Source organism: Hibiscus syriacus, unplaced genomic scaffold (genome assembly GCF_006381635.1).
Source record: "Hibiscus syriacus cultivar Baekdansim isolate YM2019G1 unplaced genomic scaffold, ASM638163v2 tig00002793_pilon, whole genome shotgun sequence".
Lineage (NCBI taxonomy): Eukaryota > Viridiplantae > Streptophyta > Magnoliopsida > Malvales > Malvaceae > Hibiscus > Hibiscus syriacus.
The window spans coordinates 2,472,931-2,545,019 of NW_024061944.1; the positions used below are offsets into that span (position 1 = coordinate 2,472,931).

At 33.5% G+C, this 72,089-nt stretch overlaps 2 protein-coding genes, 1 long non-coding RNA gene and 1 pseudogene across 9 annotated transcripts; 2 read left to right on the forward strand and 2 right to left on the reverse strand.

The window, feature by feature from the left end:
- Positions 1–649: 649 nt before the first annotated feature.
- Positions 650–3,490, forward strand: LOC120150930. 4 transcript variants are annotated; one of them, XR_005518570.1, is made up of 7 exons: positions 650–705; positions 807–910; positions 998–1,132; positions 1,824–1,901; positions 2,211–2,575; positions 2,711–2,787; positions 3,240–3,490. It is a non-coding gene; the product is annotated as an uncharacterized LOC120150930 (long non-coding RNA). The 4 variants fall into 4 exon arrangements; XR_005518568.1 differs by having other exon boundaries at positions 2,211–2,787; XR_005518569.1 differs by lacking the exon at positions 998–1,132 and having other exon boundaries at positions 2,211–2,787.
- A 27,847-nt stretch (positions 3,491–31,337) lies between these two features.
- Positions 31,338–45,488, reverse strand: LOC120150958 (thioredoxin-related transmembrane protein 2-like). Of its 2 annotated transcripts, XM_039163537.1 has the most exons (11): positions 45,477–45,488; positions 33,391–33,612; positions 33,244–33,288; positions 33,110–33,166; positions 32,949–33,018; positions 32,796–32,837; positions 32,625–32,698; positions 32,155–32,225; positions 31,984–32,069; positions 31,763–31,869; positions 31,338–31,626 (listed from the first exon to the last, which is right to left on the reverse strand). In XM_039163537.1, the coding sequence occupies exons 2-11, from the start codon at positions 33,544–33,546 to the stop codon at positions 31,564–31,566; spliced, it is 771 nt and encodes a 256-aa protein (XP_039019468.1). In that variant the 5' UTR covers positions 33,547–33,612; positions 45,477–45,488; the 3' UTR covers positions 31,338–31,563. The 2 variants fall into 2 exon arrangements, with proteins under 2 accessions (XP_039019468.1, XP_039019462.1); XM_039163531.1 differs by lacking the exon at positions 45,477–45,488 and having other exon boundaries at positions 33,391–33,706.
- A 2,316-nt stretch (positions 45,489–47,804) lies between these two features.
- On the forward strand, positions 47,805–49,265 carry LOC120150947 (annotated as a pseudogene).
- A 1,870-nt stretch (positions 49,266–51,135) lies between these two features.
- On the reverse strand, positions 51,136–53,548 carry LOC120150973 (peptidyl-tRNA hydrolase 2, mitochondrial-like). 3 transcript variants are annotated; one of them, XM_039163549.1, is made up of 8 exons: positions 53,426–53,548; positions 53,140–53,337; positions 52,727–52,787; positions 52,509–52,545; positions 52,286–52,363; positions 52,106–52,178; positions 51,767–51,806; positions 51,136–51,564 (listed from the first exon to the last, which is right to left on the reverse strand). In XM_039163549.1, the coding sequence occupies exons 1-8, from the start codon at positions 53,465–53,467 to the stop codon at positions 51,515–51,517; spliced, it is 579 nt and encodes a 192-aa protein (XP_039019480.1). In that variant the 5' UTR covers positions 53,468–53,548; the 3' UTR covers positions 51,136–51,514. The 3 variants fall into 3 exon arrangements, with proteins under 3 accessions (XP_039019480.1, XP_039019476.1, XP_039019486.1); XM_039163545.1 differs by having other exon boundaries at positions 53,140–53,346; XM_039163555.1 differs by lacking the exon at positions 51,767–51,806 and having other exon boundaries at positions 53,140–53,346.
- Positions 53,549–72,089: the final 18,541 nt, after the last annotated feature.

Consider the following 72,089-nt stretch of genomic DNA (forward strand, 5'->3'; position numbering starts at 1 on the left):
CGTCTCATCTCGTCTCGGGTCGTGGTCGTGGTAATACGTGTCTTCGACACGTCCGCGCGAATACTATCTTTTTAGAGAAAATTCTTAAGAAACAAATATAATACCACCAGTCGTTGCGATTTTGGATTATCGCAACGAATTTGAAATAAATCGCAACGCGAACTTCGACTATCGCAACGAACTTGGACTACCGCAACGAATTGTAATAAATCGCAACGCGATAGTCGAAGTTCGCGTTGCGAATCTGGAAACTGATTTGCGATACCGGAGATCGCGTTGCGAATTATCGATCGCATTGCGATTTAGTTGGTCATTTTGGCAAATCCAAAAAAAATTAATTAAAATCGTATATTATTAGACATTTTTAATCACTGAGGTTATTTTTTCTTTTTTAAATGGTGCCTTTGTTGGAAAAAATGCCTCAGTGTTACCCACAGCAACATCATCAATTGTGAACATCCGACGTGACAAACTTAATTAGCAACCGTTAGTGTTACCCACGGCAACATCATCAAGTGTGAACATCCGACGTGGCAAACTTAATTAGCAACCGTTGGATCAAGGACCACTAAAATCTAACGGCCATAAGAGAAACCCTAAACTAAAAATGGGCCCTTGGTTTCTGCTATAAAATTCCAAATCCCCTGTATTTTCCCATTCATCGTCCTCTCTTTCATTTCAACTCAAAAACGGCTCTTCGAAAAGGTTCGATTCCTTCGTTATTTTTAGTAAATCATAATTTTGGATAAATTATTGTTAGGGCTTTTCCTATTTTTATTAAACCATAATTTTGGAGAAATTTGCAGGACCTCGATGACATGAAAAGAAGGTTAAGAGAGATGGAGGATGAAGTCGCTGCTCTTCGTGAGATGCAAGCTAAGGTCGAGAAGGAGATGGGTTTTGTTCTAAGGTTCTCTGTTTATCTTTCAATTTTCTTCCTTCATTGTGCTAGTTTGCTTTTTCCTTCTTGTGACGTTTTTCAATTTTCTGAAATCAGCGATCTTGGGAATGCAAACCTCACTGGTCAACTGGTTTCTCAGCCTTAGATTAAACATAAAAATCCAAAAACCAAAATCGATTTTGGTTATTTTCTTGTGCATATCGAATATCTTATGAACTGCATATGTTTTAGGTTAGTATTCTCCTATTGAGCTTGATTGCTTTTGATATAACATTTGATATTTTCAAATTTCTTTTTCTTTGAAAGAGATGTTTTCAAATTTCAATTAGTGATATTATGCTTTACTCGATTTCTGATATACCAAAAACGGGTTGAATTAAAGAAAAATGTGCATATGTTCATATTGTATATGTAATAATGTATTGGTATTGAACACTAGATAAATTGATCATGTAAGTTTGCTTATTATATTGTAATCTTCATGCAATTGTGCTTATTGTCTATGCATTGGCAAGGACAGGTGTTTATAGGAATTTATTTAACTTGCTGGCAATTGGCCCGCTTCTACACTTTCTTACAGTGTATGGGTATTGAACACTAGATAAAATCTGCCTTGTGTTTTCTAGAATACCAAGGAATCTCTTTCTGGAAGTACGCTTTAACTGTTTCATTTTGTATGATTATGAGGCTTAAGTCACATCCTATAATGAGGTCCAACAAGCTGCTGACTTCACTATTTATTAAAAAAGGATGTATTTGGAACCATATTTACATGTTATTTCATAATGTTATACAATCAACTAAGGCTATTCATAACCATTTTCATGTCAACTGAGATTGTTTCTTCTGACATAGCATGCTCTTAGTTTTATATTTATGGTTCAAATTTCTATACTATATACTGACTGATGGTTTTCTTCAGGTCTTTCTGTTATCCAAAAATGCAATCCTAATGCTACACTGCTTGCACATGAAATCACTATGCGTCGCATTGGAAAAGGTCAGAAATGGTGTTTATGTTTGAATTCTTATCATTTTATCATTTTCTTTCAATAGCCTAGCTGCTAATTACACTAATTAGGTCCAATAAGTCCATGGCTTGACAAATGAATCTGCCTTAGAAAAGGTAGAAATGGGTGTTAGCAGTGGTTTTCATTGCTTTTGTTCGGTTTATTTGTTTTGCCATCTTAATCATGAAGATGCTTGTATTTGATTGGATTTAGTTGCATATTTCATACAAAGGTTCTTGGATACATGCTTCAATTGAACTTGTTCAAGAATAACTAATATCTATTCTTTTAAATAACAGGGAACTTTATAGTAATAACGTATCTGGGATAATCCTATAGGAGGTGGGGAATTTGACGGAATTGGTGACCTTGGTGAGGACGTCAAGAATTTGAGTGGGTGGGACTTGGGAATGTGAAGCCCGTCCCTTATTTGATGTGAGTTGGATGGAACAATTCCAGTGTCCTTAACTGTTATCGACACACTACAAGTTCTGTGAGTGTTGCTGATAGAATTCTTCTCCTCATTGGTTGTCTAAGTTTGGGGACAAGAACAGTTCTAATGGAGTTGGATGTTATATCATGTGTTGTGTAAGGATCTTTCAAATAATCATCTAACAGGAGATGTTCCAGTTAATGGTTCCTTTTCGCTATTCACTCATACCAGGTTTCTCTTATGTTATATCACTTTGTTCCCACCCTCACTCACAACTCCCGACCCACCACCTTCTTGTTCCCATTTTTCATATTTAAGATTGTCATGCCAGTCTCTTGATTTGCTACATCTTTTGTTGTTTTACAGTTTTGCTTATAATCGACTCAATAATCCTACACCTGTTCCACCATCTCCTATCCCACCTACACATCCAGCTCAATCAGGTATTTTCTCGATTTTATTGTAATTTATTATTTTTTTTCACTGCTGACAAATCTGAATATGTGCCTAAATTTGGGGCATTCTCATATTATTTATTATTTTTCTTGAGATATTCCTTTGAATTGTTGCATCCACAACTGTTTTTGTGTTTACCACATCTTGGTAGCACGCAAAATTTTTGTGAACTATGTAGCGCCAATCCTGACCTTTCTTATGTCCTAGTCCTTTTTAAGAAGGTACTTTTAAGTTCAAATTTAAATCTGATGATGAAAGGACTCAAGAATGGTTTTGGGTTCCTTAGTGAACTAGAGCATCGACTGAGAGCTCACAAGTTCACCTGGTTGAAATGTTGTCTGGTCAGTTGGCGTTGGTACTGGCTGAAAATGTTAATTAACAATAAGATTCTTGATGTAGGTGAACTGACAATACGTGTATATATTCTTCATATTGGCAGGTATTACTTCCACTGATGTTATTGCTGGAGGAGTTGCTGCTAGTGCTACCCTGCTGTTTACAGCTCCTGCAATTTGATTCTTAGTTGTACGTAGCAAGAAGTTGGGAAAGATTGCTATTGGATATTAGAGTTATAAGTGGGAGCGTGAAGATACACATGCAACTAGTTTGCTTTTCTGTTTATAGTATATGGTAACACATATGTATACATTTGTATGTATTTTGTATATTAATGTTTTCCACCCTTTTAGTTTCAAGTGACTTGTTTATATTTAATATATGGAATATATGCTTTGATTTGTAGAATTGATTATTACTGTGAGTGTAAAGAATGCCTTTAATGGTGTTTTATGCAACTCATGCAGCTACTACTAATAATGCCATTTGTGGCGTTTTGGGATGAAAATGTCACTAATAATAGGCTTATTTGTGGCGTTTTTAAATATAAATGTCGCTTAATACACAGTCAATAGCGGCGTTTGTAAAGATAAACGCTGCTAAATACACTATCATTGTAAAGACAAGTGTCGTTAAATACATAATCAATAGCGGTGTTTCTAAAGAAAAATGTCGCTAAATATACAGTCAATAGCGGCGTTTGTAAATACAAACGTCACTAAATACACAATCAATAGTGACATTTGTAAAGACAAACGTCGCTAAATATACAGTCAATAGCGGCGTTTGCCGCTAAATACACAGTCAATAGCGGCATTTGTAAATAAAAACGCTGCTATTTGTCGAGACCTATTGCAGTGTTTTTTTTCATAAACGCCGCTAACAATTGCGACGTTCGTTATAACAGCACTTCTTGCGGCGTTTTTGCAAGTTTTGGGAAAGTTTTTAGCGGCACTTATAAATGCCGCTATAGGGTTAAAAACGTCGTTATAGTACTATTTTGCTGTAGTGGATCCACACTCCCAGTTCTAGCGCGTGTTCTTCATAATCTTCCACTTCATCCATTTCTTTAATGTAATATAAATAGAAACATCTTTTACATTGGAGGCGGTGTAAATTAAAATTTAGATTAACCTCTAAGGTAGATGGTTAAAAGTTCTTAATTTACATTTTTTTCCTCTTAAGTAATAGGTTAAATATTTATTAGAACCAAATTTCTCATTCTTTATCCTGTAAGTAGAAATTGTTCAAAAAAATAAATTTTAAATTCTAATAATTAAATAGAACATATGACATTAAAATATACATATATAATATCCCACTAGAGATTTATTCTCAAAAAGGGCTAAGTTACATAGCTAGTGCTCTAGGCAACCCACTGTATATGGACTTCATTACTGTTTCAAAGGAGATATTAGAATTTGCTAAGCTTTGTGTGGAGATTGAAGCTGGAAGTGTTATCCCTGATTTCATTCATGTTGCTCTAAAAGACGGGTCATATGTTAGAATTAGGGTGCATGTGCCATGGATGCCTCAGTGCTGTGTTAAGTGCAAATTGTTCGGGCACCATGTAAAATCATGTGTTGAGGCTAGACAGGCTTCTTTGAATTCCAAAGAAGTACAAGTTTGGAGGAAGAAAGAAGGCCTTAATACTACTGAATCTAGTAGTAAGGATAAATTGGATGTCAATGTTACTGGTCCTAATAAGAAGTTTGCTAATGTTGTTGGTTCTAAGGAGACATCTCATAGCTCAGATTTTCTTCCTGACAGTGATAATATTTTGAATGGGGGAATACTGCATTCAGAGCTCCAGGTTGGTATTGCTGTGGAATCATCTGTACAAGATTTACATGAGGCTAGTGAGGTCACTCAGAATGTAGGCTTGGTGAATGCTAAGAATTCTGTGCAGGATTTTACTACTGATAAGACCACTGTAATGGGGGTACATAAGGTGGTCACTAGTGGATTTGTAAATGATCAGGGGGCTGAGGTTGTAGGTATTAATGCCTTACAGGATGATGTTAAATCTGGAGACTTTCCTTCTCTTCAGGACTCTATGATGAAGAAGACTAGGGGAAAGAAAAAAAGATGATGTTGGCTCTTCTAGCTAGTCAGAAGTCTTTGTGGATGGTCCTAGGAAGACTAGGGTGGCCTCTATGGGAGTGGCTATTCTGCTTAATGAGATCAAGGCTAAGAAGAGGGATCATCTTGATAAAGCTAAGTGTAATGTAGTGAAGTTGGGCACTAGCAGTAGTGCTCCTACTATCTCTTCTTAATGATACTGAGCTTTTGGAATGTAAGGGGGATTAATAACCCCCTTAAGCAGCTGAAAGTGCTAAAGAGGCTGGAATCTTGTGATGTAGATGTCATTTGTCTTATGGAGTCTAGGATTAGAAGAGACAACTTTGCCAAATTCTCTTCTACTTTTTCTGTTGATTGGAACCTTGCTGAAAATTATGATTTTGTAGAAGGGGGACGATTGTGGATTCTATGGAAGAAACAGTTGATGCTTACTGTTTTAAGGAGATGTGACCAGGTTATCTCTATCATTGGTGTTATTGATGGACATAGAACATGAATTACTACTGTCTATGGAAGCAATAATGGTGTTACTAGAAGAGGTCTTTGGGAGCATTTGAGGATTGTAGAGAATGATATTGGCTCTTTCTTTTGGGTGATTAGTAGGGACTTTAACATCATTGCTCGAGCAATGAAAGCTCAGATTTTGATGTTATGGGGGCACACAACTCCTCTGACATGAAGGAGTTCCAAGATTGTTTGGAGGAGCTTGATCTAATGGACCATCAATTCTTTGGGCCTTTGTTCACTTGGTCAAACAGGCAGGATGAATCATACTTGGTGCAAAAGTTAGATAGGATCCTGATTAACTCTCAGTGGTTGCTGGATTACCCTGAGTCTTTTGTTGAATTCAAGGCTCAAGGAGTCTCTGACCATTGTCTTGGTTTATTATGGTCACATAAAGGTGCTATGATCAAGAAGCCTAGACCTTTTAAAATTTTTAATTGTTGGACCTCACATGAAAAATTCTTGAGCACAGTCAAGGATTTTTGGAAAGGCCATTGTGAAGGTTCTGCCATGCAATGCCTATTCAATAAATTGAGAAGAATCAAGCCTTTCTTAAAAGAGCTTAATAAGGAGTACTTTTCTGATATTTCTGGCAGAGTGAATGAAAAAAGGGTTGAGCTGGAGCAAATTTAGATTTTTAATCTGACTCATGTTGATCAGAGGAGAATTGATGATGAGAAAAGAACCCATTCTGAGCTAGTGGAACTGAAAGTGACTGAATCTGAATTCTACAGACAAAAGGCTAAGATGCATTGGTTAAATGAGGGGGATCTTAATACTAGATTCTTCCATCAGAAGGTAGAGTCTAATAAGAAGAGAAATACCATCAGAGTTATTAAAGGTGAAGATAGGCAATATTATGACTCTTTTGATGGCATAGCTAATGAGTTAGTGAGATTTTTCACTAACCGGATTAGTTCTGTTGACCCATTAGTTAGAGGCAGCTCTGTTAAGAATTTAAAAGGATTGCTAAATTATTCCTTGCCTGAAGGAACATCTGCTTTTTTAACCAAAGAGGTGAGTGTTATGGAGATTAAGGAGGCCTTGTTTAGACAAGGAAATGATAAAAGTCCAGGCCCTGATGGTTATACTTCTGGTTTTTTCAAGGCTGCCATGGATATAGTGGGTTCTAACTTTGTTTCTTCTTTGAGGTATTTCTTCTAGTCCTCATGTTTATTGTCTTCCTTTAATGCTGCTGCCTTAATTTTGGTACCTAAATCTTTAAATGCTTGCTTAGCAAAAGAATTCAGACTTATCTCTTGTTGTTCAGTAGTATATAAAACTATTACAAGAATTCTTGTTAATAGACTAGCTCCATTCTTCCCTGGCATGATTTCCCCTAGTCAGTCAGCTTTTTGTCAAGGGTAGAACATTGTTGATAACACCTTGCTAGCATAGGAGATTGTGAAAGGCTACTCTAGGAAAGTCTTTCACCAAGATGTGCAATCAAAACTGACTTACAGAAGGCTTTTGACTCTGTTAGTTGGGAATTCTTGTTAACTGTTCTTGATGCAATGGGTCTTCCTGTACTTTCTGTAACTGGATTAGGGCTTGCATTACTACTCACATGTATTCCCTCTCCTTGAATGGTAGCTTGGTGGGGTATTTCAAATGAGCTATGGGGATTAGGCAAGGAGATCATTTATCTCCTTACCTCTTTGTCATTGCCATGAATGTCCTATTCACTCTTTTAGATGCTGCTGCAAAACATGGTATTTTTAAATTTCACCCCAAGTGTAAGAGAATCTCTCTCACTCACCTTTGTTTCACGGATGACCTACTAGTTTTCTGCCATGGTTCTCTTGATGTTGTGTTAGGGGTGCAAAGCACCTTAGATAAGTTTTACGAGCTGTCTAGTCTCAAGTTGAATGCCAAGAAGACAAATTGTTTTGCTTGTGGTCTGAATGTGCTTGATTTGGAGCAAATCCAGTTGGCTATTGGGATTAGATTTAGGCAGCTCCTTGTTCGGTATCTCGGGGTGCCTCTTGTGACCCGTAAACTCACAGGAAAAGACTATGCAGCTCTACTGACAAGGTGTTGAGTTAATCGATCGATGAAATAGCCAAGAAGGGGTGAATTGGCAATAAAAATTTTCGTGGAAGCTTTTGCAGAAAATTAAAAATATTTGCACAGCGATTTAGAGTGGTTCGACTTTCTCAACCAAAGTCTATGTCCACTACCTTAGCTATCCACACTAAGGATTTTCCAACAAATTCACTAATTTGTTCTTTCTTTTGAGGACAAAGAGTAACCTTACAACTCCCTCAAAAATTATACCCCAAATTCTTATAACACTCTCTCCCAAAGAGAAATACACAAATTTGCAAACTTACAGAAAAACCTCACAAGGTAAGATGTTTGCACAATTTTAGAACAAAGAAAGAACACTAAAAATGAATACAATTGAGCACATTAAGTTTTCTTGAAAGAAAAATGAATATTGAATGAAAATTTAGCTTGAAATGCTCAAACTTGAGGTTTAAAGCTTTCTCTTGGTTTCTCTCACAATTGTTGTTGATCAATGGCTCCTAAGCTTGTTTAAATATACCTTGAATCACTTTGAACGTTGGGGGATCATTTATGAAATCAATAGAGCCGTTGTTGTGTGAAAATAATTAAATAAAACAGTTGGGAGTGTGTGTGCATCGATGCATACTCAAGGTGAATCGTACACTATATGTAAAATTCAAATATTTCGACTGTTATAAGACTTAGTGCATCATTACACTAGGGGTGTAACACCCCCACCCCGTACCCGACCCGATACAAATCTGAGGTGTCACATTGACTTTTCAAACTTTGACTCTAGACAAAATTCAAAGAAAATTTAAAACGTCCATTGAAATAAAAGCGATTTATCTATACATATTGACCAAAATAACCAAAATTGATCAGAGCATATTCAACTCAATCACTTAGTACATGCCAACTATATTCAAATTAACCAAACACATTAAAATCATTATTTTCTGATTTGAAAATTTTGTAAGGGAGATGCTGACCTGTTTTGCTCTTCCTCGCTTCTATTCTCGTTTCTGTAACCTACGTGTGAAACAATCACACGCTAAGTCTATGACTTAGTGAGGCAATAAACATATAATGTAACTATAACTTGTAATCATGCATGAACTATTACTGTTATCACTCATACCCTTATTCATGTAACAAATCCCTATAACACATATGCAATATATCATTACATGTAAGAACATATATACACACATATACTCATCATTTCCATCATTAGCCTCATTTCATTATCAATATCATTATTATTTATCTCACTTCGTATATATATATATCTACTTATACCTAGTATTTTACCCCACATTTGACTCATTTAATCATACAATCCACATAAAATCATATAATACAATTCATAGCACAAAAGCATACAAATCATATGTAATATGTTTGTTGTTATTTCTTTATTAGCCCATGTACACATGTGAGAACTATAGATATGTGAGTCTATAGAGGTTGTGCACAAATGCTGTCACCACAGCTCGTATAAATGCACCTAAGTGTCACGTTGAATTGCACCGAAGTGCCGTGTAGAATTGCACCGAAGTGCCATATAAAATGTCCCTAAGGACTACGTAAAAAATTCCTTAAGAATCATATACATATACAAAGGATCAAGTATGTGTCTCAAAAGACATCACACATGTTCCAAGGAATACATATATGTCCCGAAGACCGCGTAGACCCTCGACTCTTGGCATGCCAACTATACCCCTAGCTCTCATGACATATAACATGGGCATTATTATCTATGTCATTTCATATTCACACATTCATAACACTTATCTCTTATCGCATGTATGATCTCTTATAATCATGTAATCACATAGCTCATGTCATTTCTTGTGAAATCATACATATAATGTAAGACATATCAGACATGTACACACAAATCACCTCTATATAATTCACATGATTTATTATCTCGTAGATCATATCACATTTTCATACAATTTACAAATCATTGTCATATATGGATATCACATTTATACTTAATCACATAGATAATGTTATATAACAATAAAATCTCACAGTTCCTATTTCGTAGCTTATATATTATTCTTATATCTTTTTATAGACATATAAACACCTAGATCATAATTTCCTAATTTATTGTACATAATCATATCATCATTTATATTCATAACCCCTAGCTCATATTTTGTTCTCTTATGCTTACATAGATCCTATAACATATATTGTAGCATACTAACATATATCACTTATATAAATTCATTTATATACAAATTTCTTATATTCTCTTAATTCAAGTTTACATTACTCTTATAACCTTTTCCTATGACTTCATAGATCTTTACCGTGTAATTTCTATATCATAGCTCATCTAAGCACATCAATCTTTCTCATACAACTTATCTCTCATATGATTATCATTATTTATGTACAGATCTCCTAATTGATATTCTATTTTCATATTGTCCTATACATCAATGCTAGTTAGTTTATCTCACTTTTCATTTAATACTATAAGTAAATTATAATAGTTTCCATAAACTTGACTCATGTAATTTATGTTTTGATATTATATCTTCATTTAACATATATTTACATGTTCATGATCACTTAACTTATTTTCTTTCTATGGTTATCACATACAACATTTACTATTATACATGATTCATGACCTTATAACTTATTCCACATATTCATACAGCTCATAAGGTTCATATATATAGTTACATATTTTGTTTCCATATAACCCATATCATATAAATTCACAGCTCATAAAATATAATATGAACAAAGCATATACACATAATACAAATTTAATCATGCTTCTATTCATGCAAACATATAAAATATTGGAAACAGACTTATCGCAAGTCTAATTTCCATATAATAATATACACAATCTAATAATATGCACTCACCTTGGCCTCACTAAGTTCAAATCCACTTTTATGATTTCCTCTATTTCGATCAATCTTAACTTGATAATCGTTCTGGAACTTTCTCTCGATTGATATCTACACAATCATATATTTATACTATCAGTATCCAATCTATATACTATAATCTATCACTTCTTAGACCAAGGGAAAAGCTAATTTCATCTTTTAATGAAGGCTTGCATCGATGCACTCTACAATGTATCGATGCATTCCTTAACGGGTGCATCGGTGCACAAATCTCATTCGATGTTTGTATTTTAAACGGGTGCATCGATGCACTCCTTATGCATCGATGCACTCCTTATGTAGTGCATCGATGCACTATTGGCATTCGATGTTCAATATTTGAGAGTGCATCGATACACATTCAAGATGCATCGATGCACACAACCCAGAATTTACATTTTAAGCACGAAATCCACTCTCTTCCAGCTTAACTCTTCATCTTTCACCTCTTTTAATATTCCTAACTTTCATATACATACTTAAACTCATTTCTACTCCATAATCACTTCTTTAAATTTCAACATTCTATCTTTCATATGAAATCCAAGAATCATACTAAATTTTCTACTTGTTCTAAATCAAATTTTATTACTTTAAATCTCTTAATTAGATTGATGACAAGTCAAATTTAACTTCCAATTCTAGTTAAGAACTCTATTCCAAGATTTCATCTAAGAACCTCAAATCTTTAATCCCTCCTAACTCCATCATACTTTGATTTTAAGATAATGAGCTTTCCTTAAGCTTAGTTATCATCTAATAATCAAAACCCAATCTTAAAATCAACAATTAATTCATAAACAAAGATACTCACCTTTGAGCTTGGAGATACGGGAGGAGGAAGAAGAAGAAAGAAAATTCTGGATAATTCTCTCCTTTCCCACGTGGTTCCTTATCTTATAAATGGAATATAAAAATCTTACTTGTCAATTGACCATTTTACCCTTTAATTCATTCAATAATTACTAAATAACCTTCATCATATTTCCAATAAATCATTGAACTATTTCATTCTTCTACTTTAGCCACCAAATTCTGAAACTTTACAATTTAGTCACTAACTTGGTATTGCGGATGTTACAAATCTCCCCTCCTTTTTAAGAAAATTCGTCCTCGAATTTTCACTGAACATCTTGATAAAACATATCGTCTAATGTTCTCATGTTGCTTCATTTACTTAATCTTTCTTGTCATCATCTGAAAACTTACGTTTCAATCCTTTAGCTTTTCAATTATCTTTTTCCTTTATACATTCATATCATGTCATTTATTATTTAAACAACAACCAGCAACCTTAATACATTTCTGTCTTTTCTCTAATTCGATTCTGCATTTCCTTTGACCTTTCAAAAATCCATATAATGTCACTCATTATATAGACAGTAACATTCATTTTCATCACTCCACATTATAAATCCATCTCTAAATACCTTATAATAACCAAATTCGTTTTCATCATCATTTAACCAAGAACACGACCTTGAATCTTCTTTAAATACTATTCAACATACACTTTAAAGAATCTTTTCACATCACCTTACACATTTTTCTTACTTCTATATAAAAATTATCATCTACATTTCCATATAACCTTTATCGTATCTGATCCTTTAATTCAATCCCTTTCATTTTTTATTCCTTTATTTATTCCTTATACACAAATCATATCTTTCCTTTCATGTTCACATACTCTTGTCTTATCATCTATACTCATCTCTATGTACCGATCTTCATTGTATCCTCATAACTTTGATAACCTATTTCTTATACAGAACTTCATTCTTTATCATTTCTTATACTTGTACTTTCCTTAAGGTTTCATGCAAATACTTATCCCCTTTTCTACATCATAGCTATCTGATCAGAATACACAACTATATTTAGATTCACATCATAATTGATTAACTCAACTTTATCTTTTCCTCCAATCTTATAACTCTATCAATTTTACTCTAATATCTAGTCAATAACATCTGTTCAATCTAGGGCACAAGCCCTAGTCAACCAATCATATACATCATTTCCAATCGAAATTATCTCAAAATTCGTTTACTTAACTTGTCAATTTCACCTCTATTCTCATACATCCTGAAATTTTCGTTGTTCAAACTCAACATTATGACTTCCTTTGTCTTATAAACTAATTATCGATATACACATTCTAAAACTCTTCTTATCAATCCTCTGCTTTACTCGAATATACAACTATATCCAGATCTATTTCATATTTGGTTATCATATCCTGACAATATCTTATAATCTTATACTTCCAGTACATTCCCATCACATATTCTTGTTAGCCAACGCTAACTTTTTCCTTCTAAAATGCAATCTCTTATCATATCCACACTTTTGCTTATATACAACACTATTCTTTATTTCAACTCATAAACTTTGGCTTTCTATATCTTATACTCTTGTCGCTGATGCACTTATTCTTGAGCTCTTCTATAAGTACTCACCACGTCATTTGATCTTTTTAACGTTCTTATGGTGACACTTGTTCACCATATTCTATCTTATCCACATACTAACAAAACTAATCCATATCGCTTTTCAGATTCAAAACGATAAAGATCTTCCATCACTGTTCTAATATGATTTCAACTTTCTGAAATCAACCTTTAATCTTATAATACACTTTCTGAGGTTTCCGCTCTTCAACCTGTCTGGCCAGGGTAAGTGAATTGCTATCACCATCAGATTTGTCAGCTATAGATTCACTTTGTCATTTCTTATAATCACATTTCTATTGTATTCTATTAAACGTATTCTATCAACAAGACATCATATTCCTTACAATTTCAAATCAGAAATTTTTGCTATTTTGTTTGCATGTATACATTATACGATACTCTAGACTCCAGTTTATACCGAGAATCAACTAAATCGTATCTCTGATACCATTAAATGTAACACCCCACCCCGTACCCGACCCGGATACAAATCTGAGGTGTCACATTGACTTTTCAAACTTTGACTCTAGACAAAATTCAAAGAAAATTTAAAACTTCCATTGAAATAAAAGCGATTTATCTATACATATTTGACCAAAATAACCAAAATTGATCAGAGCATATTCAACTCAATCACTTAGTACATGCCAACTATATTCAAATTAACCAAACACATTAAAATCATCTATTTTCTGATTTGAAAATTTTGTAAGGGAGATGCTGACCTGTTTTGCTCTTCCTCGCTTCTATTCTCGTTTCTGTAACCTACGTGTGAAACAATCACACGCTAAGTCTATGACTTAGTGAGGCAATAAACATATAATGTAACTATAACTTGTAATCATGCATGAACTATTACTGTTATCACTCATACCCTTATTCATGTAACAAATCCCTATAACACATATGCAATATATCATTACATGTAAGAACATATATACACGCATATACTCATCATTTCCATCATTAGCCTCATTTCATTATTAATATCATTATTATTTATCTCACTTCATATATATATCCTCTTATATCTAGTATTTTACCCCACATTTGCTCATTTAATCATACAATCCACATATAATCATATAAATCATATAATACAATTCATAGCACAAAAGCATACAAATCACATGTAATATGTTTGTTGTTATTTCTTTATTAGCCCATGTACACATGTGAGAACTATAAATATGTGAGTCTATAGAGGTTGTGCACAAATGCTGTCACCACAACTCATATAAATACACCTAAGTTCCACGTAGAATTGCACCGAAGTGTCGCGTAGAATTGCACCGAAGTGCCATATAAAATGTCCCTAAGGACCACGTAGAAAATTCCTTAAGAATCATATACATATACAAATGATCAAGTATGTGTCTCAAAAGACATCACACATGTTCCAAGGAATACATATATGTCCCGAAGAACCGCATAGACCCTCGACTCTTAGCATGCCAACTATACCCCTAGCTCTCATAACACATAACATGGGCATTATTATCTATGTCATTTCATATTCACACATTCATAACACTTATCTCTTATCGCATGTCTGATCTCTTATAATCATGTAATCGCGCATAGCTCATGTCATTTCTTGTGAAATCATACATATCATGTAAGACATATTAGACATGTATACACAAATCACCTCCATATAATTCACATGATTTATTATCTCGTAGATCATATCACATTTTCATACAATTTCACAAATCATTGTCATATATGGATATCACATTTGTACTTAATCACATAGATAATGTTATATAATATTAAAATCCCACAGTTCCTATTTCATAGCTTATATATTGTTCTTATATCTTTTTATAGACATATAAACACCTAGATCATAATTTCCTAATTTATTGTACATAATCATATCATCATTTATATTCATAATCACTAGCTCATATTTTGTTCTCTTATGCTTACATAAATCCTATAACATATATTGTAACATACTATCATATATCACTTATATAAATTCATTTATATACAAATTTCTTATATTCTCTTAATTCAAGTTTACATTACTCTTATAACATTTTCCTATGACTTCATAGATCTTTATCGTGTAATTTCTATATAATAGCTCATCTAAGCACATCAATCTTTCTCATATAGCTTATCTCTCATATGATTATCATTATTTATGTACAGATCTCCTAATTGATATTCTATTTTCATATTGTCCTATACATTAATGCTAGTTAGTTTATCTCACTTTTCATTTAATACTATAAGTAAATTATAATAGTTTCCATAAACTTGACTCATGTCATTTATGTTTTGCTATTATATCTTCATCTAAACATATATTTACATGTTCATGATCACTTAACTTATTTTTTCTATGGTTATCACATACAACATTTACTATTATACATGATTCGTGACCTTATAACTTATTCCACATATTCTTACAGCTCATAAGGTTCACATATAGTTACATATTTCGTTTCCATATAACCCATATCATATAAATTCACACCACATAACATATAATATGAACAAAGCATATACACATAATATAAACTTAATCATGCTTCTATTCATGCAAATATATAAAATATTGGAAACAAACTTATCGCAAGTCTAATTTCCATATAATAATATGGACAATCTAATAATATGCACTCACCTTGGCCTCACTAAGTTCCAATCCACTTTTATGATTTCCTCTATTTTGATCAATCTTAACTTGATAATCGTTCTGGAACTTTCTATCGATCATTATCTACACAATCATATTTTATACTATCAGTATCCAATCTATATACTATAATCTATCACTTCTTAGACCAAGAGAAAAGTTAATTTCATCTTTTAATGAAGGCATGCATCGATGCACTCTACAGTGTATCGATACATTCCTTAACGGGTGCATCGATGCACTACCTGTGCATCGGTACACAAATCACATTCGATGTTTGTATTTTAAATGGGTGCATCGATGCACTCCTTATGCATCGATGCACTATTGGAATTCGATTTTCAATATTTGAGAGTGCATCGATACACATTCAAGATGCATCGATGCACACAACCTAGAATTTACATTTTAAGCACGAAATCCACTCTCTTTCAGCTTAACTCTTCATCTTTCACCTCCTTTAATATTCCTAACTTTCATATACATAGTTAAACTCATTTCTACTCCATAATCACTTCTTTAAACTCAAAATTCTATCTTCCATATGAAATCCAAGAATCATACTAAATTTTCTACTTGTTCTAAATCAAATTTTATTACTTCATATCTCTTATTAGATTGATGACAAGTCAAATTTAACTTTCAATTCTAGTTAAGAACTCTATTCTAAGATTTCATCCAAGAACCTCAAATCTTTAATCCCTCCTAACTCCATCATACTTTGATTTTAAGATAACGTAAGTTTTCCTTAAGCTTAGTTATCATCTAATAATCAAAACACAATCTTAAAATCAACAATTAATCTATAAACAAAGAAACTCACCTATGAGCTTGGAGATACGGGAGGAGGAAGAAGAATAAAGAAAACTCTGGATAATTCTCTCCTTTCCCGCGTGGTTCCTTATCTTGTAAAAGGAATATAAAAATCTTACTTGTCAATTGACCATTTTACCCTTTAATTCATTCAATAATTACTAAATAACCTTCATCATATTTCTAATAAATCATTGAACTATTTCATTCTTCTATTTTAGTCACCAAATTCTAAAACTTTACAATTTAGTCACTAACCCGGTATTGCGGATGTTACAAGGGTGCATCGATACACTAATTACATTCGATGTTTCAAAAGAGCCAAGAGTGCATCGATGCATAGTATGTGCATCGGTACACAAAAGGCATTCGATGTTTCAAAATATTCAAGAGTGCATCGATGCATGGCTTGTGCATCGGTACACAAAATGCATTTGAAATGGGTGTGCATCGATGCATCATGGAGTGCATCGGTGCATCCCTTTGGAAAATTAATTTTTAGCTCGATTTTGGTTCGAAATACTTTGTAAAATTGTTTCAAAAATATTTTAAGTTTAAAACACAATTTTATACTTTAGTAAGGATTGAAATTGATCTTTGAAAATCTTGGAGTAATATTTTGATATTCGAATAATAGAATCGAATATACTTTGAAAAGATTGTAAAATCTTAAAATTTATTTATACTTAATTTGTTATATCGAAACATTAAAAATGTTTTCAATAATCTCCCCCTTTTTGATATAACAAAACATTTGAGTAATTTTAAGATTTTCATTGAAAAACTATTTTTGAAACCAATTTGTATAAATTACTCCCCCTTACTATGTTCTCCCCCTTTTTGTTAAATCAAAAATACTCTATAAAACTTTTTGTTCAAAACAAGACTTTGAAAATTTAGCCAATTGATTTGAAATAAAGATAGCTTAAGCTGCTAAGATCACAATCAAGAGAAAGGTTAGTCATTAGTTCCATAATCCAATATTCATGAACAATGTGTAATGGTAAATTGGTCATATTCTAAATGATGCAAAAATGAATAAACCAATATAAATTCAACCAAACCAAATATTAAGTATTTAAGTTCAAACATCCAAACAAATTTAAACATCCAATATAAAACAATCCAAAAACATCAATCTACAATCATCCAAAATATAAATCCAAAAACATTTAAAATGTTTTAACAATAGGTCCTAAGTTCTATCCAAGAAAACAAAGCAAGCAAAGTTCAAGCATCCGTAGGAGGATCGGGAGGAGATAGATGTGCCCATATATTAGCCACATCTCGTGTAAGGGCATCGAGTCTATCGTCTATAGCATTGAATCGATTATTCATTGTTTCATGAGTAGCTCGAATCTCTTTTTGATTCTCCAAATGTTGAGTCCCCTTAGCAGTCAAGTAGGACTCTAATGATGTAAACCTCATATCCAATATCTCCATGAATGAGCTAAAGTATGGAGGCATTGAACTATCTTGATGTACCAGCTCGTCCTCGGGTGCTTCATCGTCAATATTGTTGATATCTTGCATAAGTTGTTAAAGCTCTGGATCATTGTCCGCTACCGGTGCTGGAGGAGCTTGTGAAGAGCTAGCTCCCAGTGTTTTCTCAGAGGTTCGAACCCATTGGTTACCTTCTTTTTTCCATCCCGATTTCTTTAAGGATGTGAGATTTATTTGGTTCTGGAGAGGATGGGAATATCAACCGAAACCTTAAGCCCGAGTTTGATAAACAGATTACTGAGGAGACAGTCGTAAACTAAAGTTTCTACATTTTTTATGGGACAACTTTTACGGTATCTACTAGCTCACCAAAAATAATATGTGGCAAATTTATTTTCTTGTTATGTTGATACAATGTATCCACCATAAATCTATGACCCTAAGAGATGAGTACCTACCTCGGGTGGTCTAAACCACCAAGAGATCATTAAATGAAGGAATCGCTCATGATGAGTTCTTAAAGTACTTACACTATCCTTAGATTTATAGGGTGTAGCCACAATATTTTTTTCATTATTAGACCATCATTGGCTAAACCAAAGGCATTAACGATTGTGTCCGAGTCGATATAAATGAATTCACCTAAAAGATATGATCGAATTCCTACAGTTTCTATTTGACGTTCGTTTTAGACATAGACCGCATTGGAGTAGAAAATACGGACTAATTGGTGATAAACTATGAGCTGAATTTGACACATTTTATCAAACTTCCAGGAACGGATGATAGGAAGATATTTGAAGTTTATATCGACCATTGTTTGAATAGAGGGAATACGTTCTTCCTGGATTTTGTATGATTGGAAAGAGTTAACGAACCTATGATATAGTTCTTCTCGACGACGACCATGTTGGTTGAAGCAAGAATTGAGAATGGTTATTTCGGGTTCGTTGGGGTCTGGATTTTAAGGTGGAGGAGGAATGGGAGGTCGGTTTTGACTCGAACGACTCGATGACGACATAGGGCGTTTAGGATTAGACATGGTTCAAGAATTCGGAATAGAATAGATACCTGCAATTTAAAACATATGTATGCAATATAATCAATCCCAAAACTCAATTGAGTCCGCAATATTCAAGGTTCTCTAAACGAATCCTAATGGGCAATTGTTTGAAAATTATTTTTGAAAATAATGTTTCAATAATAATATGTAATTTTCAAAACAATATAATTAAATCAAAAACATCAAATTTTAAAATTAAATCAATGATTTTCGAGAGAGAAAAAATTATTTCAAAAATTCAAAATATTCTTGAAAATTGTATGTTTTTGATAAAATTGATTATAAAACTAGTTTATAAACATTAAACAATCAATGCCCGATACTTAGTTCAACCTAGAACTAATCAAAACTAGTCCTAAGTTCAAAAATCAATAAAATAGGGGTTGAAATATTACCTTGAAAAAAATCAGATTTTGTGAGAATGTGATGATTTTTGCACGAGTTTGATGATTCCAACAGGTTTAGAAGTTGAAGAACTATTGAATTCCTATTAAAAATTGAAGGTTTTGAGCAAATAGAGATTTGGGGTTGAGAGAGAATAGATTAGCAGCAACAGTGTTATATTTTGGGTTTTGAGGAAATAAGAGATTTTTCGGGATTTAAGCCTAAAACCCGATGGGTGTATCGATGCATAGCATAGTGCATCAATGCACATTCAAGGAATGCATTGGTGCACTTTCATGGTGTATCGATGCACATTCAAGGGATACATCGGTACACTCTTTAGTGTATCGATGCATGTTGCACAAAAATGTCAAAAATCCATTTTAAACACTTAAAATGCTAAATTAATTAGCTCTAGTGGTATTGGCAACTCATAGATCGAAAAGTAACAATTTTCAATCAAATAAAATCTATCCTTAAACATTATTTGAACATATAATTAATTTTCACTAAAGATCATAAACTCCCCCTAACTATTAGCAAAGAATGCAATCAAAAGTGTTATTTTTATAAGCATTTTTCATAAAAAAATGCTAAAAATATTTTAAACACTAAATGAAGATAGGTCAGTTAAACATAAATCTCTCCTAAGTGTCCAAAATCTTTCTTTATCTAAAGGTTTTGTAAAAATATCTGATAATTAATGCAAATTATCAACAAATTCTAGAACTACATCTTCTTTAGTGACATGATCTCTAATGAAATGATGTCTAATTTCAATGTGCTTAGTTCTAGAGTGTTGGATGGGATTTTTAGGGAGACAAATAGCACTAGTATTGTCACACTTGATAGGTATGGTACCTTCTTCAATTCCATAATCTAAAAGTTATTGTTTCATCCAAAAAACTTGTGCACAACAGCTACCGGCTGAAATGTATTCCGCTTCAGTGTTAGATAATGCAACACAATTTTGTTTCTTTGAAAACCATGAAATCATCATATTTCCTAGGAATTGACAAGCACCAGAGGTGCTTTTCCTATCTATTTTGTATCCTTTATAATTCGCATCAGAGAAGGCATGTAAGTTAAAGCTAGAGTCTCTAGGATACCAAAGTCCTCAACTAGGAGTGTCCTTAAGGTATCTAAAGATCCTTTTAACAGCTAGTAAATGTGATTCCTTACGACATGATTGAAATCTAGCACATAGGAAAACACTAAACATAATGTATGGTCTACTTGCGGTTAGATAAAGAAAATAGCGAATCATTGACCTATATAATTTAACATCCATACATTTACCTCCTATATATTTGTCAAGCTTTGTAGATGAGCTCATTGGAGTGGCATAAGGTTTCCCATTTTCCAATCCAAATTTCTTAAGCATATCCTTGACGTATTTTTCTTGATTGATGAAGATGCCATCTTTCCTTTGCTTGATTTAGAGTCCAAAGAAAAATGAGAGCTCCCCCATCATGCTCATCTCAAATTCACTCTGCATTAGCTTAGAAAATTCTTGGCAAATAACATCATTAGTAGAATCAAATATTATATCATCAACATAAATTTGAACTACTAATAAATCTTTACCTTTATGCTTTAAAAACAATGTAGTGTCAACCTTCCCTTTTGAAAAACCTTTTTCAATTAAAAAGTTTGACAATCTTTCATACCAAGCTCTAGGAGCTTGTTTTAAACCATAAAGCGCTTTTGTCAATCTTAAAACATGATCTGGAAATTTTAAACCTTCAAAACCAAGAGGTTGTTCCACATACACTTCTTCTTTTATAAAACCATTTAGAAATGCACTTTTAACATCCATTTGATATAATTTAAATTCATTGAAACATGCAAATGCTAATAACATTCTAATTTCTTCCATCCTAGCTACGGGAGCGTATGTTTCATCATAGTTTATGCCCTTTTCTTGAGTATAGCCTTGAGCAACAAGTCTAGCCTTGTTTCTCACTATATTACCACTTTCATCAAGCTTATTCCTAAATACCCATCTAGTACCTACAGTAGATTTATTACTAGGCATTTCATCTAATGTTCATACTTTACTTCTCTCAAATTGATTTAACTCTTCTTGCATAGCCATAATCCAATGTTCATCATTTAATGCTTCTTTAATATTCTTAGGCTCTATGCATAAGATAAATGCAACATAAATACATATATTTCTAAGAGAAGATCGAGTTGTTACCCCTTTGGATGGGTCACCTATTATCTCACCATCCTTGACATAGTTGTATTCTCTTGGGTAAGAGACTTCCCTTTCTTCAATGTTTGGATTTTAGAGAACATCATGATTTTCATCTTTTGTTTCTTCCTTTGATGATGGTTCTCCAACGTCATGTCTAACATCATTTATGTTTACAATGCCTACATCATCATTCACACAAGAATCTTTCCTCGGAAGGGGATTATCATCGAAAACCATGTATAGACTCTTCTACCACTAAAGTTCTTTTATTAAATACCCGATAAGCTTTTGAATTTAAAGAATAACACAGAAAAATTCTTTCATCACTTTTAGCATCAAATTTGCCAAGATTTTCTTTACCGTTGTTTAAAACAAAACATTTACATCCAAAAGGATAAAAATAACTAATGTTAGGCTTTTATTTTTGAAAAGTTCATATGGAGTTTTCTTTAAAATTGGCCTAATCATTACTCGATTAATAACATAACAAGCGGTATTTGTGGCTTCTGCCCAAAAATATTTTGGCAAATTATTTTCACAAAGCATAGTTCTAACTATTTCTTCTAAAGTTCAATTTTTCCTCTCAACAACTCCATTTTGTTGAGGGGTTCTTGGTGTTGAAAATTATGGCTAATACCATTAGAATTACAAAAATTAGTAAATCCAAGATTTTCAAATTCAGTACCATGATCACTCCTAACACTAGTTATGGAGTAACCTTTTTCGTTTTGGATTACTTTTGAAAATGTGATGAATTTTTCTAATGCTTCATCTTTAGTACTTAAAAATAGAACCCAAGTATATCTAGAATAGTCATCTACCAATACAAAGCAATATTGTTTTCCACCCAAGCTAACAGTCCTAATTGGCCCAAAAAGATCTACATGGATGAATTGTAATACTCTACTAGTTGATACATCATTAATGGACTTAAAGGAAGCTCTTTGAAGTTTTCCTTTAGCACAAGCATCACAGATTTTATCTTTATCAAATTTTAGCTTTGGCAACCTTCTTACTAAATCTCCTTGAATCAGTCGTTGTAAAACACTCATGATAGTATGACCTAGTCTCCTATGCCATAACCAACTATCATGTTTATCCTTAGCAACTAGGCACAAGTTAGTCATATTTATTGAATTTAAATGCACCATGTAAATGTTTCCTATTCTATGACCAACAAGCATAATCTGATTAGATGCAATGTCAATGACTTTACAACCATTAGTTTCAAACATGACATTGTATCCCTTATCGCATAATTGACTAATACTCAATAGATTATGCTTTAACCCATTCACATATAAAATATTTTTAATTTTGTATGGAATAGGTATTACCTATTGTACCTATACCTTTAATGTGACCTTTTGAATTATCACCAAAAGTAACCTCTCCTCCAATTTTTTTTCATTAAGCTCTATGAACCGACTCTTGTCTCCGGTCATGTGTCTTGAGCATCCACTATCAAGGTACCATGAGTTTGAATTTGTTTCATGTGCCTTGTAGCAATGCTCCTTTTCCTACAAACATAGATTAATTTTTGATTTTGGTACCCAATTTCTTTTAGGTCCATATTCATTAGTCTCCAAAATTCTAGTCCCTATTGATATCTATTTATGTAGGATATCCTTATCTTTAGTAGTAATGAGTTCTTTAGGAACCCATATACATCTAATGATTTTTCCATTAGATGTTCTTCAGGAACCTCTATGATTGTAGTTTTTAAAAAAAATCTAACAAAGTTGGATTTTGAACTTTCTCCATTTTCAAAACGTTTTGTTCCAACTTTATCAAAAAAAGCTTTAAGATCATCAATTTTCTTTTGATGATCATCATTCACTCTTGAAAGTAGGTTATGCAAATCAGTATTTTTCTTTTCAAATTCATATAATTTGATTTGCAATTCTTTGATCTTACTTTCAAGATCAATGTTGGTCTTGGATATGAGATTATTTTTGTTTTTCAATTTTGAAATATCATTTTGTATTTTAAAAATAATTTCTCATAATAAGAAGCCAACCCAGTATATTCCTCTAACAGCTCTTCAAAAGAATAATATTCAAAATTAAATGAGCTAGAGGTTACCTGATAGTTTTCTCCGATGGCCATCAAGCACAAGTTTGCTACTTCTTGTTCATCTTCATCGGAACCTTCATAATCACTCCATGTAGTCACGTGAGCCTTGTGTTTTTTCTTCGATCGACCCTTCTTCTTCAATTATGGGCAATCGTATTTAACATGACCTGACTTTTTGCACTCGTAGAAAATAATAGGGTCTTTCTCATTTGGTTCATTTTTGAAGCCTTCATTTCATTTGAATTTTCTTCCTCGATTGGGCTTCATCAATTTTCTGAACCATTTGGAAAATAATGTCATTTCCTTGTCATTGTCATCGTCATCTTTATCTAAATCACTCTCATCTTTCGTGGATTTGAGAGCAACTCTCACGTTCTTCTTTTCTCCTTTTCCTTCTTTGTCTCGTCAATCTTATCTAGGTCTACCTCATCTTAAAGCATCATTTCATGAGTGGGGAGAGAACCAATTAACTATTCGAGAGTTAAAGACTTTAAGTTTTTAGCCTCGATGATCTTCTTTGATTGTCAAGATTTTGAAAGAGAGTAAACTAACTTCCTCACAAGCTTTTCGTTTGGAATACAACAACAACAACAATAAAACCCTATTACCATATACAATGGGGTAAGGGGGAGGTAGTGTAGTAGGCTGCCCCCAACGCCAGGTTGAGAGCAGCTTTCGTGGACGACCTCCGGTAGTCAAAAAATTAAAAATAAAGATAAAATACAATGCATGTATAAATAAATAAATACATAGTTAAACAGTAATCATATGCAGTCTTCACATGCGCGTTTGTAAGGGTAAGTAGTCTCTGCATAAAAATCTCTGCATATAGACAGAAACGTAAGTCCCGAGTATAGTTAGAAAGAGAAAACATGAAGAGAATGATGCACAGAAGTCAGCGATAGCAAGCTACGAGAAGGAATAAAGTCAAATGAGTTAAAACATAAACTAAGGCAACACTACTCCGCTACCCTAGTTCTAAGCCTTCATAATTTCCAATGACAGAAACGTATAAAAAGTAGAAGTCATTGTAAATTACTACAAAGGCATTAAAAAGAAGACAGAGATGTTACACCCTATGGCTATGACCCACACTACTCGACTACCCTGGTCTTAATTCTTCATACTTTCCTATCAGATCTCTTGTCCTCGGTAAGTGCTAAATCCTTCAAATCAGATCTCAAGTAGTCTACTCACTTCCTCCTTGGTCGTCCTCTCCTTCTGGCACCGTTGATTGTAATCGACTTGACCCTCCTGACCGCATCCGACGGTTCTCGCCTAAGGATATACCCAAACCACCGTAGTCTTCCTTCCCTCAATTTTTTGGATACATGCACCATCCCCAAGGACATCCTTATTGCAGAGTTTGGTGTCATATCCCACAGAGTCCTACCGCATGCCCATCAAAGCATTCTCATTTCTGCGGCCTCCATCCTCATTACGTGTTCTTGATTACCCAACATTCTGATCCATACATCAATGCTGGTCTTATTGCCATTCTATAAAATTTTCCCTTAAGTTTTAGAGTCACCTTCTTGTCACACAAAACTCCAGTAGCAGCCCTCCACTTTAGCCATCTCGCCTTTATACGCTGTGTAACGTCATCATCTACACCCCCATCTTTATATATTATAGACCCTAGGTACTTGAAACAATCTTTTGAGGGGGAAACGTGTCCTTCGATGCATACTTCTACATCTTCATCGTTTTGGTTCCCACTGAAGTTTGAACATAAATACTATGTCTTTTCAATATTGATCTTTAGACCTTTTTCTTCCAAAGCAATCTTCCAGGTAGTCAGTCTACTATTCAGCTCAGTTTTTATTTCAGCAACTAGGACAATGTCGTCAGCGAAAAGCATACATCATGGAACACCGTCTGGTGTCGCATAATAGATGTTATCCATAATCAAGGCGAAGATGTAAGGGGTAAGAGTCGACCCCTGGTGGAGTCCGATTTCCACCGGGAAAGCCTCGGTGTAGCCAACTGTAGTCCTGACGTATGTAGTAGATTTACAATACATATCACGAATCGCCCGGATATAAGGAGTTAGGATCCGTCTCGTTTCCAAGGTCTTCCAGATCGTATCGTGGGGAACGCTATCATACGCCTTCTCAAGGTCAATGAACGCCATGTGAAGATCTCTATTTTTTCCCCTATATTTCTCCATAAGCCGTCAAAGTAGATAAATTGCCTCCGTAGTAGACCTGTCTGGCATAAAGCCAAATTGGTTTTCTGAAACCCTAGTAATCTATCTCAACCTAGCCTTTATCACCCTTTCTCATAGCTTCATGGTATGACTGAGTAGTTTAATACCTTTGTAGTTACCACAACGTTGGGGATCTCTTTTATTCTTATAGATTGGTATCACCATAAACTCTCTCCACTATGGATAGCCTTTGAGTTGAGCTTGAACATTCTTATCTCTGCTTCACGCCACAATCTTGAATGAGTGGAATGAATGAAGTATCCCTCTTCTATGACATTCCATGCTCCCATGTCACTTACTTAAATGAAGTATCTCATTCTATTCTTCCAATAAGCATAATTAGCTCCATTGAAGAAATGAGGCTTGTTGTCAGGCATTGAATCAAGACCAAGGTCGAAATTTGAAGTAGATGTCATTGATGACTTGAATATCGATATAACTCTTCCCAAATCGACTCAAGAGGCAATTAAACCTTCAAATGAGTGAGGCTTTGATACCAATTATTGAGTTAAATGATCAAAGAAATAGCCAAGAGGGGGTGAATTGGCAATAAAAATTTTGGAGGAAGATTTTGCAGAAAATTGAAAATATTTGCACAGCGATTTAGAGTGGTTCGACTTTCTCAACCAAAGTCTATATCCACTACCTTAGCTATCCACACTAAGGATTTTCCAACAAATTCACTAATTTTTTCTTTTTTTTTTAGGACAAAGAGTAACCTTACAACTCCCTCAAGAATTATACCCCAAATTCTTGAGAACACCCTCTCCCAAAGAGAAATACACAAATTTGCAAACTTACAGAAAAACCTCACAAGGTAAGATGTTTGTACAATTCTAGAACAAAGAAAGAACACTAAAAAATGAATACAATTTAGAACAATAAGTGTTCTTAAAAGAAAAATGAATATTGAATGAAAATTTGGCTTAAAATGCTTAAACTTGAGGTTTAAAGTTTTCTCTTTATTTCTCTCACAATTGTTGTTGATCAATGACTCCTAAGCTTGTTTAAATACACCTTGAATCACTTCTGAACATTGGGGATCATTGATAAAGTCAATAGAGTCGTTATTGTGTGAAAACAATTAAATAAAACAGTTGGGAACGTGTGTGCATCGATGCATACTCAAGGTGCATCGGTACACTATGTGTAATATTCAAATATTTCGACCGTTATAAGACCTAGTGCATCGGTACACTAGGGGTGCATCGGTACATTAATTACATTTGATGTTTCAAAAGAGCCAGAAGTGCATCAATGCATGGTCTGTGCATCGGTACACAAAATGCATTCGATGTTTCAAAATATTCAAGAGTGCATCGATGCATGGCTTATGCATCGGTACTCAAAATGTATTCGAAATGGGTGTGCATCGATGCATCATGGAGTGCATCGGTACATCCCTTTGGAAAATTAATTTTTGGCTTGATTTTGGTTCGAAATACTTTGTAAAATTGTTTCAAAAATATTTTAAGTTTAAAACACAATTTTACACTTTAGTAAGGATTGAAATTGATCTTTGAAAATCTTGGAGTAATATTTTGATATTCGAATAATTGAATCGAATATACTTTGAAAAGATTGTAAAATCTTAAAATTTATTTATACTTAATTTGTTATATCAAAACATTAAAAATGTTTTCAACACAAGGATTAGAGATAAACTCAGCCAAAGGTCTAACAAGAATTTAAGTTTTGGGGGTAGGCTCCAATTGGTAAAAACTGTATTATTTAGCATATTTAACTACTGGAGTAGGAAATTTATTCTTCCTAAGGGGATCATCAGGGATATTGAACGCCTTTGTATGCGTTTCTTCTGGAAAAGCAGTGACGCCCCAGCTAGGGGAGCTCGTGTGGGTTGAAATTATATTTGCTCCTTGAAATCCGAGGGTGGTTTGGGTCTTAGAAACCTTGTGGTATGGAGTAGAGCATGTTGCCTGTTATTAGTAAAAAAAACATCCTGGCTAATGAGGGCTCGCTCTGGATTTCCTGGATCAAAGAGTATTGCTTCAAAACAGTTAGCTATTGGGATGTAGAATGCAAACCCCATTTCAGTTGGATCCTTACCAAGCTTCTGAATATGCCAGAGGAGGCTAGAAGATTGTTTTATCCTTATGCTAGCTGGAATCTTATTAAAGGAAAGTGGATTTGGGATAACATATGAGACTGCAAGGAAAAGGTAAATTGGCATAGGCTGATCTGGTTCCCTGCTCACATACCTAAATTCTCTTTAATCTCGTGGATGGTCATTCTCGATAGGTTGCCTACTAAAGATAGGCTTGTTCGTTTTGGTTTGGCTATTGACAATGTTTTTGGGATGTGTGGCTCTGTCATTGAAAGTCGTGATCATCTCTTTGTTGAATGCTCCTTTGCTAAGGAAGTGTGGAGTATTGTCCTAACTTCCTGTGAAGTTCGATATGAATTGCATACTTGGAATGAGTTTTTTAATTGGTTGATTGCGAACTTGAAGGGCAAATCCCTTAGAGTTCGTATTCTGAAACTTGCTTGGACTGGTTTGTTGTACTCTATTTGGGAGGAGCGCAACCATATACACTTCAGGGGCTCGACCAGTTCGATTGAAGTAATTGTAAATAGTATAAAAGTAGATGTGAGAACCAAGTTGTGTAGATATGGCATGTTTAGGCATGATGATGTAAATAGGCATTTGTACAGAAACTGGGGATTATCCTAGTGAGGTGAATTTGTTTGTTTGTCGCAGCTAGTCTGCATTCTTTTGGATGAAATATAATTTACTTATCCAAACAAATAAAATATACATATATAAATTAAATTTTAGAAAATAATTTTATTATCAATATATAAATTTTTATAAAGAATATTTTAAAACTTTAGTTATATTTTATTTTTTAAAGTTGTTATAAATTCAATAATTTTATTAAAAATTACAAACACAATATAATTGTATCACTACAAAAAAAATTGATAATTATAAATATAAAGCAAAAATAATTTATATAAAATTTAAATAAAAACAATTAAGACATAACACACCTAATTTATAAAATAAATCTTAATATGAAATCTTATTACTTCAATCAAATAAATAACTAAAATAGATGGATGGTTGTAATCTATTAATATGTAACTCATATGGTTCATATATCAATATCAGTACTATAAACGTCGATTCAAGTCTGGCGTATAAACGTTGATTCACATAAAATGTGCTATGCGGAAATTGAATTTCTTTAAGCAAATGGCTATAAATCAAGCAATGGCTGACCAACCTAAGTGGATTTGACTACTACCATCCTTAATTAGACTTTAATCCGTTAGCCCAAAATACGCGTCTTTACTTCCATACACTTAAATGGTTTGAGTCTGTGTATATTTTGTAAACCAAGTATTTCACTTAATCACATTTATACTATTAAATTTTAAATTAAATAACCTTTTTAATAAAAATATTTGAGCACTTTCACGCGCGGTAAACAATAAAATAAAATTACGAGTAATTATCAAATAATAAGTTGATAAAGATTTATATTTAATATATGTATTGCCGATTTAAATGTTAAAGCAAAGGAATAAATCTTTTTTAACTATCAAATCTGTATGCTTTATAAAGAGCAAATTCGATCTACTAATAAAGTGAGAAAACGTACTAGTTTATGTTATTATACATGCAACTGTAAAACAAAATTCATTTTTAGCTTGAGTGATTATCGATAACCTTTCATATTTTGATCTGTTAGGGATTATGAGTGTTTATTATCAAAATAATTTAAAATTTTTAAATATATATTATCTTTTATTTATTCTAAATTATTTATAAAAATTATTTTTTAGTTTTGCGTCACTCGTCTCTTTTTTTCTTATCTTTGTTTGGTTGATGGTAGTATTAATTTAATACTGATAGCAGACTGAATATTTTTCCTTTTTTCTACTTTATCCGATTGTATTTTTATTTTTTTTCTTTTTAGTTTATAATAATTTTATTTTTATGACATGTTTTTCTTTATTTTTTGATATGTTTTCATTTTTTATTAATTGTTTAATTTTCTCATAGTTGCATCGACTCATAAATATGATATTTTATTTGTTATCATTTTTTGTATTCTCTAATTTGAACTTTTGAATTATATTTGAATATATAGTTTACGTTCAGAGATAATTTTCTTACGATAATGGAACCCAATTTATGATTATTAGTGATCTTTCAATAGTTTAATTTAATTTTATAATTTATTTGTTGATACAATCAAATGTATTCGTATTTAAATATGATTATAATTTATTGATTCGTTACTCACCCATCTTCCATTCTTCCTTAGCTGTAACTCCATTGTGATGTTAATCTTATAAGTATTTAATTTCATTATCATAAAAAGAGTATCAATGGTTATTTGTGAATATATACGTATATTCGTAGTATATATATTACAAATAAACGTGTCAAAAGTGAAGAGTTTAAGGATGTAGATCATTTGGGTGGCATTACAAATGAAGAGAGGTTGTAATAGAATCTGATGTCATAAATTGCAGATGGCAGTGGCAGAAGAATGAAGGGATAATAAAATGTTCAAAGTGAACGGGGGGAGGAGTGAGTGAGAAATAAAGTGGACAGAGAGTGGACGGCCGACAATCAAATGGCAGTGGCAGTGGCAGTGCCCACTCAACGGCGCGGAAATAGAGGATTTTGGCTCACTCTTCCGCTTCTTAATCATTCCCTACTCTCAATTACCTTCCATGTTTTTTTGCCTTTTTCAACCCTAATTTTTTTTAAAAACCCAGAAAACTCGGCGGAACCACTTTATGAGTAGCAAGCAAATCTCGTTATCTATTTTAGAAATCCCCTGGCTGTGACATGATCAATAGTGGAGTAAACTACTACGTAAGGGCAGTGACATAGACGTACTTCAATTTATGAGCCCATGAGAACATGCCACATTCCAAAGCCCAAAATTACTCTCATACAAAATAATTTATATATTTAATATTTAAACTATCGATTTTAATCAATTTTAATATTTTAATTTTTAATTTTTTTTTTCAAAATCGTACATAACATTTAATTTTTGTTTCATTTAATTAAAATTTTAATGTTAAGTTTTGAATTTGTTTTTTGAAGTTTAAGTACTAAAACAAACAAAAACTAATAATAATTAAATATTAAATGTGTTAAGATTTTAACAATGAATTATTAAAATGAAACAAAAACTAAACGTTAACTATAATTTTTTAAAAAAATTGAAAGTTAAGGTATTAAAGCAGACTAAAACTAATAATTTAGACACTAAAAGTATAATTTAGCCAAATAATTTTTATTTCAGACTCGTTGTATCAGTACTACATTCAGTATGATTATGAAGAACGTTTCATAGGCTAGTTAATTATCATATTACATGTATTCCAAAAACATTAAGATATTTTCATATTCCACTTTGTGTCTGTCAAAAAATGTCAAACTGCCAAAAACAAAATCCACCAATCAAATGCACAAGAAAACAAGAAAGTTAACCGCACTTCGTAATTATGCGGGAAGCTCGGTTTAATCTCTGCTTCTCTTTAGGTGTCCATATCGAGAATCAAAGTTTATAGCTTAATTGCCAGGTATAGCCTTAGATGAATCAGCTATTTTCCATTTACATATTCAAGGAGAAGCCGGTCGAGCTCAAAATGGCGAGCAAGAAGCCGCTGCAACACAAATAAACAATATCCAAAAACAAATTATACAATTACCTAGAGTAAAAATACATGAGTGCTGAACATGCAACGTCAAGTGCCAACTGAAAAACATAAGCATGTATATATGCACGAACATGTACATTACCGTAGTTATAGGAGGTGTAGGTGTTTCTTCAAAATTGAACTCGGGAAAGCGTGAAACCTCTGTATCATTCTCAAATAGTATATATGTGGGAAGCTGTCCCATGCTTCCTGTGAGTACAAGATTTCCACGTAAATTCATTACAATTACCAACATTCACAATAAGTAATACGAGATCTAAAACTTACTGAGCTCTCTCTTTATAATTAATATATGTTACTCACCTCCAGGAGAGATTCCGAATTTTTCTGCAGCATTTGGGAAAAGTCCAAGATCAACTATTCCAAATGATAGATTTTTGTTCGAGTATCTGAACAAGGTCAACATTGAGTACTATTGGAAACTTATTAATGACAATAAACGAGCAAAGTAGATAATTTTGGAAACCAACGTACGTGATTGACAGCTCAGGAAAACACCGACTGGCACGTCTGCAACCTGATGAAAACGAAGCACGGAATTCTACCTGCCAAAGCATGGTTGTCATCCATGAAAACATGGGGGCATCAAGTTCAATAAAAGATAATAAAATTAAATTTTGTAATTGAATGTCGACTTTTGTAGCACAAAAGGAACTTAGTTTGCAAGTTTACTTCTTTAAGTTGAATTTCTCAGTATGTAACTACTTTAAGCATAAACGAGCAATACCAGTGCTTTAACCGTCTTCATAAATAATACCAATGTTCCCTTATATTGTTCAAGAATTACCACTAACTAATGAGTAAGACATGATGTTGCTTTGGTACCACTTAAATGCAGGTTATAACAACTATTCCATAAGTCCCAAGAGCATGCAATTTTAAGAAGAGATCATCCTATACGTTATTGAACATTAATATCAAAGGAAAAGAAAACTGGAACCAACCAGCCAAAATCTTGGTGTGTTCCCTTCGGTTAGCAAAGCTTCCAATTGCAATGGTGTTAGCTTACTTGAAGAACCTAGAAAATTCAATTCATAAACAGAAGAAACAGCGTTCTTATCAAAATGGCATGCTAGTCCTTTTTAAGTAAGAAAGGATTCAAAATCCATTAGTACCAAGTTTTTCGAAAGGGGGTTGTTGTGCTATAACATATATCACTGAAAAAAAAACAATGTCATCATAAATCTGCAATTTTTAAAGATCTAACAATTAGTGCATAAACCATGATACTTATAAAATTACCATAGCAAGATAAGCAACAATTATACCTGAAAATAGCACTATATACCACAAAGTCAAGTGATAGTCCATTATTAGAGTAAGGGCAATAAGAAAGATCTAAAAAAAAGAGAGAGAAAAATGGGAAATTTTAGTTGCAAATCGTATCCATTAAAATGAAACAAACAATCAAATAAATGGGCAATCTAACCTTTCCAAAAAACAAAGCATCAGCAATAAAACCCTCCCATGTTTCTTCTCTTACCATCTGTATGAAAAGCAGAGAAAAAATAAACAGTACATCACACATTCAAAGAAATTAGTTTCCTAAGTTGCTTCGATTACCTTGTACGCTGACAGCATCAGAAAGGCCAAAATCGCTTGAATTTCCTAAATCCGAAATAAGAAAATTAGCGATCTGTTAAGGTTAGAAAAATGGGGTTTACTTGGTGAAAGGAAGATTGAGGAAGGGAGGGGAGAACGAGAAATTACCCTATGAAAGAGATGTTGAGTGATTTGAGGGGAAAGGATATTAGCAGCAGAGCTCCGAACGATGAAATAAGAGAAGAAAGCTAGGAAATGGAAGAAATAATACGGCTCTCCCACCACTTGATTCAACCACTCCATTAGATTGCTTTGATTCTTCATTTTCTTTTTGCACTCTTCTTGCTTTTTAAGTAATTGGATCTGACTCGGGTTAAGAGCTTCGGTTTTCTAGCATATGTTCCACCATTTTTGTTTTCGTCAAAGTTGAATGAAAAAACTGTTTTTTTCCATCGCTCTAACGTATGTGACGCTTTCTGCCAAGGAACTTCAAACCCCGATAGCAAACGACTGAAGAAGAAAACCCTTGGACTTCATGGCTTGATTTTTGAACATGGACTCAAGCCGTAATTTTAGGCTTGCAAACCAACCTATAGTTCAATAAATCGAATGTTCATTTATTTATTAAATAGATGAATATAAATAAAATTTTATATTTTTTAATTAATAAACGAATACTAATGAATATTTCATTTGTTCATTTATATTCGTAAACATTTGATAATATATTTATTGTGTTTATTTATATTCGTTCGTTTATATTTATTTACGTTCGTTTATTTATTTTTCAGATCAATCTTCAAACTTATTTAAAACATTATAGCCTAATAAATTTTAACGTTAAATGCTTTAATATTTTAAAATCTAATTAATTTTAAAACTAAATAAAAATATTCTAATCAATTAAAGGAAATATAAACTATAAAATTATTTAGAAATAAAAAATATTCTCAAATACAAACCGAATTAATTTTTTATTTGTCCATTTGTATTCGTTTACATTCGTTCATTTGTGTTTGTTCATCATTTTAATAAACGAACATAAAACAACATGAACTAACTATATTCCTTAATGAACGAACACAAATAAAAAATTTTGTTCATTTAATTGTTTGTATTCATTTGCTTGATCGGTTAAAATTAAACAAACGACCATAAACATTATTTCCTTCGTGTTCAGCCGATTTATTTACGGGCTACCTAAATTGATCTTTTCTTCTCTTTTTTGCAAAGGAGGAGGCTTGAAACTACTGGGCTAAGTTGGGCTTTTAGATGAGATTTTGAATAATTTACCACTCTAATTCCTTTTATTGTTGAGTTGTTTTTTAAAAATATAATTAATTGTTATTTGAATCAAACTATATTGGTAAAATTTTAACGTGGTATTAAATAATTTTAAATGCACTAATTACTGTTGGAATTATATTTATAAAATTATGTATCTGAACTCAAATGCATTATTTTTATTAAATTTAATACATTATTTATCATTTTTAAAACTATAGTAAGAGTGGTTGGGTGAATGAACAGAAGGAGAAAAAAAAAAGAGAGGGTCGGTGATTCAGCGTTTTGGCAAAATAGGTATAGTGACAAGAAACCATCCGAGAGCAAAACGAAAAAGACCCGACACATGCGAGATGTCCCGATGAACACGTGCGTCTTCACCACAACTCACGTGACAATCCGGCACGTGCCCTCACGTTACCGCAGAACTGTATGCTAAAAGAAGCACAATAATATTAATCTCATCTGGTCGAATTGGAAACATCCGGAAAACTGAAGATACACAGAGGATACAGCCACGTGGCATTGATCACGGGCAGATCTGGCCTTTAACACGAGCCAAAGCTCTCACATGGGTAGCTGACACCACCACTCTCCCTCCCTCCCTCCCTCTATCAAATGTCTCATAACCATTTTTTTTAAACATTAAATATCATTTAAAAAAATAATTATGACTTTGATTTGAAAATTTGTTGATTTTGAATTAAATGAAAAAAAAAGTTGTCATCGATCTTTAAATTAGGTAGGTCGAATACATAAAAACGTCTTTTAAAATAATTTAAAAAAATCATTTTTAAGACAAAAATTGGTCTGCATTATCAAAGATTCAGTTTTTGGATCGAGGAGTCGATTACGCGTAGGGAATGATAAACAACCCCACAGCTCCCAAAAATCGTTTACACGTCATCGTAAATGACGAAAATAAAAAATTTGCATCGATATTTAAAGTAAGATCCATTTATTAAAATTTAATTAATTTACTTCGAATTAAGTATTTAAAGAAAATCATTTAAATTAATGAGAAATCTTGAAATTTGTAATCTTTCATTTGGAAAGTTATTTCAATTATTTCTCATTTGTAAAAGAATATTCTATTTTCGAATATATAAAAATGCAAATCGAATGTAAATTGTATATCGATATTTTGCATAAAATAAAATAAATTACTGTTTAGAGAAACATACATTATATTATTCGACTTAAAATAAAAAATGAATTAATTAGCAAAATAAACTCAGTTTGTTTCAAGTTCATATTTCGTTAGAACGTCATATCAAATCGCACTACTTTGACCAAGCAATGTTTTCCACGCCCATTCTGCAAATTGATGTTCTTGAAACTAATCGGATAATATTAACAGATAAAGAAATACAATGGAAACAAATGTAATTGGAACATGTTCATTAATAAATAGAGGAATATAAAATATAATAAAAATAAGTTGAAATATAGGTAAAAATATATGTATACGCGCATCAAAAAAATCAACTACTAAGAACAAATAAAACAAATATGAAAACAATTATCATACCAATCATTCATGCGTACACCGTCTATATATATATAGATAATAATAATATAAAGCATAAATATGTAAAATTTACTAAATACATGAAAGTAAAATAAAAAATATTTTATAATAATTTCAGGGGATAGAAACGAAAAAACAGAACAACAAGGGTCCAATGAACCATAAACCCCAAACACTAAAGTACTGAAGATAATGACTAAAGTGAATGCAAAACTGAACATAAGGCTTTAAAGCATAATTACCCTATTTTAGATAGAGAAAATCGCCTCAGTGACCAAAAATACCTTATAATATACGATTTTAACCAATTTTTTTTGGATTTGCCAAAATGACCAATAAAATCGCAACGCGATATCAAAATCGCAACGCGATTTAGAAAATCGCAACGTTAAAAAGAAAATCGCAACGGTCAAAAGAAAATCATAACGCGAGCTTCCAAGTTCGCAACGCGATTTAGAAGAAAATCACAATGCGATTGATAGAATCGCAATGCGATTTATAGAATCGCAATGCGATTGAGAGAGTCGCAACGCGATTTAGAAGAAAATCGCAATGCGACTGAGAGAATCGCAATGCGATTGAGAGAATCGCAACGCGATTGAGAAAATCGCAACGCTAAAAAGAAAATCGCAACGGTCAAAAGAATAGTTAAAAAAATTTTGTTTCTTAAGAATTTTCTCTAAAAAGATAGTATCCGCGCGGACGTGTCGAAGACACGTATGACCACGACCACGACCACGACCACGACCATGACCACGACCACGACCACGACCACGACCACGACCACGACCACGACCACGACCACGACCCGACCCGACCCGACCCGAGACGAGACGGCGGCGGCGGCGGCGCGCGAGAGTCCCCCTTGTCCTCTTTCACTCAACAAGGAAGTGCAAAATACAAGCCTTAAATACCATTCCCAATAGTATTTCCAATACTATGTGGGATTGAGCATTACCAACACTTGTTCCAAATATCATTATTCTTCATAAGTTATCATCCATTACAATATGAATTAGTCGTGTTAATGAACCAATATACCTCATTAATATATGGTATTGTTGAACAAAAGAATGATGATAACTTATGAAGAATAATGATATTGGGAACAAGTGTTGGTAATGCTCAATCCCACATAGTATTGGAAACACTATTGGGAATTATATTTAAGGCTTGTATTTTGCACTTCCTTGTTGAGTGAAAGAGGACAAGGGGGACTCTCGCGCGCCGCCGCCGCCGCCGTCTCGTCTCGGGTCGGGGTCGTGGCCGTGGCCGTGGCCGTGGCCGTGGCCGTGGCCGTGGTCGTGGTCGTGGTCGTGGTAATACGTGTCTTCGACACGTCCGCGCAGATAATATCTTTTTAGAGAAAATTCTTAAGAAACAAAATTTTTTTTAACTATTCTTTTGACCGTTGCGATTTTCTTTTTAACGTTGCGATTCTCTCAATCGCATTGCGATTCTATAAATCGCATTGCGATTCTCTCAGTCGCATTGCGATTTTCTTCTAAATCGCGTTGCGACTCTCTCAATCGCATTGCGATTCTATAAATCGCATTGCGATTCTATCAATCGCATTGTGATTTTCTTCTAAATCGCGTTGCGAACTTGGAAGCTCGCGTTATGATTTTCTTTTGACCGTTGCGATTTTCTTTTTAACGTTGCGATTTTCTAAATCGCGTTGCGATTTTGATATCGCGTTGCGATTTTATTGGTCATTTTGGCAAATCCAAAAAAAATTGGTTAAAATCGTATATTATAAGGTATTTTTGGTCACTGAGGCGATTTTCTCTAGATATTAAGGTGCAAATATTTAATATCAAATTATTAAGAGTAGTATTTGAATATATATTGTGTTATATTTATCTCAGATTAATAAAAAAATTAATTTTAAATTAATTAAATAATAAATAATTATTATAAATTACATTTCCTTTTGCATATTAATTGTCGCAACCGTCTTTCGGTTGGGCCCCGAAATTGGGATTCGACTTGAAAAAATGTGGATTGGAGTCGCCACCGATCATTTATTTAAAGATAAATGGGTTGATCGGATACCCTATTTCTTACATGATCTGCGTCTTACCAGAAATATATCGGGCTCGGGAGTCGGTTACGGTCAAGGAAGGATTAGCACCCTTGAACCGCCCTTTCGGTACTACGTAATTTCCAGTTGTCTTAATTAAGAAAAATAACAAGTTAAATTAAAAGATAAAATAATGATCCAAAATTACTTACCTTTGACGGATTTACAAATATACCCTTTAAAAGTCAAAATATGGGTTAGAAGGGATGAATAAATGATAAATAAAGTAAAACAAATAAAATAAGGAGATTAAGAAAGAAATAAAGTAAATATAAAATGAATAGAATATATAAAATAAAAAAACAATAACACTAATATATGCATAGCAAACAACTAAATAAAAATAAAATGATAATGTAAATAAATAAATAAAACAAGTAAAAGAATATAAAACATAAAATATAGGATAAATATAAAATAGATAAATAAATGAGTAAAATATATAAAAAGTAAAAGCATATATATATAGTAAAATAATAATAATAAAAAAAGAAAATCAAAAGTAATATACATATATACATGCAAAATAGGAAATATATAAATATATATATAACACTAATAAAAAACATATACATATATAATAAAATTAATAGAAAGTAATATGCATATATAACAAGAATAATAAAGTAGGAAAAAAAATGATTTAGGGGGAGAATTAAATATTTTAAAAATGAACACGCCTCGGGGGTGGATCTAGGTTCGAAACTTCGAAATCCCACCCTTTTTAGTCATCGGCGCAACCCACGTTTTGGGTTATTCGAACCAAATCTCAAGAAAAATAACGTGCACATGCGAGAAATGAACGAACCAATGTAAAAAAAGATGCTACCTTTTATTTCCTTTTCGAATCGTTTACAACAACTTTGCCTTTGTATTTTCCGTGCTTTCCTCTGTGTTTTGTGTGTAAAATCGTGTCTTACAATGGTGAGTTACAATGGCTATTTATAGTGCTTGTGGATCCTATCTTTAGGAGTTTAAATCATAAAATTCTATCCTATTTTTTGAATCCTAGCAAAATTCTATCATATCTTTAGGAGTTTGAATCCTAAAATTCTATCCTATTTTTAGGAGGTTGAATCTTAGTAGGACGAAAAATGTGTGTTGACAGCTGCCCCTCTTTGCCCATAGTCGTGTAACGGGGATAGGGCAAAGATTAAAAGACACACTTTTCGTTCAGTGGAGTTGAAAATTGACTCTGATGTTTTAATAACTCCCTGTCGAATTGAGTTACGGATGACTCCTCCATCGTGAAGTCGAGTTCATCTTGAAATGATATGAAATTAAAGCCGTAGTTCGGAATTTGAATCAGCACGTGGCTTCCCGTTACCCTTCGGTCTTCTTCTCGTTTAAAGACCTTGGATCGGAATAGAACTGAGAAATCTTCATTGACAGATAGCTTTTCTTGACTTAAGCTATGATGTTTGAAAATGTTTGCTTGTCACTAAGGCACGGCTAACCCAGGTCCTCTCCTCGACTTGAAACCTCGACTGCAACCGGAAAGTAGTGCGATTGATGTGTCATCGAGCTGAATGGAGTCGAACTCGACAATTTTGATGGCAAATAATCCTTCTTTGAGTTGGATATCCTTCGTCGTGAAGTTGAAATCCAAGTAAGTAGCATTGTTCCAAGTCCAATATCCTCCGTCGTGAAGTTGAAATTGGCTCTGGAACCGAAAAATTGTTTGTTGACAACCAGCCGTCCCTTCGTTGTGAAGTTGAACTTGTGTTGTCTCGAGTCCAATATCCTTCGTTGTGAAGTTGAGATTGGCTCCGAAATTGTTTGTTGACAGTCAGCCGCCCCTTCGCTGTGAAGTTGAGCTTGTGCTGTCTTGGGTCCAATATCCTCCGCTGTGAAGTTGAAATTGGCCCTGAAACTGGGAAATTATTATTGACAACCAGCCGTCCCTTCGTTGTGAAGTTGAACTTGTGTTGTCTTGAGTGGCACGATATCCTCCATCGTGGAGTTGAAATCGCAGATGGCCCCTTCGTTGTGAAGTTGAGCCTTGACTTGAATATCCTTCGTCGTGAAGTTGAAATCCAAGTATTGTATGTTGCGGGTGGACACAATTCCCTTCGCCGTGAAGTTGAAACCGTGGAGACCCCTTTATTGTGAAGTTTGGCTTCGAGCTAGATATCCTTCGTCGTTAAGTTGAAATCCACTCTCGAGCAAATCGTGTCACTTTGAGTTCAATATCCTTCTCCACGAAGTTAAAATTGACTCTAGCTAAAACCTGAAAAAGTTATGCATATATGTGATGCTATGGATGCAATGCTCTTAGGTGTGCCTAAAATGCATATGCAACATATGTTATCTTGGGGCTCTGGAGAGAAATCTCGATCTCCAGTTGCCTATCTGGAATCTTGATTCTTGAATCTTCAAATTTTGATCCCTGATCTTGAATTCTTCAAATGTTCAAATCTGATGTGCACATTCTATTTTTGATTTGAGAAATGCTTCTCGACCATCTCAAGTATGTGCCTGAGCTGAGTGTAACGGTTTAAATGATACTTCAAGAGAAGTTGTCTTAAAAAAGACATAATTCGTTTCAAGGGAAACGATCTTAAAGATAAATGTTGTTTCATGAGAAACGGCCTCAAGGGAGACAAAATTTTGTTTTAAGGGAAATAAACTCAAAGATTTTGTGTTTCAAGAGAAACTGTCTCAAGGGAGACGAAATTTGTTTCAAGGGAAACAATCTCAAAGGTTTTGTGTTTCAAGAGAAACATTTTCAAAGGTTTTTTGTGTTTCAAGAGAAACAATTTCAAAGGTTTCTTTTTGTGTTTCAAGAGAAACTGTATCAAGGGTGACACAAAAAAAACATATTCAAGGATTGATGTTTCAAGAGAAACTGTCTCAAGGGAGACAAAATTTTGTTTTAAGAAAAACATGTCTTAAGAGAGACAAAATTTGTTTCAAGAGAAACCGTCTCAAGAGAGACGAAATTTGTTTAATGTAAAACATATTCAAAGATTTTGTTTCAAGGGAAACTGTTTTCAAAGTTTATGTTTCAATAGAAACTGTCTCAAAGGAGACAAAATTTGTTTCAAGGGAAACTATCTCAAGAGAGACAAAATTCATTTCAAGGGAAATGTTTTCAATGTTTATGTTTCAAGAGAAATTGTCTCAAGGGAGACAAAATTTTGTTTCAAGGGAAACTATCTCAAGAGAGACAATTTATTTCAAGGGAAATGCTTTCAATGTTTATGTTTCAAGAGAAACTGTCTCAAGGGAGACAAAATTTTGTTCCAAGGGAAATGTTTTCAATGTTTATGTTTCAAGAGAAACTGTCTCAAGGGAGACAAAATTTTGTTTCAAGGGAAACTATCTCAAGAGAGACAAAATTCATTTCAAGGGAAATGTTTTCATGTTTATGTTTAAAGAGAACTGTCTCAAGTGAGACAAAACTTTCTGTTTCGAGGGAAACTATCTCAAGCGAGATAAAATCTTGTTTTAAGAAAAACAATCTTGAGGGAAATAAATATTCTTTCGAGTAAAACAGTCTTAAGTGAGACAAAGTCTGTTCTAAGAAAAACAATCTCAAGTGAGATAATCATCTACATTAAATGAGACTGTCTTAAGCAAGACAATATTTATATTGGAAATGTCGAATCTGAAAATGAATGTCGATCTTTCTGTCTGTCGAGTTGGTTGAAGTGTAGTTTCTTGCTGCTGAGCTAAGCAACCGACATCAATCTGTAAAGGTGCTTTTGAATCGAGTATCCTTCGTCTTGAAGTCGAACTTGACTCTAAAGCTGTAAAAATTATGTACGTGGAAAGAAAATGATAGATATGACGCTCTAAAATGTATGCATAAGATGCATGTAACATGAATTGGTTATATTTTATCTCCTGAAAAAGGTCTGATAATTCGCATTAGGATGTTGAATCCCCAAAGAGGCCTCAATATCAAAAAATACCCCAATATTTGATGTTGAATCTTCAAAGATACCCCAAATGTTCCTCATTTCTTGCTTCATCATCATTGATTCTAAGCATGAGCTTTGTGTTTGAGAGTCACATGTCATTTACCAAAATCCACTCTAGAGAGACTGTCTTGTTTGAAAAAAAAATGTTTTTCTTTCTCTTTTATTTCAAAGTCATGAAAATATCAATTAAAAGAGTTTCAAAAAATGTTTAATCTCAAGTTTTAAAAATATTGCCCCTATCACAGTTTTACAATTGAGACGAATCATAAAACTAGAGTTCATCGGATATCAAAGAATTAATTACAATGTTAATCCTTCAATAAATTATAGCTATTTGACAACTGCCAAGATCCAAGCTATCTTTGGGAGATAGTCAAGTAAGGAAATGATAAAAAGTCTCAGTTATTGTGTTTGGTCAAAGGTTTGGCATTTGATGCTCAAAGGTTTGACATTGGATGCTCAAAAGATTGATGGTAGCTTGCATGCTCCTCTGCTGGAAGTGTTCCCTGACTCCCAACCTTTGTTGTCACACTCGGATTGTGCGATGCCTTATCAAGGAATTTACGTGATCGCCTCAGTTGCACAATTTTTATATTCGAGCCGCCTTTTCAGGTTTTCAACTCGAACCCTCCTTTGGTTTCAAGACGTTATTCAGGATTTACGTCTTGAACCCCCCTTTGTTATTTTTTCTACCATGCATTAATTACATTGTTTTTTTGCAAACAAAGATTAATCCTGATGGGCGGGATGAAATCTGAAGATAGTATCTTCTGTTTAGAAATCCATGTATGATTAGAAGGGACTTTTAAGGCACGTAATGTAGGCCAAGGCTCATGGTTATGAAAGAAAATGATAAATAGGCCCAAACAAGTGTTTCAGGGTGTTGAACCAAGGATCAATTCATTCTGATGCCTTCAATCCTGTCTTTGCTCAATTTGGATCTGCTCATATGTGTTTCTCTGATTTTCTCTGGATGTTCCATGATCTTCGAGTGAAGTGATTCAGAGATTCGGAAATGATTGTGCTTGATCAATCTCATAGTTTGAAGCTTGATGTGCCATTTGTCTTTAGGGAATCTTTGCATGTGCTTTTTGTCCCTTTTTCTTTTTGATTTTTGCTCTTTTTTTCTTTTGTTCTTGTTTCTCTTTTTCTTTGTTTTTTTTGCTTTTTTGCTTCTTTTCTTTTTTGTTCTTGATTGGATCTTCGCACTTGGCATTTGGTCCACCTTTTGGTGTCTCCTTTTGATTGATGTCTTCACTCATGTGAGCAGATTTCTTCCACCTTGCCTCCCAATGTGGAGGGTGATCCTTGGTTAGGGTTGAATCAGGAGAAAAATACTACAGGCTCAAAAGGGGACACAAGGGATATATATTTTCTCCTGTTGTGAAGGGATAAAGAAAGAAAGCCGTTCATCATTTCATACATATAAGTCTTCACAGAAAGAGGTATCCCCAGGGGGATAGATTTTCAGGATTAATTCTATTCACATGAAAACAGTGCAATTAATGCATGATAGAATTATTTCGAATGAATTATTTTTTCTGCTCCTTGCTCCCAACAGGTCTCAATGTTCAGGCTCCTGGCGAGATGCCCCAAACTGTATCTTGGAAGAATGCTCATGTTCAAATGAACAACTCAATGCCTTGGGCTTTAATGGTAAAAAAGGTTAATTTTGAGTCTAAAAAGACAGTTGTGTGATCTTATTGACTCAAAGAAAGGTGTGGGTGTATCAAAAAGATAAAGGTAATGTTCAAGAATTTCAAATGGAGGTAATGTCAAATTTAGTTTTTTGATAATGACATGAGTTATTTTGGGTAAAGAATCAAGGTGTTTATTCTAGGGTTTGAGACAGGGTAAGAAAGGTCTAATCTTGTCATATGTCAAAAATCTATAATTCTTGAAGAATTAAAAGAATCCTCAATTCATTTAATATTCAAAGAACTAAAGATTAAAATTTGTTCAATTGCTCCACCTTAGAAAGTAACATGAATTCAATCGTTTAAAAGATGTGTTCAAACAAAAATCCTCTAAGTGCAAATGGTATATGCCATGCCCCTTCTTCGGCAAGCGCCTTACAGTTTTCAGAAGAATGTTTGGGAATCATTATGTGGCAACAACTTCAACATCGTAGCCCTTAGGAGATGGGTACTCTTTTCTCAGATCATCCTGGCAGGCTTAGTCCTACAATCAGCTGATCCAGCTCCCCCTGTACTGATTTCAGTTTTTCTTTAATTGTTAAAATCTGGCTTCCATGTGGTGTAATGTGGTTAAGGCCACTCCATCGAATCCTACGTGATTTAATTTCATGTTTATGAAAATGCTTAAAAATGTAGATGAAGATGCAAAAATGCAAGAATGCAAGAATGCATGAAATGTTCGAGGCATTGATCCAAGAAATGTGACTGTTATTATGAATCCTTATTGGGGAAAAATGTTTTATCTTTTAAGAGAAAAAAATATCCTGACAGCTTCTGACATGTTGACTAGTCTTCTGCTTTCGTCTTACACCGGTTGAATAACCTGTTGAACCGCTCCGGCCTCTCTGGATGAACCATGAAAATATTGAGTTGTTTTTTGTACTGGTCCAAGAAGTCTCGAATGATCGCATCTCGAGCATTTACTTTTGTTGAGCCTGTTCCCAACGAATTCGTCATTGGAGCCCTTAATTGATAGGAACTATGTGAAGTTCATTAATCTGTTTCTTGAATTCGCCGGCAATGGTCTCCAATTTCAGCTATCATTTTACCATTGTTGTGTTCAAAGGGACTTCCGAGATACATAACCTTCATCTTGCCCCTGCAACCTCTGCCAGTCAGTTCTTCAAAGATAAGCTTTCATTGTGCTTGATGTAGACCCGGTTAATTTTGGGTCTTTTATAATGCAGCATAGTGATATACTCTTCAATTGTGGGCACCACGTCTTCTGGATTGAATATGACACATAGTCGCCTTGTAGACTATCCTCTGTATTTTCATCTCTTGTATTACAACACCTTTGTCCATGGATTCAGATTATTCGAGTTTTAACAAACACGTTTTAGTGGATCAATGACCTCTTTTTAATGATGCAAGTGATGAAAATAAAATAAAATAAAGATGAAAAGAGTTAGTGAGGTGAAAAATAATCAAAAACGATCATAAAAATGAAAGTCCTACCCCACATGATATCTACCCCACATGCTTATTATTCCTACCCGGACATGATCTCTATCCCGCTTGCTAATTTCAAACAAATCATAACCGCATATTTGTCTAGTTCGCATGCTTTGAACAGAAAGTAAAGCATGAAATAAAACAGCCTAGGGTTTGAAGTGAGGTTTTGGGGTGGGCTCTAATTCTCCATAGTCTCCCGGTTTAGGTTCTAAAAAAAACGGTACTCGAGTTCTCCTTGCTGGTGCCCCTTTGGGCTTGCCAGACCCTTAGTCCTAAACCCATCACAGGTTTGTGTGGACTAAGTTAAACTCGAGAGGACACATTCCCTTATGTCTATGCGGAGAATAAATTCACACGAAGACATAAGGTATATGAATCCCGAAGGCTACTTGCTAGGCATATGCGGTGAATAAATTCACACGAATGCGTCGCTTTCACCCCCACTTAAAACGGGTTCGGAGCTCGGGTTTAGAGCCTTAGATGAAAAAAGACTTTAAGGGGGCTGAAATCATTGAGAAAACGGTTAGTACAACTAATTACTTGAAAATATAATCAAAAGTAAGTAATAAGGATCGAAATGTTATCTTAAAATTTAAACTTACCATTTTCATTAAAAAGACAACTGGAAATTACCTTAGCCTGACTCACTTACATGTGTCCCCAGCAGAGTCGCCAAGCTGTCGCAACCGTCTTTCGGTTGGGCCCCGAAATTGGGATTCGACTTGAAAAATGTGGATTGGAGTCGCCACCGATCATTTATTTAAAGATAAATGGGTTGATCGGATACCCTATTTCTTACCTGATCTGCGTCTTACCAGAAATATGTCGGGTTCGGGGAGTCGGTTACGGTCAAGGAAGGATTAGCACCCTTGAACCGCCCTTTCGGTACTACGTAATTTCCAGTTGTCTTAATTAAGAAAAATAACAAGTTAAATTAAAAGATAAAATAATGATCCAAAATTACTTACCTTTGACGGATTTACAAATATACCCTTTAAAAGTCAAAATATGGGTTAGAAGAGATGAATAAATGATAAATAAAGTAAAACAAATAAAATAAGGAGATTAAGAAAGAAATAAAGTAAATATAAAATGAATAGAATATATAAATAAAAAAATAACACTAATATATGCATAGCAAACAACTAAATAAAAAAAATGATAATGCAAATAAATAAATAAAACAAGTAAAAGATATAAAAACATAAAATATAGGATAAATATAAAATAGATAATAAATGAGTAAAATATAAAAAAGTAAAAGCATATATATAAGTAAATATAATATAAAAAAAAAAGAAAATCAAAAGTATATACATATATACATGCAAAATAGGAAATATAAATATATATATATAATAACACTAATAAAAAAACATATATACATATATAATAAAATTAATAGAAAGTAATATGCATATATAACAAGAATAATAAAGTAGGAAAAAATGATTTAGGGGGAGAATTAAATATTTTAAAAAATGAACACGCCTCGGGGGTGGATCTAGGTTCGAAACTTCGAAATCCCACCCCTTTTTAGTCATCGGCGCAACCCACGTTTTGGGTTATTCGAACCAAATCTCAAGAAAAATAACGTGCACATGCGAGAAATGAACGAACCAATGTAAAAAAAGATGCTACATTTTATTTCCTTTTCGAATCGTTTACAACAACTTTGTATTTGTATTTTTCGTGCTTTCCTCTGTGTTTTGTGTGTAAAATCGTGTCTTACAATGGTGAGTTACAATGGCTATTTATAGTGCTTGTGGATCCTATCTTTAGGAGTTTAAATCATAAAATTCTATCATATTTTTTGAATCCTAGCAAAATTCTATCATATCTTTAGGAGTTTGAATCCTAAAATTCTATCATATTTTTAGGAGTTTGAATCCTAGTAGGACGAAAAATGTGTGTTGACATTAATCAATAATAATTATTAGTTATTTTATTTTACGTGTTTGAATATTTATATCATGTTAATATAATTTTTTATCTTGTTTTAATTATTTTATATTATTTTGTGTCATATTTTAAATGATTTATTGTTGTGATTCAGTTCAGGGAATTTTTCATATCATGTATTGACTTATGACTATATTTTCATTTATCTGTATGTATCGCAATTCAATTTCTTATTTTATATAATTTTCGTTCTTAAAAATTGAAATGTTACATATGTCTTGCATTGATATAATTAATATTCTATTTATAATTATATTTTCATATCACAATATGTATTGACACGCATTCTAAGAAATTAAAATAAATGAGCGCATAAATGCACGATGGTTGAAATTTGGGATTGATTTATGACCTTACCCAAAACCCAAAAAATAGAAAAGGTCACTAAAGTAACTTCATACTGATTTTCCTTTAGCCCAATTAAAGCTTATTTATATATTTAAATTTCAAAGTTTCATGATTTTTAATTTTGTTGGTATTAATTATTAAAAAAATAAAATTTAACGTCATCAAAATGCACCATTTTAGCTGTCTGCCTGCCCCCTTCAAACCCAAATAAACCCTCTCTCTCCAAAACCACAACTCCCACGCTTCTCTCTCCCTTTCTCTTTTCTCTCTACGCTCTACACTTCCTTCCCAAATAAAGCAAACTTTAAAAAAAAGAAACAGTTATGGACGCGCCAGAATTCTTTCAAGCAAGCAGCTGTTCTTCTCAATTAGCGCCTGAAAAACCAGCGTCCATCGCTGACCATTTCATCGTGGAAGACTTGCTCCATTTTTCCAACGAGGATGCTGTCATAACTAAACAAACGTTCGATTCCTCAGCTGCTGGCCATTCCACGGATTCTTCCACCGTTACCGTCGTCGACAGCTGCAATTCGTCATCGTTTTCCGGTTGCGAACCCATTTTAGTTGGCGGTATTGCTTGCCGTGGTTTTACCGATGGTCACTCCTCGGCTCACTTTATGTGCCGGTAATTTCACCCCCCTCCCCGTGTACATGCAATAAATTAATTTGGAACTATATTTCTTCGTGATTTTGGTTCGAATTTTAAAGATACGGTTGCGAGTAAATAATTTACGTATTTTCTACTTTTTGATAATTTTCCTTACAACCAAACAAAGATAAAAAGGCATGTGCATGGCAAGCGCAAATTGGTTAAAGGTGCGTGAATAGCTTTACGGAAAAAAACTGTGAAGACGAAATACTTGTGTTAATAAGGAGTAATTTTTTATTCTTTCATGTACAGTGCGACAATTTAACTGAGCTTGAGTGGCTGTTAATTTTCGTTGAGGAATCGTTTTCAAGTGATAACCAACAAAAGCAGCAGCTATTATCAGGAATGAACATTCGACCCGACGACGCATTACAGACCCTAGGATTCCATACCGTTGTGCCCACCCAAATTAATGACACCATTGAGAACGGCGAAAACAACCACGGTAACAATACCGACAACCCAATTTTCAATCGGGATATGTCGGTTCCCGCCAAGGCCAGAAGCAAACGCTCTCGGGCAGCGCCATGCAATTGGGCCTCCCGTCTCATTCTTCTCGGCTCATCACCTTCATATTCCGAGCTTGACATCGTCGTCCCGTTGCAAATGCCTCCGTCAAACCAACCCGGCAAAAAGCCCGTCAAAACGACGTCGTCGAAGAAGAAAGATGGTGGTGTGGCCATTTCGGATGAGCGGAAGTGCCTGCACTGCGCTACGGCTATGACGCCGCAGTGGAGGACTGGTCCCATGGGTCCCAAAACACTATGCAATGCATGTGGGGTGAGATACAAATCGGGGCGACTTGTGCCAGAATACCGACCCGCTTCGAGCCCGACGTTTGTTCTCACTAAACATTCAAATTCTCACCGTAAGGTGCTTGAGCTTAGGCGGCAGAAGGAAATGTTAAGGGCTCAACAGCAACATCAATAACAATTCATGCAGCACCATCATCAGAACATGGTTTTTGATGTATCCAACGGTGATGATTACTTGATCCACCAACACGTTGGCTCTGATTTCAGGCAGCTCATTCTAGAGTAGACAACTTCAATTAAATTTGAGTCCTTGAATTTTCCCCCCAGAACTAATTTAGTCACTGAAATCTAGTTGTTTTATTTTTTTTGATAATTTCGTAGACTAATCGTCTCTTGAGTTGGACTTTTTCCGGCCTAATTTGGCAAACTCTATAAACCCAATTTTCTTACTTGAGGCTATTGAATTTAATCCTTTTCTTTTTCAATTTTTATTCTTCTTTTGACTTCCACCATTAGTGTGACCTTTAAGCTCCAGTATATATACATAATATAATATATGTTCCAAGATGCATATAAATATAGTATCAAATGACAATGAGGACAGAAAAGGGCCTAAGTTGTAAAACATTCTTCATTGACAGACAAGAATCACACAAGGTTATAGATCATGTTGAAAAGAAAAACAAGCACAAAACGAAACAAAATTGACAGCTATTCACTTATACGTATATGTTATCTGTATCATATAGGGAGTCTATTATATTACAGTATATGCAGAAAGTAAATGGTCAACATAACTAGAGTCTATATTCCCAATCATATTAGAGTATAAAACAATCTTTAACTTCGATTGATAAAGCAAGAACTAAAAAAAAAAGGGAAAGAAAGTAAGTGTATAGTGTAAAAAGCTATAAATCATACACAATCCACTCATACGATGTGAACACCACGACTCAAGGTGTGTCTTTGTTTGTATCTACCCCTGTTCCAATACACTCAACTTATGAAATCACCATACATGCACATCTCACTCACTTGATAGAATAATTTAGTCTTCCCTAAGTTGTCTAGCTCTTTTTATTGGACAACCCCCTCCCCCCTTTTTTACTAATCTCTATTAGATTAACTTCATTCCAATATACAGTTGAAACCAAGCACAGCAGACTTTGTCTGCCCTATTTGTTTAATTGTTATCTAACTGAACACAAGAACAATAGAGACCTTAATGTCTTCACTTTCACTTGGTTCAGATATAAAAAAACAGTTAAGAAAGGGAAAACTTATACATTAAGATAAGAACTACAAAAGAGATGCAGCAAAAAAAAAAAAGAACGGACAAATGGTCTCAAAATTGCTAGCTTTCAGTGACACTTAATGGGACACGAACATCATGATCACGAGATTAGACAACCTAAACAAACAACACTGCTTTACGAATTAACTTTAGAGTTTAAAAAGTTGCTTAGGGAAACAAAATTACAAACATTTTTGGAGATAATCAAACTCCTGGGTTTGCACTGCAAAGCATACCCTGAGACAATGACCTAGAGCTCCTCGAATCGATTCCCAGACACGACGTTAACCGAGCTGAAGACACAGCTGAGTGGAGAGGTAACAGAGATTGAAGACAACCGAATTGAGAAACATACCTGAAAAAATTAAAGCTTGAAAATTTAGAAGCAAAGCTAGGTAATTTAAAGGAAACACAGAGGATAAATTAAATGGTTGAAATTAATAAATTTGGAGAAATGAAGGAGCCTATACTTAAAGATGAGATTCTTAAAGGGCTTACCTTGAGAATGTGGTAGAGGAGCGAGCAGGAAGTAGAGGAGAAGGAGGTTTGGGTTTAAGGGTTGGTCTGTTAATGGTGGATTTGACGATAGAGAAGGTTGGTTTTGAGAGAGATCTGAAGCGAGACGCCATTTTTTGAAGAACGATAAAGCAGCAGTGAGAGGGTTAGGACTTGGGAGGAAGTTGAGGGCTTTTGTCGGGTTTTAGCAATATAGGCTTCGTCGAAGGAAATTACCAAAAGGTGATTGCAAAGGACATTAATTACTAAAACTCACTCTCCCTCTAAGTTATTACCGAACCTGATTATAATTAAATAACCTATCTAATAAATTTTGGCATTTTGTTAAAAAACTCGACGAGAATTATCATTTGATAGATAAAAATATTTTTATCGAAACAAAATGCAAAAGACTGCTTAGTTGAATCACCAACTTATAAGAACAATTTTTTTAAATTTTTAAATAATAATAAATAACATTATTTCCTTTTGAATTCCCATCGAATAAAACTAGATCATACCTAATAAACTTATTGTAGGAAAAGCAGCCCCATCAATGGTTAGGGTACATAATAATCATATAAGAAATGAGCAAACTGGTGTTCTAACAACAATTCCAATTGGTATTTCCTACTCCTACCAATGAATGGTTAGATATCCTCATCTACCAACTGCTTTGATTTGTTGTATTGCTTGTTCCACAATTCATCAAAGGATAGTCCTCCGCCGAAAAATACTAGTCGTGAAGCGGTTAGACTCGTGACAGAGGAATGTGGATGGGCAGCAATACAGGGATTTATTTCTTCATGAACATCAGAGTAAGTTCAACTTTCCTGTCACTGAATCAACTGCCACTTTCGATCCTGCACAATCACAAAAAAGGATGTATGACAAAAAAGTGAAAGTGAATTGCAACATACATAGGTGTGGAAGCTGCATTTTTTATCATTTCTCATGCCATTTTAATCTATTATGCAATGGACTCATCATGGAATACAGTGAAGTATCTATCAAGGAAAAGCAAATACGACATCAGTTTTAGAAGAAAATATAAAAGAAACAAACCAGGTCCGATGGCAAGAACTGTCTTTGACCCTGCTGAAACCTGTTCAATAAAGCTGTTATGAGACCTTGGCCCCAAATTTTTCTTCCAAATAATAAGCACTATGAAATTACTACTCAAATATCGAATTCAAGAAATTAAACAATCATGCACAATGATGCTGTAGAAAAAACTGAAAAACCGCTTAGAGTCCTTACACTAATAGAACCTCAAACAACTAAAAGTTGCCATTACATCAGGATAACGAGTCTATTGGTTCAGATATGCCTTTAGACTTATAAGTTGCCATTACATTCAGGTAAACTAATTGTGAGATTACACGAATTGATTCAGAAAAATACCTGTGTTCTTCCAGCGTCAGCAACAACAAAAGTGGGAAGGCCAATATTCTCAGCTGCTTCCCTTAGCTTATTCCTGACAAGAAAATGAAAGTACACTTACACAACTATTGACCTAAGTTGATATAGACGGTGAGAACCCCCCCCCCCCCAACCAAATTCCTAACAAAATCACCCGCTTACATTTCTTGTTGATTCCTGCATGTGACAACAATTTTGGGTTGCCCGCAATCCTCCCATTGCCTTAGAAGGGATCGATCACTGCAATATTTTTACATGATTGACTGTTGATTAAATAATTTCACTTGCACAAGTAACTATCACGGATAAGAGGATCTTCCAATAAAGCAAGGTCACAAAGTGAATATCAAATTAAGAAACTGACTTGTTATCAAGAGAAACGTACCTATGCATCAATTCTGCATACATGCCAGTGGCAGCATCTGTATATTTGGGCAGGAAAGATTCAGTCAAACAATTGAAGGTTAGGCTATATGGAATCGTGACAGTGGGAGGGGAGTGGGTGTGTGTGGCTGAGGAGATAATGTTAGTAAAGCTAAAAAGTCATAGATTTTAAAATCGAAAGCAAAATTTCAGATTTTAAGAGTAACAAAGGAATCTTACGGGCGCATTGAGATGCAATCTTCCCTGATTTCATCTTAAGGTCTTGTCTAACCACTAAAACCTGCCATAAGCAGTTCAAGACTCAAAAGTTTAGAGTTCATGAATACCATTAGTCAATACTTTTGGGTAATGCCTAATTTACTAATCATGAAGACAAATTTAAGTCAACAAATTCAGGAAAGCGCATGGAATTATACAATCAAGTTAAGCATTCGGAGGAAGAGAAGAAAAATTAGCTTCTAGGAATGAGTACACCAAACAAGTAAACCAACAAAGCAATTCCCTTTACACTAAAAGAAATTCAGTCATCAAAGCAGCCTAAATACACTAAAATGCCAGAGCATTTGTTATCAGTTAAAATTATTAATAAAATTCTAAGAAGTGACAATACAAAAGGAAGGGGAAAAACATACCAATTTAAGTTCTTGGTCAGCATTTGAGGAAACAAGGTCATGTTCTTGAAGCTTTCCAGGTAGGAAATTCTTCTTCTTGGAAAGGGTTTTAGTGGGTTTAGACAAATCCCAAAATAACCCAAGTATGAAACCGATAACAAGGCCCGGAATAAAGTTTTCGGGTTTGAAACTCACTCCTAATATTTCATTTTTCTGCTTCTGCAGCTTCTGATATCGCACAAGTACTATCGATTAGTACAAATAAAATATAAAGAGCTAAAAACAAATAAGAAGAAGCGAGAAGTACCTTGTTTGAAGGTTGAGAAGAGTTTGGAGTGGAAGCCCACATGATCTTTCACAACACAGACTGAATTGGGTTTTAACAGTTATGAGGGAAAACGGGAGTTTTAGAAGAATGCCAAGAGATAAAATGACGTTGTCGCGGTGGCCTTCGAATACACCGCTACTCTTTTACTTTCTAACATGTTAACCTACGTCTTTCCTAACATAATCGCCACAAATTAGAGGGTCAGGTTGGCAATACTTTTAAAAAGTAATTTTAAAAGTATTGTAAAAAAATATTTTTTAATGTGTTATTTAAAGTATAATTTAAATTTTTAAATTTTTTTAAGATTGTTGTTAAAAATAAGTTTGAAAAGATAAAATATTTATCATAATTATTAGGTTATAAATTAAAATATAAAATTTTAATTATATTTACACTTATTAATACTTAGACCTCGTAAATTTGGCTTGAACTCGATTATCTGATTGATTTACCTGAACTGAGACCCAAACAAGATGACATAAATTTGACTCGAAACTCAAAAAACTGAATCGAGTCGAAATCGACCTGAATTTTAACCAAACTAAAACTAACTCAAATTTAATTTATCTAAACCTGATTTGAATTAAACATTGACCCGATTTTAACTTGATAATTAAATTAAAATGTATAAAATAGTAAAATAACTTATTAAATTCCTTTTCAATTTATTTAAATCAAATTATGAATATTAATGAGTTAATTGCATCATATGTCCTCAATCTATCACCCTCATTTCAAATTAGTCCCTAAGCATTTAAATATTTCAATTTCATCCTTAAACCATGACTATTATTCTAAATTAGTCCTCAAACTTTCATTTTCATCCACAACCTATGATTTTCATCCTAAATTGGTCCCAATTTTTTTTGAATATTTTAATTTTATCCTAAATTATACGTATATACTAATTACATCTCTTATTAATAAAATCATTAAACAAGTTAAACTACTATATGTTTGAAAAAAATAGATTAAACTATGGTTTAAATAGATTATTATATTTACTTTGAACTACTAAAATAACTTTCCAGACTCACTACAAGGAATTTCATCTTTTGCATACAAAAAAATATAGTTATTTAAATTTAATATAAATATAACTTATTTAATACTACACAAATAACTTATTTTTATAATATTAAACTATCCATTTTTTATAATTTAAAATTAAAATATTATCAATGATATAATAATATAATATCATTTATAGATATATTTAGAATAATATTTATTCAAACATAATATTTATAATTAAACATCAAGTATCTAATTTAAAATTTTAATAGATAATAAATTTATAATTAAGAATTTTGTTTTTTAATCAAATAGATAGTACCATAAACTTTTCAGTCTGGATCAATAAAAAATATCACAAACTCTAACATATCTTATAGGTCGAGTTTGAATTAAACTATAATTAGTAAATGATAAATTGAATTTGAATGAAAGTGAACACAAATGATAAGATTTAAAAGATTTTTTTTTTTACAAAAATATATCAATAATTCTATATATACTTGATTTGACTTATATCCAACTTAAACCAAAATGACCTGAAGATCTAAAGTTGACTCAAATAAAAAATAACTGATCGGATATTGATCTGATATGAAAATCAACCAATCTGAAATCAACTGATCCGATATTGACCCGACCTGATACCCGAATTACTATAAACCCAAATAAAATTAAAACTTGAAATAATTGAAATAAATTATTTTTTAAAGATGTTCATATTAAATTATTAAAATAAAATGTAAATACATAATTGAGTGGAGCCCGTGCATTAATAAGGTTAAAATTATAATTTGCTCCCAAACGCAAAGTTGAAAATGAAAAGATACAAATCTTAGCTTTTGCGGTTGGTTTGAAACCACTGTTTCCACCGTAATTTTTTTTTCATTTTTTACCCGTTTGGCATTGATTTTGTGGTCAAAACAGATTTTTCAACTAAAAGTGCGTCTAAAAAGCTACGCCAAACAGGGCCTTAATGTAAAAATAAATATCTAAGTTATACTCAAAATAAACTTATAGTGTCTAATTGTTTTTGTAAAACATGTGTATCTAATGTGTTGAATTAAGATTTTGATATAACAATAATTTGTAAAATTGATTTTGGACTTAATTGAATTGATTAGAACTTTATTGAAAAAAACTCAAAGTCTAAATTTACTTGAAAAATATGTTTTAAATGTTTTTCAACTTAGTGAACCTTTTCAAAAAAAATACTCAATCATTTTCGCGTTTTAAAGTTGAGTTTCCAAGCTTTTCTGGCTCAAATGATTGATCCCTTACAAAAAGAATCGATCCCTTTGACTAATGAATAGATCCCCTTGAAAAAAGGATCGATCTCTTGGATTCTAGTAGGTTTGGGATCGATCCCTTTACAAAAATGATCGATCCCTTTGACCAATGGATCAATCTCCTTGAAAAATGATTGATCCCATAGATTCCAATAGGTTTGGGATTGATCCCTTTACAAAAAGATCTATCCCTCGAGTAAAATGATTGATCCCTTCACCAAAAGGATCGTTCACTTTCACAAAAGGATCAATCCCTTGTGCATTAAATATTGTTTTTGGTTGTAAAAAACGATTATAATGATCCCCAAAGGCTCCAAACAACTACAATTAATGAAGAATGTATAAATTGAAGGTCAAAGCTTTCCAAGGTTAATAAGAAACATATTGAACCAATCTACCAACATCAAAGTTTTGTTTTGTGCTTAATCAAGTGTGATTTGGGTGAGAGCTTAATTAGTGCAAACACAATTGTCTTGTGAGATTTTCTCTTTGTTTTCTTTATTTGTAATTCCCCTTTTGGATAGAGTGTAAATAAGGTTTTGGGGTATAAAACTATTGAGTTAATCGATCTATGAATATGGCCAAGAGGGGGGTGAATTTGCAAATAAAAATTCCGGTGGAAGTTTGTGTAGAAAATTGAAAGTAATTGCGCAGTAATTTAGAGTGGTTCGACTTTCTCAACCAAAGTCTACGTCTACTACCTTAGCTATCCACACTAAGGATTTTCCACAAATTCACTAATTTGTCTTTCTTTTGAGGACAAAGAGTAACCTTACAAATCCCTCAAGAATTATACCCCAAATTCTTGAGAATACTCTCTCCCAAAGAGAACAATACAAATATTGCAAACTTACAAGAAAATCCTCACAAGGCAAGATGTTTACACAATTCTAGAACAAAGAAAGAACACTCAAGAATAATACAATTGAGCATAATAAGTGTTCTTGAAAGCAAAAAATGAATATTGAATGAAAATAGGCTTGAAAATGCTTAAACTTGAGGTTTGATGCTTTCTCTTTGATTCTCTCTTGATTCTTGTTGATACTTGTTTCTTGTTTTTGATCAATGGCTTCTAAGCTTGTTTAAATACACCTTCAAATGATTCTGAACGTTGGGGATGATTAGTGGAGTCAATAGAGCCATTTTAGTGTGAAATCAATTAATAAAACAGCTTGGAGCGTGGGGGGGGGGAATCGGTACCCCCTCATGGGGAATCAGTTCCCTAAGTGTAAAATTCAAATATTTCGACCGTTAAACAGGGGGAATCGGTACCCCCTTGGGGGGAATCGGTTCCCTCCGAGCATTCTGTTTTTCTCAGAGCCAAACCATTCAGGGGGGAATCGGTACCCCCTTGGGGGGAATCGGTTACCTCTGGACATTCTGGAATTTTTGGCTTTGAAACGGTTCGAAATACTTTGTAAAATTATTTTGAAATAATTTTAAGATTAAAACTTAATTTTACACTTGAGTAAGGATTAAAAATGACTTTTGAAAGATTTGGAGTAATATTTTGATATTCGAATAATTATATCGAATATACTTAGAAAATCTTTTTGGAAAATCTTAAAATTCATTTATCTTAATTTGTTATATCGAAATATCAAAATATTTTCAACAATCTCCCTCTTTTTGATATAACAAAACATTTTAGTAATATTAAGATTTTGAAATCAAGTTTTGAAATTACTCCCCCTTACTCTAACACTTCTCCCCTTTAAAACACTTTAACATTTCTCCCCCTTTTTGTTAAATCAAAAAGACTTTTAAAAGATTTTAAACAAGGTTTTGAAATCATTTAACCAATTGATTATAAATATATATATAGCTTAAGCTGCTAAGATCACAATCAAGAGAAACGTTAGCCATTAGTTTCATAATCAATATTCATAAACAATGTGACATGACAAAATTGGGCATATATCTAATTGATGTAAATGATGCAATAATGAATAAATTTAACCAAACCAAATATATATATAAATATAAGTTCAAACATCCATAAATTCAAACAAATTCAAAGTCAAACAATCCACAAATTCAAACATTCCAAAATATCCAAAATGTTAAAACAATAAGTTTGAAGTTTTGATCCATTAAAGATAAGCACGAACAGGGCCTAATCGTCCATCGGTGCATCAGGAGGAGATAAATGTGACCAAATATTGGTCACATCACGTGATAGTGCATCGACCCTTTCGTCCAACGAATCAAAACGACGATTCATCGTTTCGGTGGTAGTAGTCAGATTTGAATCGATAGATGTAAGCCTCAAATCAATGTTCTCCATAAAAGATCGAAAGTATGGAGGCATTTGATACTCTAGACGAGGTTGTTCCTCTGGAGGTGCTTGTTTCTCGTGCTGATCTGGCTCATTATCGGAGTCGTTTTCTTTCGGAGGTTGATCACCGGTATGAACCCAAAGACCAGTTTCTTCATTGATCTTCCATCCCGATTTAGTTAAAGAAAATAGATTGATTTGTTTTTTGAGGGGAAAGAAAGCATCAAGACCAACTCTAAGCCCAGCCTTCTTAAACAGATTACTAAGAATACAACCGTAAACTAAAGAAGAACATAATTTCTTATTGGGAACAAGATTTACGGTTTCGACAAGTTCAACAAAAATAATTTGTGGAAGGTTAATTTTGAGATTATTTTGGACACAATGAAGCCAAAATAGATCTAAGGCTCGAAGAGTAGAGTAACGGCCTCCGGATGGTCTAAACCACCAAGAGATCATTAGGTAAAGAAAACAGTCATGAAGGTCTAGAACACTTGCACTATCCCTTCGCTTATACTGAGATCCTACCGTAAGTTTTTCATCGTCTAACCCTTCATTATCTAATCCTAATGCTTTGGCAATGGATTCTGAGTCAAGATGAAAGAATCATCATAGAAGATAGGATTGGATTCCTATGGTTAAGGTTTTCTCTCGGTTTTTAATGCAAACGACATTAGAGTAGAAGATACGAACAAGTTGATGGTAGACAATGGTTCAAGCTTGAAGAGTTTGTCAAATTTCCACTCATGAAGAGTAGGAAGATGAAGAAAATTGATGTCTAACATGGCTTGAAGAGATGGGATACGTTCTTCCCGGATTTTATAGAACTCAAAGTATTGACAAAACCTAAAGTAGAGATTTTGTTTACGACCGGGTTCATTGAAACAAGAATTGCGAATGGTCATGTTTGGATCATCGGGATTAGGAATAGGAATTTGTGGGATAGGTGGAGGATTTGGAGGTGAGTTTGGAGGTTGGCTATAACGACTAGAGGAAGCCCTAGAACATTTATGAGACATGATTTAAGATAATCGGAATAGAAAGATAACCTGCAATTTTAAAAACATATGTATGCAAAATAATCAATCCCAAAACTCAATTGAGTCCTTAATATTTCAAGGTTCTTTATACCAATCCTAATGGGCAAAGTTTTTGCAAACTATTGAAAAATAAGGTTTTGAGAATCAATATATATAGTTTTCATAATAACAACATAATTAAATCAAAACACAACAATTTGAAAATATTTTTTTTTTAAATTTTGAAATTTTTCAAAATCTTTGAAAATTCTTGTATTTTTGATGAAATTAGTTATAGAATCGAGTTTCTAATCACTAAACAATCAATGCGCGATCTAAAGTTCAACCTAGAACTAATTAAAACTAGTTCTAAAATCAAAAATTGATGAAATAGAAGTTTTAGAAAAATATCTTGAAGAATTTCAAATTTTAGTGAGATTAGATGAAGTTTGCACGTTTTTTATGATTCCAACAGGTTTAGTAGATGATGTTTGAAGAGAATTCCGATTAAAAATGTTGTTTTGATGAAATATGAAGATAGTGAGAGAGTAGAGAGGAGAAACGGCGTGAAGAGAATAAGAGAGGGTTTGAGTTTTTGGGGTGTTCTGCCCGTGTTAAACCCAGAACCCCAAGGGGGTATCGATTCCCCTACAGGGGGAATCAGTTCCCCTTCAAGGGGGGTATCGATTTCCTCTACACTAAAATGTTAAAATCTGATTTTTAAACACTCAAAATGCTAAATTAATTTTCTCTAGTGGTATTGGCAACTCATATATTGAAAATTAATCATGTTCAATCAATCAAATTTATCATTAAAAAGTATTTGAACATAAAGTTAATTTTCACCAAAAATCATAAACTCCCCCTAACTAAAAGTAATGAATGCAATCAAAAAATTACTATTATATGCAGTTTTCATTTATTCTTAAAAGTGCTAAAATTATTTTAAACACTAAGTGAAGATAGGTTAGTTAAACCTAATTCTCTCCTAAGTGTCCAAAAAACGTTCCTTGTCTAAAGGCTTTGTAAATATATCCGCTAATTGATGCAAAGTATCAACAAATTCTAGAACTACATCTTCCTTAGTGATATGGTCTCTAATGAAATGATGTCTTATTTCAATGTGCTTAGTTTTAGAGTGTTGGATGGGATTTTTAGTGAGACAAATAGCACTAGTATTGTCACACTTGATAGGAATGGTACCTACTTCAATTCCATAATCAAAAAGTTGTTGTTTCATCCATAAAACTTGTGCACAACAACTACCAGCTGAAATGTATTTGGCTTCAGTGGTAGATAATGCAACACAATTTTGTTTCTTTGAAAACCAAGAAATCAGCATATTTCCAAGGAATTGGCAAGTACCGGAGGTGCTTTTCCTATCTAATTTGCATCCTCCATAATCCGCATCAGAAAAGGCTTGCAAGCTAAAGCTAGAATCTCTAGGATACCGAAGTCCTAAACTAGGAGTGTCCTTAAGGTATCTAAAGATTCTCTTAACAACTAGTAAATGTGATTCCTTAGGGCATGATTGAAATCTAGCACATAAGCAAACACCAAACATAATGTCCGGTCTACTTGTAGTTAGATAGAGCAAAGAACCAATCATTGACCTATATAATTTAACATCCACAAATTTACCTCATTCATCCAAGTCAAGCTTTGTAGAAGAGCTCATTGGAGTGTCATAAGGTTTCCCATTTTCCAGTCCAAACTTTTTGAGCATATCTTTGACGTATTTAGCTTGATTGATGAAGATGCCATATTTTCTTTGCTTGATTTGGAGTCCCAAGAAAAATGAGAGCTCCCCCATCATGCTCATCTCGAATTCGCTTTGCATTAGCTTAGAAAATTCTTTGGCAAAGAACATCATTAGTATAACCAAATATTATATCATCAACATAAATTTGAACTACTAATAAATATTTACCTTTATGCTTTAAAAACAATATAGTGTCAACCTTCCCTTTTGAAAAACCTTTTTCAATTAAAAAGTTTGTCAATCTTTCATACCAAGCTCTAGGAGCTTGTTTTAAACCATAAAGTGCTTTTGTCAATTTAAGAACATGATCCGGAAATTTTGAATCTTCAAAACCTGGAGGTTGTTCCACATACACTTCTTCTTTAATAAAACCATTTAAAAATGCACTTTTAACATCCATTTGATATAATATAAATTCATGAAAACATGCAAATGCTAATAACATTCTAATTGCTTCCATCCTAGCTACGGGAGCGTATGTTTCATCATAGTCTATGCCCTCTTCTTGAGTGTACCCTTGAGCAATAAGTCTAGCCTTGTTTCTCACTATATTACCACTCTCATCAAGCTTATTCTTAAATACCCATCTAGTACTTACAGTAGATTTATTACTAGGACTTTCAACTAATGTCCAGACTTTACTTCTCTCAAATTAATTTAACTCTTCTTGCATAGCCATAATCCAATGTTCATCATTTAATGCTTCTTTAATATTCTTAGGCTCTATGCATAAGATAAATGCCACATAATTACAAATATTTCTAAGAGAGGATCGAGTTGTTACCCCTTTGGATGGATCACCTATAATCTCACCATCCTTGACATAGTTGTATTCCCTTGGGTAAGAGACTTCCCTTTCTTCAATGGTTGGATTCTCGAGAAGATCATGAGTTTCCTCATTTTTCGTTTCTTCCTTTGATGATGGTTCTCCAATGTCATGTCTAACGTCATTTGTATTTATAACACCTACATCATCATTCACACAAGAATCCTTCCTCGGAAGGAGGTTATCGTCGAAAACAACATGTTTAGACTCTTCTACAACTAAAGGTCTTTTATTAAATACTCGACAAGCTTTAGAATTTAAGGAATAACCCAGAAAAATTCCTTCATCACTTTTAGCATCAAATTTGCCAAGATTGTCTTTACCATTGTTTAAAACAAAACATTTATATCCAAAAGGATGAAAATAGCTAATGTTAGGCTTTTTTATTTTTAAAAAGTTCATATGGAGTTTTCTTCAAAATAGGCATAATCATTACTCGATTAATAACATAACAAGCAGTATTTGTGGCTTTCAGCCAAAAATATTTTGGCAAATTGTTTTCACAAAGCATGGTTCTAGCCATTTCTTCTAAAGTTTGATTTTTCCTTTCAACAACTCTATTTTGTTGAGGAGTTCTTGGTGGTGAAAAATTATGACTAATACCATTATAATTACAAAATTCAGTAAATCCAAGATTTTCAAATTCAGTTCCATGATCACTCCTAACACTAGTTATAGAGTAACATTTTCATTTTGGATTACTTTTGAAAACGTGATGAATTTTCTAATGCTTCATCTTTAGTACTTAAGAATAGAACCCAAGTATATCTAGAATAGTCATCTACCAAGACAAATGCATATTGTTTCCCACCCAAGCTAGTAGTTCTAGATGGCCCAAAAAGATCTAAATGGATCAATTGCAATACTCTACTAGTTGATACATCATTAATGGATTTAAAAGAAACTCGCTTTTGTTTTCCTTTAGCACAAGCATCACATATTTTATCATTATCAAATTTCAGTTTAGGCAGCCCTCTTACTAAGTCTCCTTGAATTAACCGTTGCAAAACACTCATACTAGCATGTCCTAGTCTCCTATGCCATAACCAACTATCATGCTCATCCTTAGCAGCTAGGCATAAATTAGTCATATCAATAGAGTCTAAATGCACCATGTATATGTTTCCTATTCTATAACCAACAAGCATAATTCGATTAGATGCAATGTCAATAACTTTACAACCATTGGTTTCAAACATGACATTGAATCCTTTATCACATAATTGACTAATACTCAAAAGATTATGCTTTAATCCATTCACATATAAAACATTCTTAATTTGTATGGAAGAGGTATTACCTATAGTGCCTATACCTTCAATGTGACCTTTTGAGTTATCACCAAAAGTCACTTCTCCTCAATTTTTGGCTTTAAGCTCAATAAACCGGCTGTTGTCCCCAGTCATGTGTCTCGAGCATCCACTATCAAGGTACCATGAATTTGAATTTGTTTCCCGTGCCTTGTAGCAATGCTCCTTTTCCTACAAAGTTTAGATTAATTTCTAATTTTTGGTACCCAAATTCTTTTGGGTCCATATTCATTAGTTTCCAAAATCCTAGTCCCCTTAGGTATTCAATTGTGTAGGATATCTTTATCTTTAGTAGTAATGAGTCCTTTAGGAACCCATATACTTCTAATGACTTTTTCATTAGAGGTTCTTCGGGGACCTCTATGATTGTAGTTTTTAAAACTTTTTCTAACAAAGTTGGATTTTGAATTTTCTACTTTTTCAAAACGTTTTTTTCCAACTTTATCAAAAGAAGCTTTAAGATCATCAATTTTCTTTTGATGATTATCATTGACATTTGAAAGTAAATTTTGCAAATCCGAATTTTTGTTTTCAAACTCTTCTAGTTTGATTTGCAAATCTTTGATTTTACTTGCAAGATCGTTGTTGGTTTTGGATATGAGTTTATTTTCATTTTTTAATTTTGAAACATCATTTTTATATTTTAAAAACAATTTCTCATAATCTGAAGCCAACCCATTATATTCCTCTAATAGCTCATCATAAGATAAATCATCAAATTCATATGAGTTAGAGGTTACCTTAGAATCTTCCCCGAATGCCATTAAACACAAGTTTGCTACTTCTTGTTCCTCTTTATCGGAACCTTCTTCATCGCTCCATGTAGCCACATGATCCTTGTGCTTATTCTTTGATTGACTCTTTCTCTTCAATTGTGGGCAATCATATTTGACATGCCCCGACTTTTTACATTCATAGCAAATGATCGGGTCCTTCTCTTTTGGTTCATTTTTAGGCCTTCATTTCGTTTGAATTTTCTTCCTCGGTAAGGTCTCATCATTTTTCTGAACCGTTTGGCAAAAAATGCCATTTTCTTGTCATCGTCATCTTCATCCGAATCACTCTCTTCTTTTGTGGATTTGAGAGCAACTCCAATGTTTTTCTTCTTCTCCTTCTCATTTGGTGTCTCTTCAATCTTATCGAGTTTCACCTCATCTTCAAGCATTATTTCATGAGTGAGGAGGGAACCGATTAGCTCTTCAAGAGTTAAGGACTTTAAGTTCTTAGCCTCGATGATTGCAGTCTTCTTGGATTGCCATGATTTTGGAAGTGAGTAAACTAACTTCCTCACAAACTTTTCGTTTGGAATAATCTCTCCATATGATTTGAGACCATTGACAATCGTTGAGAATCTACCCGTCATAGCTTTGATATCTTTATTTGGTTTCATCCTGAAATTTTCATAGCTATGTGTTAGAAGACTAATTTTAGATTCTTTTACCTTGTCGGTGCCTTCATGAGTGACTTGTAGTTTATCCCATATTTCTTTGGCGGTTTTACAAGATGAAACTCTTTCATATTCATCTGGTCCAAGAGCACAAAATATGGTATGGATGGCTTTGGAGTTGAGCTGGAACATTTTTGTCTCTCCTTCACTCCACAATCTTGGATAAGTGAGAGGCTTGATATATCTGTCTTCTACAATATTCCATGCTCCCATGTCACTGGTTTGAATGAAATACATCATCATATTCTTCCAATAGGCATAGTTAGCTTCATTGAAGAAATGAGGCTTGTTGACGAGCATCGAATCGAGACCGGAGTCGACGTTTGAAGTGGAGGCCATTGATAACTTTAATTATCGATGTAACTCTTCCCGGATCTACTCAAGAGATGGTTAAACCTTCAAATGAGTCAAGCTCTGATGCCAATTATTGAGTTAATCGATCTATTAATATGGCCAAGAGGGGAGTGAATTGGCAAATAAAAATTCCAGTGGAAGCTTGTGCAGAAAATTGAAAGTAATTGCGCAGCGATTTAGAGTGGTTCGACTTTCTCAACCAATAGGCATAGTTAGCTCCATTGAAGAAATGAGGCTTGTTGACGGGCATCGAATCGAGACCGGAGTCGACGTTTGAAGTGGAGGACATTGATAACTTTAATTATCGATGTAACTCTTCCCGGATCTAATCAAGAGACGGTTAAACCTTCAAATGAGTCAAGCTCTGATTAAAATTATTGAGTTAATCGATCTATTAATATGGCCAAGAGGGGGGTGAATTGGAAAATAAAAATTCCGGTGGAAGCTTGTGCAGAAAATTGAAAGTAATTGCGCAGCGATTTAGAGTGGTTCAACTTTCTTAACCAAAGTCTACGTCCACTACCTTAGCTATCCACACTAAGGATTTTCCACAAATTCACTAATTTGTCTTTCTTTTGAGGACAAAGAGTAACTGTAACATCCTCCATGCCGGGTTAGTGATTAATTTGCAAAGTTTCAACATTTGGTGATTTAAGTAAAATGATGGAAGAGTGTAATGATCTATTTGAGTTATTTGGTGTAGGATTGAATTATAAAGAAGGGGAATTAAGAGGGTAAAAGAGTAATTGAGTAAATGAAATAATTAAATATTCCTTGGGGATTATATTAGAACCCACGTGGGCATTAGGTTTCCAGAATCCTCTCATTTCTTCTTCATTCTTTCTTATCTTCTTCTCTTCCTTCTCCAAACGTGGAGCTTGCAAGTAAAGGTAAGAATCTGAACCTTGGTAGTTTCTTTGATTTTTAAGATTGGAAATGAAAGTTTAGATGTTATATAAGCTAAAGGAAAGCTTATATGACATTAAAACAACAAGATAAGTGTTTTAGAGATAGATTTGGAAAATGAGTTTTTAGAAGAAATTTTGATATGGATGAGTTTTTGAAGTTTGAATAAGATTTTTGACTTGTCAATAAGTCAATTAAGAAGTATGAAGTAATAGAATTGAAATTAGAACAAGTTGGAATTGGAGTAAGATTCTTCAATTCTATATGGATGAGTAGTTTTCTTAGTTTTAGAGGTATTGAATGGATAATAATTAGTTTAAGTAAGGGTATGAAAGCTAAGAGTATTAAAGGGAGTGAAATATGTATATTTGAGCTGAAAGGAAAGGATTTTCGAGCTCAAAATAGGATTTTCGGGCTAGGGGAATCGGTACCCATTCAAGGGGAACCGATACCCCCTCAACGAATATGAATTTCCAGAATGCTAGAGGGGAATCGATACCCCCAGGGGGGGGAACCGATTCCCCCATGAGAAAAAAAAGGAAGAAAAGAAAGAAAGACTAAGCTATTAATTCCTTAAATTAGTAAGCTATTAAAGCTTAATTTCAAGACATAGACATTGATGATCATCTTGAAAATTATGTTTATGTAGATACCGAGCCTACACGAGTTCGGGAACAATCTACAAGTAGGATCGATCGAGGAAAAGGCAAAGAAGTATAGGTGAGTGCATATGCATAGCATGATTATAGAAATATACTCCATTCTAGACTTGTGATAAGTCTAGATTTTATATCTTGGTACATGAGCATATTCTGTATTAGAGACATGACATGATTCATATAAAATGCATTATATGACATGAATATGTGGGAAAAGTTATGACTATGTGAAAAGGTAAGGAATTACATGTCTACGCGATATAGACTACGTGAAATGTAAAAGCCCATGTTATGTAGATGAGAACTATAGGTATAGTTGGCATGCCAAGGGTAGAGGGTCTACGCGGTTCTTTGGGACATATGTATATTCTTTGGAACATGTGTGAAGTCTTGAAAGACACATACTTGATCCCTATATGTATATGATTCTTAAGGAATTCTATGTGGTCCTTATGGACATTATTATATGGCACTACGGTGCAATTCTACGCGGTTCTTTGGGACATATGTATATTCTTTGGAACATGTGTGAAGTCTTGAAAGACACATACTTGATCCATAGTATATGTATATGATTCTTAAGGAATTCTATGTGGTCCTTATGGACATCATTATATGGCACTACGGTGCAATTCTACGGGGCACTTTGGTGTATTTATACGAGCTGTGGTGACAGCATAGTGCACAACCTCACATTACTCCGATACCTTAGGTTCTCAATATGCTATCATGGGCCAATAAACTTATTAATACAGATTCATGAATGTTACAGTCATACGCTTACAGGTATGGATATTAATGATGTATACTACATTGATTAAGTACATGTTTGTATCTCATTTCATATGATCATGACATTTTCATTACATTGCCTTGTTATTATTATTGCCTCACTAAGTCGATGACTTAGCGTGTGAGTGTTTCACACGTAGGATTCGAGGAAATAGACGAGACAGGTGAAGCAGCTTGACAGTATTACTCCTGCAACCATCAGATCAGAAGCAACTTAATCAGTAGGTTATGTAAATAGCAGTTGGCATGTAATTAAAGGTTTAAGTTGTGTATGCTCTGAATATTTTGGTAAACTTATATTACAGTATGTATATTATTGTATTTTCTTAATATAAGTTCAAATATTTTACTATTATTTGTTAACAGTTGTGTTTTAAAGTCAATGTAGTATCTTTGACTCATATCCGGGTCGGGTATGGGTTGGGGGTGTTACAGTAACCTTACAAATCCCTCAAGAATTATACCCCAAATTCTTGAGAATACTCTCTCCCAAAGAGAACAATACAAATTTTGCAAACTTACAAGAAAATCCTCACAAGGCAATATGTTTGTACAATTCTAGAAAAAAGAAAGAACACTCAAGAATAATACAATTGAGCACAATAAGTGTTCTTGAAAGCAAAAATGAATATTGAATGAAATAGGCTTGAAAATGCTCAAACTTGAGGTTTGATGCTTTCTCTTTGATTCTCTCTTTATTCTTGTTGATACTTGTTTCTTGTTTTTTATCAATGACTTCTAAGCTTGTTTAAATACACCTTCAAATGATTCTGAAGGATGATTAGTGGAGTCAATAGGGCCGTTTTAGTGTGAAATCATTTAATAAAACAGCTTGGAGCGTGGGGGGAATCAATACCCCTCATGGGGAATCGGTTCCCCTCATGGGGAATCGGTTCCCTAAGTGTAAAATTCAAATATTTCGACTGTTAAACAGGGGGGAATCGGTACCTCCTTGGGGGGAATTGGTTCCCTCTGGACATTCTGGAATTTTTGGCTTTGAAATGGTTCGAAATACTTTGTAAAATTATTTTGAAATAATTTTAAAATTAAAACTTAATTTTACACTTGAGTAAGGATTAAAAATGACTTTTGAAAGATTTGGAGTAATATTTTGATATTCGAATAATTATATCGAATATACTTAGAAAATCTTTTTGGAAAATCTTAAAATTCATTTATCTTATTTTGTTATATCGAAATATCAAAATATTTTCAACAAAATCCTTGTGGGTTGTTGTAAGGTTACACCTTGTCCTCAAAGATAAGCAAATCTAGTGTATTTGAGAAATCCTTAGTGTGGATGCTAAGGTATTGGATGTAGACTTTGAGAAAGTCAAACCACTCTAAATCAATGCGTAAAATTTGTTTTCCGATTGATTTCGCCAAAATTCTTAAAAGGTCAATTCGCCCCATCTTGGCAACATTCAGTTGATTAATAAAGATAAAAATTGGTATCAGATCGGGTTATAATTGACTATTTAACAACCTTGTGAAGATCCTAAAACTAGTTTATCAATTTTCTATTCAGCTGAAAAGATGGCTTCCACTTCCGACTCATTCTACATAGAGGACTCCCAACCGATCAACAAGACTTCATACCTCATTGGAGATAACTATGGTCATTGGAAGAATTTAATGAATCTATTCATCCAATCTATTGATCTTGAAGCATGAGAGATGATCATGAATGATTATTCTTTTCCAACGAAGAAGATGAAGGAGTGGAGTGACCAAGAACGAAAAAAATTTCAACAAAATGTCATGGTCATTCACATTTTATTTTGTGCATTTGGTCCCGATGTATGAAGAAATTTTTTCATGTTCAAATGCCAATGACCTATGGGATAAGCTTGAAGAGCTTCATGGTGAAGAAAGAAGAAATATCAAGTTCAAACCTCCTCTCAAATCCAAAACTAGTGTACTTAATGGCTCTTGAAGAGCCCAAGGTATCTTATAACTTTTGTGATTTAAATTCTTATTTTTTAAAGAGTTACAAGAAACCTATGATGAATTATATTTGGAATTTGAGATCATGAATTCCAAATATAAGAAATTATTTCAAAATTTATAGTTGCAAATGATTTTCTTTTGAAAGCAAAAATAGATTTTGAAAAAAATGAAATTTTGAAAAATGATTTTGATGTTTCAAAATTCAAAATCAATGATTTAGAAAAAGAAAATCTTGATTTAAAAGTTAAGCTTGAATGCTTAATAAAACAAAAAGAAATTATCTCTAACAATTCATCAAAGTCAATAATGAAAAAATGTTCACATTGCTATTATCATGGTCATAATTCTAATACTTGTCTTATAAAGAAAAGAAAATTTTATAAAATAAGATAAGTATGGGTTTGTAAGGGAACTAGAGGCATTGAAACTAACAATCAAGGACACAAAGCAATTTGGGTACCAAAAACCAAGTAAATGTCTCATTTAGGTGTGTTGGAGCAATAGTGAGCATTGTCAATGTATTTGGAAGCTCTAAAACACACTAATGAATGACACTTTAAGAAAGAGAGACCTAAGAAATAAACTTAAATTCAAGTGGTAACAAATTTTTTAATTTCATTCAATTTTGTGCTTTGTATGATTTAAAATGTTTATATGCATGATTGAGTGTCCCCACATAGTGCTTAAATGCAATTAGTTAGAGGGAGATTTTATTACATGAGTTGCAATCTTATGGTCTTATATGTTTGTGATGATAATTTTGGCCTTAAGTTTGTGATATTTGATCGTTGATGTGAAATCATATTCTCCATACTTTGTATTGATCATATATGTTGATTTTGAGAATGTGATTTTTAAATGTAGTAAAAATTGAAAATATGCATGTTTAGTATCTTTAGAGCCATTATATGTTTATGTGACTTGATTTGGACTTTAGTTGTGCAAATCACCAATAATAAAAATTTGCATAATTTGATGTTTCAAGTTGACATTCATGCACATTTAGTATCCTCCAAGTCATTAAAATTAATTTTCTATCAATAATATGACTTAGGTTGTATGAAATTCGAGTCTTGTATCATCAATTTTGGTCATTGGAATAAAAATGCAATTTTCTAAAAAAAGGATCGGCCCCTTTGCAAAAAAAGATCGATCCCTTTAGGCCAAAATCATCTAGGGATCTTTAAAGGCTATTTCACGCACATCTCTTTTTTCCAAGCACCATATTTTGAACCTAAACTCCCAAAATACCCAAAAATTCATTTTTCATAAAAAAATCCTTCAATCCGAATAAATTTCAAGTGGGTTTTGTGCAAAAATCAACCTTCTTCCATCCCTTCAACGTTTCATAACATATTCTTGAAGGATTCAACACATTTAGGTAAGATTTTTCCAAAAATCAACTTTTCAATTTTCATAATTTGGATAAAATTGGGTTGAATTAGATGGTTAGAGAACAAGTTTTTATTGCAAATATTTGTTTTTTCTTTCATGGAGTATTACCAATTGATCAAATCTTTCAAAATCCAATTTTTTTTATTCTACACCCACAAGGTGTTCGATAAAAGTCCCAACCAAAAACCACCACCAAGACCATTCAACCATACACTATTTTTCACCTAAAAATTTGTTTTTAATTTTTCCAAAATCACTTTTAATATCTTTCAAACATCTATATTGGCTCAAACTCAATTTTCATAATTTTTTTAAATGACTAAGAGAAAGATCGTGGCTTCAAAGGGCGAATCCTTGATTCAAATTGATTCTTGGATTGACCAATGTTTTCGGAACACCAAATATCATGAGCGTATTGACTCGTTCTTTGCATACCGACCGATCAACGAAACCTGAAAAATTAACTTTAAATTTTTAGAAAAATTGGATTTTTCTTACGAGCAAAATATGAAAGATATGAAGCTCTTTTACTTTTCTTAACTTTCATGGCTTGATTTTCCCTACATTGGTTTGAGCTTTTTACTCAAATGCCCATGTGTCATCCACTACTTGTGATGACACCATTTATTGGACTATTGTCTCACATCTTATAGGTCAGACTATTACTATCAATTTCGTCGCCCAATATTTTGACCTTCCTCTTACTAATGATGATAACTAAAAATGCCCTTTTCCTCCCGAGATACGTCTTATAAAAAATAAAGCCACCATTTTCTCCCTTCACGATCGTTTTATCTATCTCATTGTCTCCAATTGTATTCGTGCTCGAGGCACAAAGTTCTCCACCGTTCGTGAGAGCGACTATTGGTGGATATTTTGTATCCAACATAGTCGTAAGCTTCATATCGCTAGCATGATCTTCAACGATATAGTGACTATCATCAAATCGAAGGCTCGATCGAATCTTGTCTATGGGATGTACCTTATCCACTTGTTCAAGCTTCTTGACATCGACACTTCTTATGAGCCCGACATTTTCCTTCCGATGAGAGGACCATTGGTCGTGGAACCATGGCGAATATCAACTACTCGGAGGAGCCTGAGGGATACATGCATTGGGTCCGTAGTCGTCACAACGAACATATGGATGATGAGCACGATGGAGATAAACGCATGGATGAGGCTCATGACAATGTTGTTGGCAAGGAACCCGATAGAGCGGCTCACGTAGACCCGACACCTGTCATAGATTTCTTTCAAGGATTTGAGGAGAGGATGCTTCAGTCTTTTGATTCTCTTCGAGCCCATGTCGACTCTCGTTTTAATACGATTTAGCATCGTTAGGATGCTCTTGAGGCTCGTATGATCGAGGAGGTTCGAGCAATTCAACGTTAGCTTGACAGATTTTCCTTCCCTCCATCATCATCTTAGTTTATGCATGCATATCATATCATTTCATTATTGGATTTTTTAGACTTTTCTACTTTTATGTTATTTGGATCTTTGATGTTTATTTGGTATTTGGTACTTAAATGTTTTATTTGGCCATTTGAATTTTTATGACTTTGGTACTTTATGTCTTGTATGGATTTATCTATTTATGTTAAAGTACTTTGATGCTTCATATATAATTCTCCATGTG

Bases quoted from the DNA above. Each gene is read 5' to 3' on its own strand.
- LOC120150958 (XM_039163537.1), bottom strand. From the start codon at position 33,546: ATGAAGAATCAAAGCAATCTAATGGAGTGGTTGAATCAAGTGGTGGGA. The intron at 33,167-33,243 runs GTAATCGAAGCA...CTTTTCATACAG, and splicing joins TGATGCTGTCAGCGTACAAG to ATGGTAAGAGAAGAAACATG. The intron at 32,226-32,624 runs GTTGGTTCCAGT...ATGCTTTGGCAG, and splicing joins ACACACCAAGATTTTGGCTG to GTAGAATTCCGTGCTTCGTT.
- LOC120150973 (XM_039163545.1), bottom strand. From the start codon at position 53,467: ATGTGGGCTTCCACTCCAAACTCTTCTCAACCTTCAAACAAG. The intron at 52,364-52,508 runs GTACGTTTCTCT...AAAATATTGCAG, and splicing joins TATGCAGAATTGATGCATAG to TGATCGATCCCTTCTAAGGC. The intron at 51,565-51,766 runs GTTTGTTTCTTT...GTGATTGTGCAG, and splicing joins AGTTCTTGCCATCGGACCTG to GATCGAAAGTGGCAGTTGAT.